This window comes from Cryptomeria japonica, chromosome 3 (assembly GCF_030272615.1).
Source record: "Cryptomeria japonica chromosome 3, Sugi_1.0, whole genome shotgun sequence".
Classification (NCBI taxonomy): domain Eukaryota; kingdom Viridiplantae; phylum Streptophyta; class Pinopsida; order Cupressales; family Cupressaceae; genus Cryptomeria; species Cryptomeria japonica.
Genome location: NC_081407.1, coordinates 629111563 through 629183651, shown reverse-complemented (window position 1 = coordinate 629183651; position 72089 = coordinate 629111563).

Genomic DNA, 72089 nt, shown 5'->3' with positions numbered 1-72089 from the left:
AAGTGGTTGGAAGCCAATAAATGGAGATGGATCAGCCAGTAGTGGTCTAGTTGGGAACCACTTTTGGTGCAGAAGTGAATTTGGCTGGGGGGAGGGTTCTCCGGCAGCTTAGAAATTGGAACCGGTTGGGATTAAAAGTAATAAGACCCCCATACACCAGGGTCTTCATCAAAAAGCTATTAAGAAAGGTTCTTCAGAGAATAATTCGAAGGTTGGCAGAAAGAAGGATTTGGATAAGATCAAACTGATGTGGGAAAATTTGGTTGCGTCAATTTCATTAAAGACTCTGGATTCTCACTATTCCAATCTTCTAAAATGATTTTGCTATCATGGAATGTAAAGGGCTTGAAAAATGGCTCTAGACAAAAAGTTATTTGAGAATTGATTAGGAGTCATTCATCTGATTTCTTGTTCCTGTAGGAAACTAAAATTTATGTGGAAAGTATGATGGGTGTGGTGCTGAAGTTGTGGGGGCGAGGTGAGTTTCAGTGTGTTGGGGTAGCAAGCTCCTTTGATCGGGTGGCCTGCTTTTGGAACCCCTTGAGGATTCATCCTATTTGGTGGGTTGCTTCTAGATCTTCTTTGTCTAGGGTTGCCTCTAGTCTTGAGATGGGGGAATATATCTTGTTTACTAACATTTATGCCCCCACTGATCTTCAGGGTAAGCACAATTTAAGGTCTCACATTTCTTTTATGCGAGAGATATTCCCTTTTCATCCTTGGATTATGGCAGGCGATTTTAATGCCATTTTAGAGTTGAGTGAGAAGAAGGGTGGTGTTATGCATTTGGAACCTTCTTCTTTCCTTCTCTGGGATAGTATATCTTCATTGCATCTTGTTGACATTAGGCTTGGTAATGGTCTGTTCACTTGGAACAACAGGAGGGTAGGGGAGTATTGGATTGCGGAGAGGTTGGACTGCTTTCTAGTTTCTAGTTTTTGGGTTAATGGGGGGTGGTCCACATGTTCAAATATTCTTGACTGGAGAGGGTCAGACCACTGGCCCATAAAGTTGGTGTCTTCTTCTACTCGGGTCGCTCACACTCCTTCATTCAAATTCTAACTTATGTGGTTGTGGGATCCTTCTTTGTAGCATCATGTTTCAGGGTGGTGGAGGAAAGGGAGGCCAGCCTTTGGCACTGCTATGTACACTTTTGCCAAGCAGCTACAATTTGTTAAGGTTCAGCTTAAATGGTGGAACCGCCAGTGTTTTGGGAATATTTTCATGCTAAGAAGGTTTCTCAATTAGTGTTGAATGACATTACCAGGGAAATAAGAGAGCATGGTTTGTCTAAAGCCTTGCTTAGGGAGGAAGATAGGGTTGTCGAGGATTTAGAGGAATGGGATCTTAGGGAGGAAATCTATTGGAAACAAAGAGCTCGTATTGATTGGCTTCAAGCAGGGTACAAGAATACTACGTTCTTCTTCAATTCAGTGAAAGCAAGAAGACATGGAAATTCTATTCCTGTTCTGGTCAATGATAGAGGTGAGCAGTGTTTATCCTTGCAGGAGATCTCTAGGGAGGCTTTACAATATTTTTGGTCCCTCTTTAATGAGGGTAATTAGGGGGAATCAAAAGAAGAGAATCAGGTTCTTGCTTGTATTCCTTCTATAGTTACTAAGGAGATGAACAAGAAGCTTATGGGTCATATTCTGTTGGAAGCACTTGAGAGGACTAATTTTCTCATGAGGAAAGGAAAAGCCCTTAGTCCAAATGGGTTCCCAGTTGAGTTCTTCCAAGATTTATGGGATATTATCAAATTGGACTTGTTGGATTTGGTCCAAGAGTCTCAAAGGAACAAGAAGATGCTTCGTGCTTTGAATGCGACTTTCATTGCACTAATCCCCAAGTGTGATGGGGCTGACTAGTTAGGCCAGTTCCATCCTATCTCTCTCTGTAATGTGATCTATAAGATCATTTCAAAGTTGATAGTAGAGAGGTTGAAGAACTGGCTTGGGGATGTCATCTCTCAAGAGCAAAGTGGGTTTGTGGAAGGTTTCCAAATCTTGGATGGGGTGGTCATTGCTACTAAGGCAAATCATTATACGGTGGCTTCCAAGGAAAAAGATATGTTTATTAAGCTAGATATGGCTAATGCCTATGATAGAGTCCATTGGTACTTTCTCCAAAATATCCTTAGGGCCTTTGGATTTGTTGATGAATGGATTCAATGGGTAATGAGTTGTGTTATGTCTATCTCTTTCCATGTGCTAATCAATGGAGATCATACAAAGTTGTTTAGTGCTTCTAGGAGTCTTCGCCAAGGGGTCCCCCTCTCCCCATACTTATTCATTCTTCTAGCTAAGGGTCTGGGGAGGTTGATTAAGCATAATGTGGGTCTAGGGATTATTCAAGGTTGGAATTGGGGAAATGACCTGCATCCTCAATCCCATTTGTAGTTTGTTGATGACACGACCCTAATGGGACTAGCTTGGATTAGAGAAGCCTCGAATATGCGCAAAGTTTTAGATGTTTATCTTGTCACTTCGGGTCAGTTGATCAATGACGATAAATCTTCAATTATCTTCTTCAACACACCAGGAAATATTCAAAGGAGGATTGCTCATATCCTGAGATTTCAAGTCAGTTCTCTTCCCTTGACTTACCTGGGTATTCCTATCTCTACTAGTAACCCTCCCAAGGATTTGTGGCAAGGTATCTTGGACAAATTTTGCATGAAAGTTGAAAATTGGACACACAAATGGTTATCCTTTGCTAGGAGGGTTCAACTGATCCAAACAATGGTTCAGGCTCTTCCAATTTATCGGTGTATGCTCCAAGTAGCCCCTAAGTGGTTCCTAAAGGGATTGGATTCTCTGGCAAGGCAATTCCTATGGGCAGGCAACCTGTCCTCGTACAAATGGTGTCTTGTTAATTGGGCCTTGGTTTGTAGCCCGAAGCAGTCGGGTGGGATTGGTTTAAGGTAGTCTATTTTATTTGGGGAGGCTTTGGCAGCTAAATTGTATTGGAGATGGTGTGTTGAATAGGATCAAGCCTGGGCTAGGATCTTGGCCTACAAATACATGCAAAGGATCCCGAAGGAGGAAATCCCAGGGTATCCACTTGAGGGAAAAGGTTCTTCAATTTGGAGTACTCTCAAGAAAGAGGCTTCTCTTATAAAGGCAGAACTTTTTTGGATATGTAAGAGGGGAGAAGAGGTGCTTTTCTAGTTCGACTCTTGAGATGGGTATCCTCCCATCGATGATCAGTTTCCCAATCTTGGGAATCTTTTCCAAAGGTTCCTGGAGGCAGGATGGTCTAGGGTGAGAGACTTTAAGGTTGTTTATAGGTGTGGGCATTTAGAGTTGGAGTGCTGGAAGACTCCTAATGAATGGCCAATTGCTAGTGTGGATGAAGAGTGTGCTGAGTTGTATAGCATTTTGGCAAGTAGACATTGTAGCTCCCTTAAGGGTAGGGATAGACTTGCTTGGTCCCTGAATCCTAAGGGCATTTCATTGTTGCTAGTGGTTACAAGGAGTTGTTGTCCTGAAGATTGAAGGGGAGGGAGGCGCCTTGGTGGAAAAAGATGTGGAATAATTTTTCTTGGCCGAAGTATAATTGTTTCGCTTGGACTTTGGCTTTGAATAGATGTCCTACTTGGGACAACATTTGTAAGAGGGGATTCCTCAGGCCTTCCATCTGTGTCTTTTGTGGTAATGGGGAGGAGGATTCCTCACACCTTTTATTTAGATGTCCTTTCTTGTTACTAATTTGGCATTACTGGTGGGGGGTGTAGAAGCATCCTTGTGTTCATGTGGATTCTTTGGTGGAGTTTTGGAGCAGTTTGGGCAGGCCTCCTATCTTGTCCTCTTTTCTCTAGACTATTTGGAATATTTGGCCCATTTTCATTTTTTGGCAGATCTGGTTGGAGAGGAATAGGAGGATCTTTAGGGAGGTCAGATTTTTATTTCAGTAAGTGTGGAATAGAATCATTGGTATGATTCAGGAGATAGTGGAAGCTAAATGTGCAGTGAATTTTCCTTTGGATAGAGGAGAGACTGATATTGGGAATAGGTTGGGTCTACAGGAGATGTCACCTGCCTCGGCATGTGTCAGGAGAAGTAGACATGCTATGAAGAAGGTTCAAAGGATGGGAAGGTGGATACCCCCTCAGGATGAGTCCATCAAGATTAACACCGATGGCTCCTCTAGGGGTAATCCGGGCCTTGCTGGGATTGGCGGTGTTGGTAGGGATAGTAAGGGAGAGGTGGTTTTCTTCTTCTTGATGCATAAAGGGAGGAAATCTAATAACTTTATAGAGGGATTAGCAATTTTCTATTCCCTAGAGTGGGCCTTGGAGTTGGGGTGGCAGTAGGTTATCTGTGAATCGAACTCGTAAATTATTGTTAATTTACTAATTGAGCAGAAGGTGAGTGGGGTGCATTGGCAATTGGCAGGGATCATTCACCAGATTCTTGAAATTAGTTCTATGATGGAGAAGGTGTCTTTCATCCACATTCCTCGTGAATGGAATAGAGCAGCTGATTGTTTGGCTAAGTGGTCTTCAAAACATGATGATGACTAGAAAGTTGAAGGTTGGGAGAAACTCTCCCCAAAATACTGTCAGGACTTGCATAAGATATTTGCTAAGGATATGGATAGTTATGAAGTCGGCTGATTTTGGGTTGGGCTTGTGGTCCCCCCTAGGGCCTTGAGACTCTGGTTCTCTCTTGGGTTGGGCTTGTGTTCCCCTCATGGGGCTCTGAGACTCCGGTTCTCTATTGTAATTCTTGATTATGTTCTTCAATAAATTTTTTACCCCTTTATTCAAAAAAAAAGAAAATAGAGAATTTTTTGAATGACAATGAAAAATATTTAAATATATGTTTAAAAGTTATTAAATTATTTTGAATATATTAAAATGATTAAAAAATTGGTTTGTTAATGGGCTTGCTTGGGCTAATCTATAATCCCAAAAGGTGAATGTGGTGGAGTGGTCCAAGTCGAGGGAAGGATGTTATAAAATTAACTTTGATGGGGCCTCAAAAGGTAGCCCAGGACCATCAAGAGCTAGATTTGTGGCATGAGATTGAGAGGGCAATATTGTAGCAATTGGGGCTTCAAAAGTTGTGGAGGGAATGAACAATGAAGCTAAGGCTCACATGGCTATTGAAGCATTGAAAATAGGGGAAAATTAGGCTTCTTAAAAATGCAACTTGAAGGAGATTCCTTGATTATTATTAATGCAATAAAAATGGTGAAATACATGTTTGGAATTTGAAAAAATATATAATTTTTGTGAATTATTTATTAGAAACTTTTGAGGAATTTGAAGTTGGTCATGTGATGAGATCGAGGAATGACGTGGTGCTTGATGATGAGCCAAAAAGTATGGTGACATCTTTTCATAATCTTGAACTTGATCTCTGAGCTGGAATAGTACGCCACCATTTTTAGAAGTTATTAATGAAAGGGTGGTGGCAGGGTGATGGGACATGGATAACACTTGGTGCTCACAATTAAGGATGGGTGGTGACTTCATTTAAATATGGAGTCCACCTTTTACTCGATTACACCAAGGCAACAATTAGAATTTATGGACAAAGTCGCTAAGAAAAGAATGAACAATCTTTTCAAATTTGGTGAAGATATTTTCATTCAAATCATGGAAATCCTTCGGAGTGAAGAGTTTTTGATGACTAAAAATAGGTACAGGATGAATATAGACATTGTACTATCAATGGTGGTTGCATGGGGGTTGGAGGTTGGATGGAAAGAAGATATTGAATAGGTGTTGAAGGGTTGTGTGAAAAATGATTGGGTTGTATGGTCTGCATTCAATGTTGGAAAGGCCAATTTTGGGGGCAGGGTTTATGCTTGTAAAAGTGGCCAAGGGCACAGAAGAGGAGACTCCTCAATAATTTATGTCATTTATTCACTAGGCATATGAGACAAATAAGGATGAGTGCAGGGTAGAAGTGTATATTGGTTCGGATTGATTGATTAATTACCTGTGGGTGAAAGAATGAGAGTGAGCCAAAAGAAAGAGGAAGGTGGGTCGAAGGAAGAACTAGAAGCAAAGACTCGAGATGAAAGACCAATGGCTTAACGGGCCTTTGAAAGTAGTGAGAAAAAAATGAAAAGAAAAGCACTATTTTTTGTTTAAAGCTTATTTATTTAGTCACTTGATTGACTATTATATGTAGTTAATTGATGTTTTGTCAGACAATGAACATTGTTTTTAAGAAAATTTTAGTAATTTTTCTTTGTGTTGTGGTATAAATAATATTACAACTTATGTATTTTGTTTTAAATATCAATAAATTACATATAATTATCGATAAAAAATTATTAAACAATTTATAATTTAAAAAAAAAGTATAGAAAAATAGAATGATTTCAAAAAGATATATAAAATACAATACTAAAGAATACATATAATAATTAATTTTTTTTAATCTAGATATATTTGTATTTAATTTTTCATTTAATCACACCGAAGGTGTTCCCTATATGAATTAAATCCTCTAACTTCTATGATCAATGGTCCATGTTTATAGAGAGACACGCAAGATGATTGCAATGTTTAGAGTCATTGGATCATTTCAATAAGTTTTTAAATTGATATTAAAAATTTATCCAAATCTAATCTTTAAAATATTCTAAAAGGAAAAAACCATTGTAATCTTATCTTTAAAATATCGTAAATTAGTACGTATTTTTCTAATAAATAAGATAAAACAATATTAAAAAAACTTACACACAGGTAAATTTAGAATGGTAAGAAGAAAACAAAAATCAAATCTAAAGAAAAAAACAAATCCAAAGAATAAAAAATCAACACAAAGGATAAAGGATAGAAACTATGCATGTGAAATATTTTGTTTTCTGATAGGGTTGTGTAATGTTTTGCTCTTTGTTGGGCTGTAGGCCCTTCTTACTCTGCAATTCTCTTTGTATTTAATAAATTTGTACCCCTTTTTATTTCAAATGCATTAAATATGGCTTTAAATTGTTTTTTATTGATTATTGATTATAAGTAGAAATTATATTTTTTTTTAAGTATTCTTTTTTATTGATTACTCTTTTAAGTATTAATGTGATGCATGATTATTGTGTTAATAGGCATAACAAGGAAAGTAAAAGATAATATTGTTTTTCTTTTTTCATTATGTTTTGATATTCCAAACTTTTATTAAATTTAATTGTATATACATCTACACAAAAATTTAATAAATTGTAATAAATATTAACATTATTCATTTTTTATTGCACAATGTGATATTTTTCATCATCAATAGGACATCATGTAGGATGAAAGCAATAGTTAGAGAGCAATATAAAAATGAATAATGTCAACATTATGAACTAGAAATTACATGACTTTAATGTAATATATATCTTGAATATATATGTTTTAAAGAATTTATACATTCATTATTATTATATTTATATATGTGGGGTGTAATGGCAAGAAGTAAAATACTTTAATTTAAATAATAGATGTTACCTTTAAATCATTTAATAACTTTGGCATTTAATTAGAGTGATATATTATGAAGCATTTAATTAGAATGAAATTTAGCTGAATTTTGTATGGTTCAAACATTTTATTATTGAATAGTTATTGTCAAATTGAATACATTAAAGGCTTTTTTTATTGATTATGAGTAGAAATTATCTTCTTTTGAGACTCATAATTAATAGAAAAATTATCTTCTTTTTAATTATGTCGAAGGCATACACTATATGAGGTTTTCAACTTATTGAAATCAATGATAATTCAAAACTGACTAGAAGGATGCAAGATGATTGAATTGATCTTAATCGTATGTTTACATTAATATTACTTTTTTTTTAAATGATAAAAAACTAAAAAAAAATATTTTAATATGATTAATTAGAAAAAGAATATATACAAAAGAAAATCTACTAGATTTTTTTCTTTTAATAATAATATCGTTTAATGTTATCTTCACTTATTTGAATATTCCATATTTTTTTTAAGTTTCAAAAGTGAAATCGACAAAATTATTTAATAAAGTTTAAAGAATTAGCTATTTTATCTACTTTTTTAAGTGATTAATTCTTCATTAAGTACAAATCTTATTTTAATTATTTATGGTTTTTAATGAAATTACAAATAATAATTGAGAATTATTATAATTTCTTTAATTTATAGTTATTTGTTTTATTAAAATTTTAATTATTGTAGAATACTTATTTTTTGAATTAGAAATCTATCTTTTATTTCTATCTTCTTTTGATAAGAATATATTTTAATTTAATATTCTTTTATTAGGATATTCTATTTTATTTTGTATTCAATTATTCTAACCATAATCTTCTTCTTTCGAGGTTTAATTTACATTAAGTTATAATTTAATTTGAATCATTTTTGTTCTATCAAGTTACAAATAATAATTTTAAAAGATAATAGAATTAATTTAATCTTCTTTTATTAGGATATTCTATCTTAATTTTTATTCAATTATTCTATTCATCTTCTTCTTTTAAGGTTTAATTTACATTAAGTTAAAATTTAATTTTAACTATTTTTGTCTTATCAAGTTACAATAATAATTTTTAAAGAACTTGTGAGCTCTATTTCAAGAGAACAAATTCTCCACCACTAGGCCAGCTCAAGTTGTACTCATAATAAAATTAATTTAATTTATACATTTGTCTTATTAATTTTTAATTTATTGTAGAATAATTATCTTTAAATTTTAATTTTAATTTTAATTTTTATATCCCTCTCTACTTATTATCTCTCTCTCTCTAACTCATAAACACACAGTCCTTGTTTCTCCCCCCCTCTCTCTATCTCTAGCTCTCTCCCTATCCCTCTTCTTTTCTTTATATTTCCCTCTATCTATATCTCTCCCTCGCTCTCTATGTCTCCCTATCTCTCCCTCCCTCATTCCTTCTTTATCCCACTATCTATGTTTTTATCACTACCTATCTCCCTTTCTCTTCTTGTATATATATATCTCTCACTCCTCTTCCAATATATGTCTATATCTTCCTTTATCTCCCCATATTTCTCTCCCTCTCCCTTCATATGTATTTGTCTATCTCTAGTTCTCTCTCCATCTCTCCCTCTCTCTATCTCTATCAATCTACCCCACCATATATATATCCTCCATATTTCTCTATATACCTCTTTATCCCCCAATCTTTATATCTTTATCTCTCACTTTACACCACTTTATCTCTCTATCTATTTTATCCTCTTCCTCTCTCACCCTATCTTCCTTTCTACCTCTATCTTTATATCTACCCTCTCCCTCTATATTTATTCTCTCTCTCTCTCTCTCTCTCTCTCTCTCTCTCTCTCTCTCTCTCTCTCTCTCTCTCTCTCTCTCTCTCTCTCTCTCTCTCTCTCTCTCTCTCTCTTCCACATCTATCTAATCCTATCTCTTCTCTCTCTCTTTTTCCCTCCATATCTCTCTCATTTTCTCCATCTTTCTCTCCTATTTCTCCATCGTTATATTCATCTCATCTCCATATCTATCTATATCTTTGTATTTATCTCTTTACCTCTATCTATTTCTCTCTTACTTCTTGATTGCAAACATAACATGAGCATGTTGGTTATGTAACTTGATTATCTTCCTAATTGAAAAGTTTTGTTTTAGTTACAATTGGAACCTTGTAAGAGGATGCAAAGTGGATTTGAGACCATTGTTGCACAAGAAACGTTATTTTCTAAATTTGGCCTACCAATTGATCTCATGTACTACACAAATTTATGCAAAAAATTGACCAAATTTTGCGCTAATTGACCTTGCATGCCTCTTTGGCATACCCATTGCACACTAAGGTGCAATTTCTAGTTAATAATATGGTGTGATAATTGTGTTAATAGGTATAACAATCAAAGTAAAAGACTTATAATGGAGTGAGTAGATAATAAAAAAAATTCTTCATAAATTTTGATATGTCAAATATTTATTACATTCAATTGTATATACATCTACATAAAAAATTAATAAATTGTAATGTATTAAATATATATGTTTTTAAATATTAATTTTATTAATGTTTTAAACGAAGAATGTTTAAAACAAAAAACACTAAAACATCCAACTATAATATACAAGACTAGTTGTAATACGCATATATAAAGACCATGAAATAACCATTATCTTGATGTGATATTATTTTATTAAATTGATTAAATATAGATTATTATATATGTTGCATATTTTGTAAGATTTTTTTTAATAAGACAAATATATTATTTCGCATTTAATTAGAATGAAAATTAGGTGAATTTTGCAAAATTTAAACATTTAATTATTAAATAATTAAAATTAAATTTTAATGTTGTAAATATGAATTTAAATGATTTTTATTGATCATAATTAGAAATTGTTTTTGTTATAATTATTAATATGATATGTAATAAGTATGTTAATTATGTCAAAAGGGGTAAACTATAAGTGGTGTATAAATAAAGAGTCATGTAAATAAAATAAAAATCTCCCCTTTCCAATTTTTTTTTTGGGTTATCTCTGCTCACAAATATCCCAAGATTACTTTAAAAATTCTAAGGTTTCATTATCTTTGCCCCAATGTCTCAAACAAGATCTATGATATTAGGTGCTCGATTTTCAAGGGATCTAATAGAATTTTTATAGTTCTCTAATCCTATAATAATGTCCCACATATAGGGATCTTGATCTTTATCTAAAATCAGATTTTGTAAAAAAGATAATGGTTTAATTATACATGTTTTTCATATAAAATGGTTCTCCTTCTATACTTCCCACAATTTCAAGAGTAAAATACTATATTGCCATATGTTTTCTTTTCTTCACGATTTCACTTTCCTATTGCCATCTAAAGGCATTCCTTAGATTAGAAAAATCAAATTCATCATTTCTAATCATTAAGTTTAATGTTGATTACGTCATTTTTATAGTTCACAAGATTCAATTATAAATGTAGCAAATAATTGTAATGCCCCGCCAGGAAACCCCGAAGGGATTAAGCCATAACACAAGAATAGAGTGCAATAATTTTATTTTTTTTAAAAGTTACACCACATTAAGATACAACACGATATCAAAGATTCAGATTACATAGCGGAAGACATCAACTAACACCTAAAGGGTTTCCCAACGAGATTACTTAAATTTCACAATTCACTTAACTCACCCAATCAACCCAATAAGCTGATTTTTTTATAACAAGATAATTCTTAATCAGGATAATTTCTTTCAAAAGATGGAAATATAAATCACAAACAAGGATTCATCCATTAAGATCTATTCATAATCTTCATTCAAGCTTTTCATTTAAAATTACAAGCCATACATCTAATATTCTAACACACTAGAATTTCATCATAAACATAAGAGATCTTTTCAAGCATACTTAATTTCCTTAACCACAACTGAATATAATCCATTACTCTAAGTTACATTCTTTCATACTCCAATTTATTGCATTTCAAAAGACGATTGCATACTAGCATCTACGATGATTCTCATCTAAACCACTTAAGCATTCAATCAACATGGCATTCAAGAAGAACTGCATATAAGCATTTAAAGTTAATTTCATTCATCCACTTATCCATTCTAACATAAGCTATTCATACATGATAAAGCTGAATAAGGGAAACATAAGAGAATACATCACATAACACCATAATGATCTCGGAGTTCACCCCTAAAGGGCTACATCTCTGAGTCTACTCAACTGCAAGACCCCTCTGATAATTAATAAAGTTAAGAATACAAGAGGTTACACCATTACAATCCGGCCATCAAGGCAAAATATAAACAATATACAATGACCACATCGGTCAATAAATACATAAACGATCCCTGAAAAGGAAAGGATCCAGCTGAACATAATCAAATCTAATACAAAGGTCCATTGGAGCATCCACAAACTGAGCCATCACCACCCAAGGTCTAACATGAAACCGATACTCACAAGGGAAGAGATAAAAGGATGACCCACAAAGGTACTCCTAACAGGACAAAACGACAACACACTAGCGAACGTAGGGACAAGTGTCATCACACAACCTGGTATGGTTACCATGGCAGGTCTTCATAGGTCCCGGCCCCATACACTGGGTTACCTTGGCAACCTAATCCGAGCATCCAGCCCATCCAAGCCTCATGTGGACCCACACATCCTCTCGTGAAGACAAGGATGATGGTTTACCATTTCAGGCCTTCTCACAGCATGTCGAGTCTATGTTAGCACTCGTCCCATGTGTGAGGCACAATTATCTTACTTAGAGATTACATTCTAATCTACTGATAGGTTATCACTTATTAGACTCACTTTTGACGGGTTACCCAACAGTCACTTTGGGCGCGGCCCCCAATCGAAAGCCACTTTCCCATACGACACTAGACTATACTCGAACGAACTCAAAACAAACGAATAGGCATGGTCAGACGAATGGAGTTCAAAAAGGAGGGAACAACCATCTGGTCAAACATGACTCAAAAGATGAACACTTACTGACGGTACTCTAACTAGAGACCCGACCAACAATGGTCAACCACAATTCAACATTCGACACCTACACAAAGGATATGACCAAATACGACACTACCACAAAACAACAGTCGACTCGGAACCGAGGACTGAAATAGGTACCCCAAATCATTCCATATGACAGGGTCCTATCAAAACAAGCACGACTTGCCAATACATAAGCAAAAGCGAATACAGAAATTAAACTTGCATAGGAATATTCAACAGATACAATCTTTTCGAATTGATCTAATCATTAAAAGTCGATCAAGTTTTCTACAAGATCTATATCAGATTACAATTATCTACCTCATCTAGGAATAGGTTGTTCTTGGTTTTCTAACTCTCTAAGGTTCAAAGCATCGAACAGACATATAAAGCCATAATGAGTTTTTTAAACCAAGTTCATATTAATAAAACTCAGACAACCATTAATCAATTAAATAAGATATTTAATCTCCAATTAAAACATCATTGATACCCTCTTGAAATAAAGTCACGCAATCTCACCCCTTCGAAAGTATATAGTTTCTAAAAAACAGAAATATACCCTTAGAAGGGAGCTAAAACAAAATAAGTAACCATTTTCCGAATTAACATAATATTTTACTTCCACAAAAAAAACTATTCATATAGGGCTTAATTTCCCAGAATAAACAACTAATAAACATTTGGTTTTGTCCTTCCTTTCAATTAGCAAAAGCCTATATGGATCCTTGCAAATACACCAAAATGCAATTTTAACCAATTAACATATAAATTAATTACCCTTTAATTAATTATATACATTAATTAATAATTTAATTAATAATGTTTAACATTAAAACCTTATCATTAAATAAAATTAAATTGTCTAATTAAATAATATTAAACTATTATATATATATTTTTTTGAATAAAAAAAATACATTAAAAAAAAACATTTTTAAAAACTAATTTAAAAAAAACCACCATTTAAAATGGGGGGCGACGAAGGCCGGGCCCACCTCCCAACGCGGGGGTTGGGCAAGCCAAACCCCAGTTGCAGGCGAGTCCTGGCAGCGGCGCCACTGCAATGCACACAGGGTACGCGGTGCCTTGCGGCCCCTGCGGCCATCGCAGTGAGCTGCAGCCACTGCGAGCGGTAACAAGGCACGGGGGGGGGGGGGAAGACGCGGAGGAGGCGGGTGGAGCTCTGCTCCCCGCCCTCCAAACCCCAACTAAGTAAAAATTTATTTAAAAATCGCACAGTTCGGTACTATAAAAAAAAACCCCAACTCAAATTTGTTTTTATAAATTTTGATTTAATAAGTTCGGTTTAAAAGAACTGTGTTTTGGTATCAAGATATTTTTGATGATATACATTCTTTCCCAAACACAAATGGGTTTTAAACACCCAAAAAGAATTGAGGAATAACAAAACCTCAAATAAAATTTCCAGCCAAACTCAAAATGGGCCAAAAAGGGCACTATTTTTACCACAATGATGCAACCAATTTGTTTTCTTGAAGATCATAAGCAAATAAGCATAGATCTAAACCCACAATTCCAAATTTCAATCTGATAACAATTTTTAAAATGATTGGATTTTGACAACAAGCAATTTCATTCAACAACAGACTATTTCCATGGCAACAAGGAAGAACAGTTAAGGTAATTCCTACCTTCATACACATTCCTGGAAGAGCTGAAGGAGAGCCCACCTACCAGATCCAGAAGAACTCCTTCCTCCCAAAAAAACCCCAAATTTCATCCCAAAAATATTTTTCAACCAACATTTTTCCAAAAAACATCCATCCTCCAAAATTTCCCAAAATATTAGGTTATAAGGAAGAGTTGACCAAAATTCCATTTTTTGGAATTAAAATTTTTATTTAAAATAATCTTCCCCAAAAATAATTCTTTTCTATCTATAACAACAAATTAAACTTGCCTTTCAATTCCAAATTGATTTTCTCATTTAATTCAATTTAACCTTCCTAATTTAAAAGGCCAACAGAATACAATTAAATCTATTGCAATTAAATACAAAACTTTCTTTTCAACAGCATATACAAAATGCATTTAATATTCAAAATCAGTCATTTAATCGAACTTACTCCCAATTTAAAACGAGCAATCCAATATCAACGAAAATCGCATAACGAAATCCTGATTAATTTAGTCCATTAATCTCTAATGCACAAATACATATTTAATCAAAATAATTACTAAGGACTAATTAATCAATTTAACCATACACACCAAGCACGCAAACTGAGAAGGTCAACCAAACAGATGACTCGCAAACCCAAACAAAAAAGGGATACCGACGACGACTAACGATGCTCACTCGAGCACGACTATGGTCAACTAGGGTCTTACGACCACCTAATCCAACTCTAAGGATTAAAGAGGTACACTCAAACCTGCAAATCCAGGTGAAGATGAACCTCGCACTCATGCGGCATTGTACCTAAAATCTCCTGCAACCAAGAGTCATACATGCATACATATATAAAATTTAATGAAAGCGTTAGCCCAATATTAATACCACGAAATAGGTACACTAAACAACTTGCATACAACTAGTGTGAAAACCACATCAACAGCTATGCGTTAAATTAAACATCTGACTATAACATTATATTAAGATAAATTGACCAAGATTAAACCCAGATTAGAAATTGATTAGGGTAGGGGTACTACATTCTCCCCCCTAGGTTCCGACTTACTCCTGGAAGTCGTAAGGATAGATGGAGAATATGTTGTATGCATCAGCCCTGAAACTCATTCAACAAAGATCAAATTGCACATAGAAATCTTTCCACAACCAAATGAAATATTATTGCAAAATCCTTTACAAACGCCATTATCCATTGGCAAGATACATCTAAAACCATACATTCCTTTAAATATTCTAGGAATTATCCACAATCATAGCAGAGAAACAAGAATTTTCTTCCTTTCATTACACCAAATTAAAGCATTACAAAGAGGTAAACAACACTTGCCATAATCATCTATCAAACATGACCAGAAAACATGCCATCAAGATCAATTTCCTTTACCAATCCATCTTTATCATAAAATTTTATTGAATAGAACTAGCTTAAATATCAATTTCTACAACCAAATTAACTTTCAATAAATAAGAGCAACAAAAATAACTCAATTGATTACACTTGCTAGGCATATAAAAACCTTTCCAATGACTATGTCCCATAATATAGTGACAAGTTAACACAATTTACTCCATGATACAAATAATAACCATCCACATAACTGGAATGCATAATGGAAAAGGCCACATGTGAGCATGTCCAATGCTCCGTCAAAGGTAACATGCACGATCAACATCTCTATGCCTGATCTCAGAACAACAATATGATCATAAATATCCAATATCTCACTCAAAGGCTCGATGGTGCTAGGCACACCATAGCGGTGCTACCTTACATACAAGACCTTTGTGAATATCCCTTGTTGAGCAAGGTGGTTAGCCTCCAAGAGATAGTCACCACACATAGGTAGGTAGTGGATCCTAGCTGCAACACAACCTCACATACCACCATCCTCAAGGTTCCCTACAACAACTTCCTCGCACACACTCTACCAAATCCGTATCATACGTCCTTGGAGAGGAATTTCACATTTCGACACAAGACCAGCATCCGAAAACAATAAGGATAAACCAGTTTAGCCACCAAAGTACAGATGAATAACAGTAATAAATCATCAATTCCAACAGTAAGGCAAGAAAATAATCCAGAATTTCAACACCAAATCAAAAGTGCAAAAGATCACAAGATCGTGGCTAAACCTTCAAAGTCAAAGTAAAATAAATTGCTAATCCCCAAAGAAATAATAAAAATATCACAACTGCACATAACATCACTATGTGACTAACATCTAGCCACCAATGAGGAAGGAAGGAACAACTGACTAGCTATTGCAGTAGCTCATCATGTGGTGCGACATAGTCACACTACCCACATGGCATGGCGGTGTGCACCTCGACATCACCCCACATCACGTCATCATGCGGCATGGCAATACCCCAAGTGGAGAACACACGCAATGGACGTATCCCGCATGGTAGTGTACCTCGCAGAAAAAAACACGCGCAGGTCACATTCTGCATAGCGACGTATCTAGAAGGATACTCGCTGTAAGTTAGAGGTATACATGACTCGGGTCCACCCACATGCCCACCAACACATACTAACTGGCAGCACATGTGAATAAACCTACCTTTCATGAAGACAAGGCAAAGGATCCTCCAAATTATACCATCACTATACACAAAAATCACCATCTATATGCTCAAATAATGGAGAGGAATAGGCTATCACATATAAACCTATAAAAAGATTCATCAAAAGGGAAAGTATTGAGTACACCTTTGATACAGTTTAATAGTACAACTATATCATTCCTCAAAGTAGAGAAGCTAAAGTCGCTTCGCGCTGACATTACTCGTACGCCAATCCATACTATTCAAGGAACGGTTACTTCGAATACTACCCCTTAACATACTGAGTTACCCACAACCCGAGGTTTGGTACTCAGTAGGGAAACAAATAAGCAACATTACATAAACAGTATGGTTTCCCATACTCATAAGTAACTGTAGTCACATAAATCTGTCCACTTAATTAAATGAATACTTAGTATTTATTTGATTATTTAACCATCAATTAATAATTAATTAAATTAATATTTAATTAATTCATCTTAACCCTCTTCTCCTATTAATTAAATAAATTATTCAATTTATTTGATTTAATTCACTTAACCAAATTCATACCATTAATTAAATAAATAAATCATATTTGTTTAATTAAATCTTCTCTCACATTTAAATAAATTAATATTTATTTAAATCCCCCAAAATCCCACCTCTCACATTTAAATAAATTAATATTTATTTAAATCCCCCAAAATCCCACCTCTCACATTTAAATAAATAAATCATTTATTTAAATCACCTTTATCCTCCACCCACTTGTATTTTCCTACAAAAGCAAGTTGCACAATTATTTTAAATAAATAATTTATTTAAATCACCTTTATCCTCCACCCACTTGTATTTTCCTACAAAAGCAAGTTGCACAACTATTTTAAATAAATTATTTATTTAAAATCCTATTTATCCTCACCCACTTGAAACCTTTAATGGTTTCCCTTAAAGTATTCAAACTTGATGGCTTTAAAGTCTTCAAACTTGATGGCTTCCTTCTATAGTCTTCTTAAGACTTTAATGGTTTTCCTTAAAGTCTTCAAGCCTTTAATGGTTCCCCTCAAAGTCTTCAAGCATTTTAATGCTTTATCTTCCTTTTTCTCATTTAAATAAATTAATATTTATTTGAATATTTATCCAAATACAACTTGCACACATTTATTGAAATAAATGAATTTTTATTTTAATAAAATCCTATTTTCCCTCACCCACCAAATCCACTTGCAAAATCTAATCCCCTTCTAGATTCTTCTAACCCCTTCCTAATTAACTTAATCCATCCCCTAATTATTGTCACATTCCTAAGCAAAATGGAGTCACTTCTCAAAGCCTAAAAGTCTTTGATAACCATTAAAGGCTTTCAACCTTCAACCACTAAATGTCTCAAAGTCTTGGATAACCTTTGAAAGCTTCCAACCTTCAACCACTAAATGGCTCAAAGTCTTTGATAACTATTGAAGGCTTTCAACCTTCAACCACTTAATCCCCAAAGTCTCCAATAACCATTAATGGTTACCTCAAACCCTCCCACATGGTTAAAACATTTGTTTTGACTCAACCTCTACCCAACCCAAGGGTCTCATCAAGCCTTTAATGCTTTGACCATGATTATCTCAAAGGTTTATCCTTGCACAAAGGTTTATCCTTGCATTAACTCCTAATCTAGTGGGTAATCCTAATTTAGGCTTGACCCTTACCTTCTAGATAACCATGAGGTCTCCTCAGGCATTTAATGCCTCCAACCTCTTCTCTCAACCCAATCTTATGTTGACACTCGTCACCATTTCATTGGTGCAAATTGTGCACATGGATCCCCAACTTTCAAGCTTGACCCTTGATTAAACCTTTCAATCCTGGCCATCCATTTCTCCATTTTTCCTATAAATAGAGCCCATTCCTTCATAATCCAGATCCTAAAAACTTGTAAGCATTTAGACTATAGCCATTTTAGAGAGCATTTAGCATAGCATAACTAAATCTTGTCTTTTTGGTAAAATCAATCATTTTAGCATTAAAAATAGCTTTTCATTTCATGTTTGGAGCTATTCTACAAATCTCAATCCTCCATAAGCATCCATAGTGCAAAAAGCTGCTGAGAGCTACACTATTTTGGAACTTGGAGAGGAGAGGAACAAGGGAGAAGGAGCTAATCTCATGCTAAGAGATAGTTGGAGATGTCTCATTGTCTTTACTTCTTTAGTTAGATTCATTAGCATGTTTTTAGTGTCTCTCTTGGAATGCCTTCATATGTTTTAGTTTTTGATTGACTAACTCTAACGTCTTGTGTGTTTTGTGTTGTTTGATCATAAACTAACATTGTGTCATTTAGGAGGGCATCAATAACATATCCTCCATGGTTGATTACTTCACCAATCCATGGGCACATATAATAAGTACTGGTTTCTTACAATACAAACAATTACATAAGGAAATAACATCATTCCTATATCTTTCTCAAATTTCACTAAGCATTCGTAACTAAATTACTAGCTAAGAAAATTCTTTTCACAAAGAGGACTTTCATCTTTCAATATGAAGCCAAAATGCAATCGTACAATTTCACATGTTTTATAAACATTCTATTTAAATCAATGCATTCTTTAATACCATTTCTAAAAATCTTATGATTAGGCAAGGAGAAGGGAAAGAGAGTTTGATAATCAAACTGTTTCTTACGAAGACACAAGGTCAAACAAGATCACACTATAATATAAAATTTCTCACTATAAGCCTATCATTTTAATTACGCGGTTTTCATTTCACTACCATTAAGAAGGATGATAATCAGCCTAACAAAACACTTCCAATAATTATGGTTGCAATAGGAGGTTCTAGTTTTCCAAACAAAACAGAGATCAAGACAGGCAATCTTTTCGATAATGCAAGACCTCTTGAAAACACTCTCTTATACTTAATACAAAATAGACACATGTCATAATTTGCAACCTCTCATCAAAATCAAATTACGATAAAAAGGTAAGCGAGGAGCTATTACCCAAATAAAACATATTAATGCATGCGCATCAAACAAGCTTTTAATTCGCACTTTCTAAACACATTAAGGTAATTACACATACCCAAAAGTGAGTTCAATGGAGCATTTGCTAAAATAAATCTTCAATCAAACTGGTTTAATGAAACACATAAGACAATCTTTCGGGGAACACATTAATACTCTCTCAAAGCTACAATAACATGCTCCTTTTAATACTTCTTTTACAAACCAAGCAGTTTCACATAATCCAACTATCCACATAGAAATGTACCTTACTAAGGTAGAATTTAATTATGCTACTCCTACAAAATATACATGGAGAATTCTTTAAACGTACACATACAGTTTTCTCCCAATAACCAATATGAACTTTAAAACTCATAGCCCTTTAATAATCTAAAAACATAAGCGTCATAAGGCTCACACAAGGGTTCAAGAAGTCACACCCTTTTCTCTCTCGCAACAAGAAAACTCGAATCAAAGATAATTACACATATCCTAATCATTTTAATTTCCAGAAAGAAAGAGAGGAATGGTGACGATCATTTAATTTTCTACAAAATAAGCATTCAATAATTGCCATACTAGTCCTTCAAGTGGACAACACTAAGCTAGATCATAATCTTAAACAAACACAATTCGCACTCTCAAATTCAAGACAAGCACGGACCAACCCAAATGGATTAGTCTAAAGAGTACAACACTCAATAAGGGAAGGTACATATGACTCTCTTTCAAAATAAGAGTAATCGTAGACCAAGACATCAATAAGCAAACAATGCACATATAAACACTCAAACACCAACCTCAAGAAGGCAAAAACAAGGTGTGAACACACACACGTTACACACAAGTTAAGGTCTACTCAATCACTCACATGCAAAAAGGAGGACAAGCATACACATAAGGTCGATACACCTCACACCAATAGAGGGCACACGCGACACCAGAGATCCCAATGTTTGCAACATGTGCTCTGATACCAAATGTAATGCCCCGCCAGGAAATCCCGAAGGGATTAAGCCATAACACAAGAATAGAGTGCAATAATTTTATTTTTTTTAAAGTTACACCACATTAAGATACAACACGATATCAAAGATTCAGATTACATAGCGGAAGACATCAACTAACACCTAAAGAGTTTCCCAACAAGATTACTTAAATTTCACAATTCACTTAACTCACCCAATCAACCCAATAAGCTGATTTTTTTATAACGAGATAATTCTTAATCAGGATAATTTCTTTCAAAAGATGGAAATATAAATCACAAACAAGGATTCATCCATTAAGATCTATTCATAATCTTCATTCAAGCTTTTCATTTAAAATTACAAGCCATACATCTAATATTCTAACACACTAGAATTTCATCATAAACATAAGAGATCTTTTCAAGCATACTTAATTTCCTTAACCACAACTGAATATAATCCATTACTCTAAGTTACATTCTTTCATACTCCAATTTATTACATTTCAAAAGACGATTGCATACTAGCATCTACGATGATTCTCATCTAAACCACTTAAGCATTCGATCAACATGGCATTCAAGAAGGACTGCATATAAGCATTTAAAGTTAATTTCATTCGTCCACTTATCCATTCTAACATAAGCTATTCATACATGATAACGCTGAATAAGGGAAACATAAGAGAATACATCACATAACACCATAATGATCTCGGAGTTCACCCCTAAAGGGCTACATCTCTGGGTCTGCTCAACTGCAAGACCCCATGATAATTAATAAAGTTAAGAATACAAGAGGTTACACCATTACAATTCGGCCATCAAGGCGAAATATAAACAATATACAACGACCACATCGGTCAATAAATACATAAACGATCCCTGAAAAGGAAAGGATCCAGCTGAACATAATCAAATCTAATACAAAGGTCCATTGGAGCATCCACAAACTGAGCCATCACCACCCAAGGTCTAACATGAAACCGATACTCACAAGGGCAGAGACAAAAGGACGACCCACAAAGGTACTCCTAACAGGACAAAATGACAACACACTAGCAAACGTAGGGACAAGTGTCATCACACAACCTGGTATGGTTACCATGGCAGGTCTTCATAGGTCCCGGCCCCATGCACTGGGTTACCCTGGCAACCTAATCCGAGCATCCAGCCCATCCAAGCCTCATGTGGACCCACACATCCTCTCGTGAAGACAAGGATGATGGTTTGCCATTTCAGGCCTTCTCACAGCATGTCGAGTCTATGTTAGCACTCGTCCCATGTGTGAGGCACAATTATCTTACTTAGAGATTACATTCTAATCTACTGATAGGTTATCACTTATTAGACTCACTTTCGATGGGCTACCCAACAGCCACTTTGGGCACGACCCCCAATCAAAAGCCACTTTCCCATACGACACTAGACTATACTCGAATGAACTCAAAACAAAGGAATAGGCATGGTCAGACGAACGGAGTTCAAAAAGGAGGGAACAACCATCTGGTCGAACATGACTCAAAAGATGAACACTTACTGATGGTACTCTAACTAGACACTCGACCAACAATGGTCAACCACAATTCAACATTCGACACCTACACAAAGGATATGACCAAATACAACACTACCACAAAACAACAGTCGACTCGGAACCGAGGACTGAAACAGGTACCCCAAATCATTCCATATGACAGGGTCCTATCAAAACAAGCACGACTTGCCAATACATAAGCAAAAGCGAATACAGAAATTAGACTCGCATAGGAATATTCAACAGATACAATCTTTCCAAATTGATCTAATCATTAAAAGTCGATCAAGTTTTCTACAAGATCTATATCAGATTATAGTTATCTACCTCATCTAGGAATAGGTTGTTCTTGGTTTTCTAACTCTCTAAGGTTCAAAGCATCGAACAGACATATAAAGCCATAATGAGTTTTTTAAACCAAATTCATATTAATAAAACTCAGACAACCATTAATCAATTAAATAAGATATTTAATCTCCAATTAAAACATCATTGATACCCTCTTGAAATAAAGTCACGCAATCTCACCCCTTCGAAAGTATATAGTTTCTAAAAAAGAGAAATATACCCTTAGAAGGGAGCTAAAACAAAATAAGTAACCATTTTCCAAATTAACATAATATTTTACTTCCACAAAAAAAACTATTCATATAGGACTTAATTTCCCAGAATAAACAACTAATAAACATTTGGTTTTGTCCTTCCTTTCAATTAGCAAAAGCCTATATGGATCCTTGCAAATACACCAAAATGCAATTTTAACCAATTAACATATAAATTAATTACCCTTTAATTAATTATATACATTAATTAATAATTTAATGAATAACGTTTAACATTAAAACCTTATCATTAAATAAAATTAAATTGTCTAATTAAATAATATTAAACTATTATATTTTTTTTTTTGAATAAAAAAAATACATTTAAAAAAAACCACCATTTAAAATGGGGGGCGGCGAAGGCCGGGCCCACCTCCCAACGTGGGGGTTGGGCGAGCCAAACCCCAGCCGCAGGCGAGTCCTGGCGGCGGCGCCACTGCAATGCACGCAGGGTCCGCGGTGCCTTGCGGCCACCGCGGCCCCTACGGCCATCACAGTGAGCCACAGCCACTGCGAGCGGTAACAAGGCGCGGGGGGGGGGGGGGGGGGGGGGGGGGGGGAAGAGGTGGAGGAGGCGGGTGGAGCTCTGCTCCCTACCCTCCAAACCCCAACTAAGTAAAAATTTATTTAAAAATCTCACAGTTCGGTATTATAAAAAAAAAACCCCAACTCAAATTTGTTTTTATAAATTTCGATTTAATAAGTTCGGTTTAAAAGAACTGTGTTTTGGTATCAAGATATTTTTGATGATATACATTCTTTCCCAAACACAAATGGGTTTTAAACACCCAAAAAGAATTGAGGAATAACAAAACCTCAAATAAAATTTCCAGCCAAACTCAAAATGGGCCAAAAAGGGCACTATTTTTACCACAATGATGCAACCAATTTGTTTTCTTGAAGATCATAAGCAAATAAGCATAGATCTTAACCCACAATTCCAAATTTCAATCTGATAACAATTTTTAAAAAGATTGGATTTTGACAACAAGCAATTTCATTCAACAACAGACTATTTCCATGGCAACAAGGAAGAATAGTTAAGGTAATTCCTACCTTCATACGCATTCCTGGAAGAGCTGAAGGAGAGCCCACCTGCCAGATCCAGAAGAACTCCTTCCTCCCAAAAAAACCCCAAATTTCATCCCAAAAATATTTTTCAACCAACATTTTTCCAAAAAACATCCATCCTCCAAAATTTCCCAAAATATTAGGTTATAAGGAAGAGTTGACCAAAATTCCATTTTTTGGAATTAAAATTTTTATTTAAAATAATCTTCCCCAAAAATAATTCTTTTCTATCTATAAAAACAAATTAAACTTGCCTTTCAATTCCAAATTGATTTTCTCATTTAATTCAATTTAACCTTCCTAATTTAAAAGGCCAACAGAATACAATTAAATCTATTGCAATTAAATACAAAACTTTCTTTTCAACAGCATATACAAAATGCATTTAATATTCAAAATCAGTCATTTAATCGAACTTACTCCCAATTTAAAACGAGCAATCCAATATCAACGAAAATCGCATAACAAAATCCCGATTAATTTAGTCCATTAATCTCTAATGCACAAATACATATTTAATCAAAATAATTACTAAGGACTAATTAATCAATTTAACCATACACACCAAGCACGCAAACCGAGAAGGTCAACCAAACAGACGACTCGCAAACCCAAACAAAAAAGGGATACCGATGACGACTAACGATGCTCACTCGAGCATGACTATGGTCAACTAGGGTCTTACGACCACCTAATCCAACTCTAAGGATTAAAGAGGTACACTCAAACCTGCAAATCCAGGTGAAGACGAACCTCGCACTCATGCGACATTGCACCTGAAATCTCCTGCAACCAAGAGTCATACATGCATACATATATAAAATTTAATGAAAGCGTTAGCCCGATATTAATACCACGAAATAGGTACACTAAACAACTTGCATACAACTAATGTGAAAACCACATCAACAGCTATGCGTTAAATCAAACATCTGACTATAACATTATATTAAGATAAACTGACCAAGATTAAACCCAGATTAGAAATTGATTAGGGTAGGGGTACTACAATAATAGTAATTAATTTTAATTTAATAACATTATAATTTAATTTTAAATAACTGACAGAATCTTAATAATTATAATTTTTAATATTTTGATTGTAATATTTTTCTATAAATATTATTTTACTATTCTTATAATTTTAAATAATTGATCAAAAATAATAATATAATTTATAATATTTTAAAGATTTTTTCTATGAAAATTATTTTATTATTTTTACAATTCTTAAATAGAGTTTTCAATCAAAATGTGCAACTCGTAACCACAACTCCAATTGTACTATGACCCCATTTCTAATGGTAACATATTTACAATTTATCTTTAAATTGTTGTTTCTTGTATATTTTACATACATTTTTTTTAAATATAGATATACTAGTGATATATTGACTCAATGAAGTGAAATATAAGAGAATGAGAGCTATTTAGACACAATAAATTTTTTGATGTCAAACAAATGTCTACACAATTTTAATTAATATAGGAACATTGAGCTCAAAAGATAATTTATAAGTTTTGAGAGCATGTGCTAATGTAACATAAATCACATTAACACCTTAATATTCTATTAAGTTTCATAATATGGAGTGTAAACTAGATTAGCATCATTTATATATAATTGTCAAATAACTCCATAATCACAATGTATAATGTAATATAAGTTAGTAGACTTGCAGTTGTAAAAACTATCATGGTTTGCATGATAATTCTCTTAAAGAAAACATAACAATTCATAACAATCTTAAATTGTAATCTTAAATTGTTATGATTTGTATAATAATTTATATACAAATTATTAAAATTTTCTTAAACTTTGGATGAAATTTTAAAATTTAAAATGTCCAAGGTTTTCTTAATAATGTTTTTATGCAAACTATAATATTTCTCTTAAATAAGCATAACAATTTAAGAGAATTGTTGTGATTTGCATTATAATTTATTTGGAAATCATAACAATTCTCTTAAACTTGTGATGAAGTTTTGGAAGAAGAAAAAGAACAAAAAAAAAATAAAAAAGATACAAATAAAAATAGAAACATAAACATAAAGAATACAAATTGTGTTAGATATAGAGGCAACTTGCATTGATTTAAAACAAAAATTAAAAATATCTATTCAAATTAACAAATTGTAAAAATTACTATGATTTGCATAAAAAATTATATGGAAACCATAAAAATTCTCTTAACCAAAGATAATAACTCAACAATTTAAAATCTATTATGATTTGCATAATGACAACACACCACAAGGGAAAAACTAAAAATCAAACTTAAAGGATAGAAATAGAGATAGAAACATAAACCCAAAGGATAGGAATTGTGGTGGTGGATATAAAGATAATCTACATTTATTTAAAGCAAAAATTAAATCTCCTTGTTTAAATAAGAAAAATTGTAAAATTAATTATAGTTTACATAATCATTAATATGCAAATCATAACAAGTGTAACTTAAGAATGATTACTAGTATTGTAATAAAAAAAATTGTTGTAATTCTTAATTATTATGATTTTTAATTATTGTTATTTTAAAAATACATTATTTTAATTATATTATGTAATATTAACTATAGTTTTTCCTTCACTGATTAAAAAAAACTAAAACTTTCACTTCAATAAAATAATATTAATATTTGATTGGGTCTAGCTCGATTAGTAAGAGCTTCTAGTGATGAAGCATGAGGTCTAAAAAAATAGTATTAATAATTATAATAATTAAATTAATCTTACACTTAATTATTAATTATTAGTTCAAAATTGTATATTTTAATTATATGTATCTAATATTGATTATAACTAATCTTAATAAAATAACTACTATAATTATAATATTGTTTAATATAGTAAAAGTAGTCATTTTATATAGTTCTAAATGCAAAATATTTAATTTTATGATTGAATTTTTTAAAATTATTTTGTATATATTAAAATGATTAAAGAGAAAATTATGATTTTAAAAAAAATTAAAAAATAGAACAATTTTAAAAATATTACAAAAAATTATAATTATTAAGAATATATGTGGGTTTATTTTTTTTATAAAATATTTTTGTAATGAAATAGTTTTTAATGTCTTATTTTTGCAGGGTCCATAGCTACTTGCCAAACTTACCCTCAATCTTTTAGAATTCAAACTCTCTCAACATTTCTCAAAATGACACAATGACAAGTGAGAAATAGAGACAATGTTGGAATAGACACTACAAAATATTTCTATTATTCTTAAAGATATTACAATGGAAATAAGGATTTTACAACATTACCAAGGCTCTGATACCAATTTACAGTGGAAATACCAACAGTCAAATCTTGGACCCATATTACATTAATGCTTCATTACAAATGACAAACTTGATAACCTATCCAAGTCAATTTCTCATAATCCCAAGATCTCATGGAAGCGCAAGGGTAGAGGATACTCTTGACTTTCTCCCAAGAGACTCTTATGACACTTCACACCTAATACTCAAACTCTAACACACGATGCCTTAAATGAGCTCACAAGGCCTCTATTTATAGCATTTGGAGGCCAAGGGGTAGATGGCAATTACTGGTAGATTTGAGTAGCAGTTTTAAATTATCGGTAGATGGAAGTATTGGTAGATGTGAGTGGTAGATGAGAAAAGCATCATGTTGTCAGAGCTTCATTGTTGGCATTTTGATGATATTTTGATTGTCATTGATCGACACACACTTTCTTGATGTATAAGCTATGCTCAACCGGTATTGTGTATTATTGTGTGTATAGTCTTTAGACTATAGGTATTTTGCAGAAGATGGTTTACCGGTCACAGACTAACTGAAGATCCCAAGTGGTATTAAGACCCCAAGTGGTTTGAGGATCTCAAGCGGTACGAAGGACCCAAGTGGTAGTTAACTTTTGATCGGAACACTACGATCTTCTAGTCTTCATTTTTGACAACCGGTAATTGGTATATTGTATTAACTGGTATATATCTGTGGTGAGTTACCAACCGGTATTACTGTAATGTGTGATGAGTTATCATCCACCGACACTTTGGCGGTGTTGTTGTGTCGTGTTACCAAATGTGTCTAGATGCACTGTACCTAGGAACTTGTAGTCTAATTCTATTAGACTGACATGAAATCAGATTCCTTTTTAAGGACATCATGTCTAAGGGTTTGCATGTATGAGATATAGAATAGAAAAGGTTATGTGCAATCATTGAAGAGAAGATTAGGTCTATGTGAAGAGACAGAGTGTGCAGATATTGAAGGCTGAAGTAATGCTAAAATGCATTAACAATGAGCCGTCAAGGATCTAATTAAGCATATTGTGCTATTATCTAGATCATTCACTTGTTGATTACTAATATCTTTGACAAGTCTGAAACCCTTAACTGAGTAGGCCCAGCAAAGCCTTTGTAAATCCTCTAACAAGGTGGTTCACAACTATGGATCTGAAATCCTTTAACAAGGTAGTCTTTAATAGATTCCTAACAGGATCTGTTCTGGTGAAGAACATTGTATGACCTTAACCGATCTGGTTACTATTCTGCAGATAGTTACTTGTGAATTTTTGCTCACCGTGGTTTTTCCCATTTGGGTTTCCACGTCAAATATCTTGTGTTATGGTGATTGTGCTTTTGTGGGTGAATGCTTTGTTTGCTATTTGGTTTGCACTTATCTTAACCAGTTTATTAGTGAATCTGTTGCACCGGTTATCTGCTAAACTGTTTAAAAGATTGATTACAGTATTTTTTGGTATACTAATTCACCCCCCTCTTAGTATTCATCAATTGGTATCAAAGCCAACCTTTCTATAAGTCTAACCACTTGGAAGGAGATATGGGTGAATACATTATGAGGGAACTTACTCATCATCTCACTCAGACTGAGAAAGCCTATGATGAACTCAAAGTCAAGTATAAAGCCTCTTTGGCCAAAAGAAGAGAGCATGTTGAGAAACTAATGGAACTCACTAAAAACAACTCTTCTGATGAAGCTGACATGGATGCCCTAGTTGAAGAAGTTGAAAAACTTAATGAATCGAAAGTCAATCTGAGAAGGGAGTTGGAAGGACTGACTATCAGAATGAGTCAGGAGCTTGAGAACAGAAGGAAAGCTAAAGATGTGGTAAAACACAAAGAACATGAGATCTCCAAGCTGAAGCAAGAAATCAATACCCTTATTGCTCATCTCCAGGAGAGTAAAGTGGAAAAAGAAGAAATAAAAGGTGAACTAAACATGGCTATTTCTGAGAATGCAACCTTTATGGAATCTAATGCTGCTATTTCCAAGGAACTTACTGAGTCAAAGGAGATACTTGCCAAATTCAATCAAAGTACTGCTAAGCTAGAGAAAAAGCTAGAATTGGGAAATCTAGTAAAGAATACCATTGGACTTGGTTTCTCTGGGTATGAGGAAGGTGAGACCTCTAGAACAAAAGTTGGAATATCAAAGAAGCAACCAACATCCAAGGATAAAGGTAAGTAAAAATTTAAACCTATTTTCTTTAATTGTCTCAAAGAAGGACATACTGCCAATGTGTGTAGAAGCAAGGCCTACAACAATTTTCCTTAGTTTCAAAACAATATTCCTAGATCCAATAGATTCAATGGAAACTGTTATGCATGCAACAAGTTTGGACATAGAGCATTTGAATGCAGGTCAGTTTTGTACAACACTAGGAGATATTCTCCAAGGACTCAAGGAGTTATTCTGGAACTTCCTATGAACCAGAATCCCAACCGGTACAATACCTATGACCATCAGTCAATTGGTTATCAAGCGGCAACTAGTTGGAAAGAAACTTGTTTGATCTATCATGGTAGTGGTCACATTGTTGCAACATGTAGAAGGAAGAATGGAAGTATGAATAATGGACCATGGAGAACACCTGGAATGGTATGCTATCATTGCAACAAAACAGGACACACTGCCAGAACATGCAGACTGAGAAAGAATCCATCGGGTGATATACCGATCACTATAGAAGGGAACATTGATGTTGAAACCATTCAAGTGGAAATGAATAAAACATGGAAAAAGAAATCAGAAGAAGAGTCATAGGATGAACCTGCTTCTGCACCTAGTGTGGAAGTCTCTGAACCAGCAAACTGAGCATCATAAAAGCTTAGGGGGAACATATCGGTGAAATATTTTGAACCCCCAGTTTCTATTGGTAAAGACCTTTATCGGTATATGTTACCTATCAATCGACAAAAGATTTGAAGTGGTAAAAGGCAAAATTAGGGTTTTGTGCCCTAGCAGTGATGCATTTATTATGGTAGGTAAGAGTTTGTTTAAAAGGGATTTTCATTGTCATTTTCACTTATCTATTTTCAAAAGAAGAATTTTCAAGAGTAGAGCAACCAGAGAAATTTGTTTAGCATTCGGAGAAATCATGTGTGAAATCTTGCAATCATCTTTGAGCAATCTGTGAAGAACACTAAGCAGTGAACTAGCAATCGAAGTGGTGCACTATGCGCAATATTGGAAAACCTAAATTTCATATTGTGAAGGTATTTTCTGAAATTCTTTCTTATCATTTGGTTATGGCTTCTGCATCGCATTCTAGTTCTAGTGCACCTGAAGATTCACCTGAGTTTCTTCAAAAGAAAATGAGATACAATGCCCTATCTCAAATTCCTATCGGAGTCATTGTCGAGGAAGATATTTCAGGGTATATAGACTATAAGTTGGAAGACCTAGGATCCCTAGTGATTCACTCCCAGCTAAGTCTATTTTGTGGAGATGATAAGAAGATCAAATCAGAGTGCAGCATCCTTGAGAAGATGAAACTACACAATGCAGTATACTTTCTGGAAGAATTTACAGAAGAACATATTTGCATTATCCTCGGCAGAGTGTATGGTGACAAGATGCACTAATACATTTGGACTAGATTTTTGACTAAGGTTTCCGACAGAGAAGGTATATTGTGGCCAAATTTGATTTTTTTTGAAAAAATGTCTGCATTCGTCATAATTCCGACGGAAATTACCCATTTGGTTTCGACGAAGAAGGCATTAGCAATGAGAATTTTCTTTTTTTCAAAAAGGTGCTCGAGTTCGTCATAATTCTGATGACAACGGCCATTACAAAATAAAAAAAGAGGCGGGCAATTGATTTGTGAATTGCGATCCCACGTAGGCGTCTGTGGTGACTTCAACCCCCAAGAACATCAAACCCACATTGAAGGCAATCCCATGTAGGAGGTAGATTCAAATTACCCTAGTTTTTAATTTCATGTTGCAAAAAATATACATGTGGTGGTTAATTTTCCTAGTTTAATCTCGTAAAACCATAGAACTGTGATTGAGGAGTGAGCGTTCAATTTTGTATCAGCAATCCCTTCCTCCCGTATGCGCGCGTGTTGATTGTTCACATGAGATCACATCTCTTTGCAGCATCGTATCAAACAATTCACCAGCCTTGTCCATGTTTCCACATTTTGCATTCATGTCAAGCAAGGCATTTGCAAGTACAACACCTAACAAAATTCCTCTATCTGTTATGCTTTGATGGATGTCCATACCCTATTCCAAAGCTCCCATTTTTGTATAGGCAGGGAGGATGTTGGCAAAGGTTGTGGAATTTGGCTTTATGCTTCCAATTTCATTTGCTTGAAAGTGTCTAAATCCTTTTCGACAAATCCATTTTGTGCATATCCAGCAATCGTTGCAGTCCACGAGTCAACATTTCTTTCAGGCATTCTATCAAATAGTTCACATGCCTTGTATATGCTTCCACATTTTGCATACATGTCTACCAAGGCAGTTACAACTACAACATCTGACAAAATTTCTCTATCCTTTATGCTTCGATGAATGTCCATACCCTATTCCAAATCTCCCATTTTGGCATAGGTAGGGAGGATAGTAGCAATGGTCATGGACTTTGGCTTTACACTTGCCGATTGCATTTGCTTGAAAGTTTCTAAAGCCTTCTAAACAAATCCATTTTGTGCAGTTGCAACTACATCTGACAAAATTCCTCTATCTTTTATGCTTTGATGGATGTCCATACCCTGTTCCAAAGCTCCCATTTTGGCACAGGCTAGGAGTATGCTGGCAAACGTAACTAAAGAAATGCAATGATCAGCTCCAAAGACATCAAACCTACTAACAAAACCAAGAGTCTAAAATATGATAGGGAATAGTGTGAGCTATCCTGAAATAAAATATTTTATTTTCAATTTCAACTAAAACATAATTACTCAGCCATTTAATGTTATTAATAAGTGTTTAATTTATGAAAGAGATAAATGGTTGGCCACAAGTACATGAGTTACTAAATGCACACAAATAAGTGAATTTGATATTCAAAACTATCTACAATGAATTCAATTCTTGTCCATTAGTCATTTATGTTTGCAATAAGCATCTTTCTTTGTTTTTCTTAATCTTTATTCATAGTTATGTGCATATTTCACATTCTATAATTAGGATATCAATTGCTATGGCTAAACACTACCATGATGTTTGTGTTGTGGTATAGATGCCTAGAAACATAATTATGAGATTGTTATATTATAGAGATCATAAATCTAGATATTGCATATTAGTTCTAGCTCTTCTTGGATTGAGTCTAAAGTTGACATATAGTCATAAAGCCATTATTAGCAGATCTATCCATTTCTAGTAGAGACAATTGAGAAAGTCATTTTGATATTGAGAGTTTCTTATCTGTTTACCTATCGATCATTATTAAGCCATAATATTTAGGTCTATTTATCTCTCTTGCAAAACCTCTATAAGTGTCCTAGATTGTCCCTACTACTCAGTCTTCAATTCAGAAAAATGGAGTTCTAAAGATTTGTTGCACAAGATGGTGTTGAACGTATCAACAAGGCTAGCATGGAAGGCATGTTCAAGCTTCCACTTGTACAACTTACAACAAATGATTTGTTGATAGAAGAAATTCTTGAAATAGGGATACAATCAAAAGACAAGTAAGTACATGCATACCTCCTCAGTTGAAAGTAAAATCTATGTATAAAACAAGTCATTGAATCCCAATCTATAAACACAATAGAGATACCGATGGAGACTTAATTGGATATAGCATGTCGCACCAAAGTTGTTAGAGTATGCTAAGCTAGTACATAATGTTTTGTAAAGCCACATTAGTATTTTACCCAGATCATTATCTACCAAACTAACTATAGTAATCCTTTTGAGGATTAATTTCATGGTGCTAGATCTTCATTTAGTTCCACTTCTTGTTGGAGAAAAGAATAGTTATTTATTGAGGTAGATGAATATCCCATCAACAAAGGACAAGACCCTTTCTAGAATATAACAAATTCTACTCCAACAAAAGATCATGGGGGTTTCACTAGAGATATTGAATAAGAGATAGACTTCTACTGCTGCATTAAAAGAATTGGCATGTTCTTCATTTATTGATGTAAACTCTCTGTGATGCCACCACAACCAACAAAGGTGTAAAAAGTTGTTTGCAATGCATGGATTTTTAGGATTGTCCTTTGAGAAAACAAAATTAAAGTATGGAAGCAGGATCTGCCAGCTCCGGAGGGAAAGACCATGTTAGACAATAATTTCTATTTTCTTGCCTGTGAAGAAAGACCATGTCAGACAATATCAACGAACAACAAAATAAAGAGACAATTGCTAGATTGTGGTCTAACTTGAAAGAAAAGGTGATGGAAAATGTTATTGTCCGTGCAAAATTTGTAAGGGGTTAAAGACTAGAAGACTTCTAATCAGAACAACGAAGAAACATTGTAGGCCGCATGGTTACATTGAAGGTGGACATGATTATCATCCATTGATAAGTTTTCCATTATATCGTTTTGACAATTTATATACATAATAAATCATGTGATGATGAGATCATGATCATGGTTTGTTTATGTATATCAATTTTATATAGGTCGAGCACCCCGAAGCACATGGTATGGATCAACACAACCCTAAGAATATGGTTTTTGAAGTGGACAAACATGGAGGTGTGAATATCGAAGTTGAAGATAATGATCTCATGGAAGATGATGATCATGAGCCAGAAAATACAATTGAAGATGATGGTACAAATACATTGATCCATGACTCATTTAGTACTCGTGCAGCTGATCATGATGATGAAGATGACCTTGATGTTATTCATGATGTCCCTCTACTTGAGAAGGCATCTGAGGCCCTTTATGAAGGCTCACAAGCAACTCTTCTCTCCGTTGTATTGTTGTTGGTGAACTTGATGGTTATGAATGGTTCATCCAACATAACAATGTCACGTATGTTAAGGCATGTCATATATGTCATAATAAACTATGAATCATGTTGTACCATTAATATTCTTTATTATAACAAATTATATTTTATTGTTGTAGATTGATAGGTGAGTTTTTGTTACCACCATCAAATATTCTACCTCGCTCATACCGAGAATTATCTATCATTATGAAAGATATTGGAATGGAGTATCAAGCAATACATGCGTGTCCCAATGATCATATTATATAGCACAAACAACATGAATTTTGAACTGAATGCCCTAAATGTCATATCAGTAGATATCGAATAGATCAAATAAAAAAAAGGGTTCCTCGCAAGGTTCTTCGCTATATTCCCATTATTCCACGTATGCAACGATTATTCAAGTGCACTTGCTTGGCACAATTTATGGATTGTCATGCACACAATAGAAGTCATGATGACATTATTTGAATGCCTGCAGATGGTTCAGCATTTATGGACATAGAGGAAAAGTGGCCACACTTTAAAGAAGAACCTCATAATCTCAGGCTTTCATTGGCAGCGGATGGTGTCAATCCATTTGGAGAGATGAGATCTGTTTACTCAGTGTGGCCTATTTTTGTTATCAACAATAACATTCCTCCATGGATGTCAATAAAGAGGGAGCACATAATGTTGGCAATGATTGTTCTAGGTATTGTATCATTTAAATATAGTCATCTAAATTTAATTATAAATATTGCAGTAAAATGGTCATAATAATTATGTAATGTTTTTGTTCATTTGATTAGGTAATTACCAAGTTAAAGATATGAATGTATATATCAAGCCTCTTATCGATGATTTGTTGGAGTTATGGAATGGTGTCACTATGTATGACGTCTCTAGACCAATAAGACAAAGACAATTTCAATTCCATGTGATGCTTCTATGTACAATACACGATGCCCCGGGGCTAACACATTTTTGTGGTATGTTATAGTGTTTAAGTTGTGCATGAACATTATAATTCAAAAAATTATCATATTTAATCCAATTATACATTATCTTGTAGGTATTCAAACAAAGGGAAAATTTGCATGTCCTGTTTGTGGTCCAAAGATGAAATCTCGTCATTCAAAAAGTTTAGGAAAGCAGGTGTTTGATGAGTATAGGCACTTTCTCCACAAAAATGATAAGTATCCAAATACTGAAAAACATCTTTTCAATGAAAAAGAAGAGAATACATCAAAGCCACGAAGAATGACACCTCACCTATGGAAGTTGGAATATAATAGAATTAATCATCAAGGTAATTCCATTCCATCTATTGGTTTGTCATAAAACATCTTTTCTAATTTGTTTTGTTTACTGATGATGTGATTGATGATCATGAAGGTCGTGAAGGCATAAATGACCACCTTCCTAAGGGAACAAAAAGTTATCCCCGACAATTTAGTAGGTTGCCCTACTACAAGCAGGTACAAATTATTCATTTGTTTGATAGTATGCATATTGGAAAGAATATAACAGAGAAATTATGGAAAATATTGGATGGAAGGTGTGACAAAGAAAAAATTATCAAAATATGTAGTGACATTCAGGATTCCAATCATGCAATGATAAATGTCATTCAATCAAATAGCCATGGAGACCAGATTAATATAAGTGAGCTTCCTTGGTTATTAACGGACCAGCAAAGCAATGCTATAAAAGAAGTCATACGAAAAATTCAATTTCCCACAAGATTTGTTGCGAACATAAACAATCTCATATCAAAGAAAAGTGAATTTGGGCTAGGGATGAAAATGCATGATTGGCATACCTTCATTAAAGTAATTCATGTTCTTGTGTTTTTAGTATGTATTTAAGTACTACGCATATGTGTACTTTTCATTATGTTACAAAAAAATGAAAAGATAATTTTATAATTGTTGCAGTACGTTCTACCTCTATCTCTCCTAGATGACTTCGACAATAATGTCAAGCAAGTCATATATGATCTTGGAAAATACATGAGGTAAGTAGTGATATCTGTTTAGTTCGTTGTATAGATATTATATTTGTGATTTGTTTTACTTCTTATGTAATATATTTTTTTGCATCTTGAATACCTTGTAGGTGGTTGTCATGTAAAGAAATCCATAAAGACGATATAAAATATTGGAAGAGAAAAATTCCTCATTTAATGTGTGAAATGAAAAAGTGCCTACCTCCAGCTTTTTTCAATGCACAAGAACACTACCTCATACACCAAGTTAAGGAGATTGAATTGTGTGGACCTGTACACACTAAGTTAATGTGGATGGTTGAGAGACACTTGAAATTTTTGAAGGCTTTGGTTTGACAAAGAGCCCATCCTGAGGGTTCTAAGGTGGAGGGATATATGGTATACCAGACTATGGTGTACATTTTTGAATATCTTCTTAAGTTTGCAGCAAAGATCCACGTGGATCGCATTTGGGATCCCAACACCATTAATAAATTCAAAGGGGAGTACTTGACAAGGAAAGGTAGATTGAGGAAAGTGAGAGGTAATTATACGATGTTATTGTAGTTAATTAATTCTTAATCTTCAAAATAAATCGATTGTAAGACATCTATTTATTTTTTGTATAGTTGGTCGAGAGTGGGATGCACTACATTTGTATATTGAAAACAATCTTGATTGGATGATGGTATGGATTGAACGTAGTCAACATTCTGGACGCACGTTAACATGGGAAGGTGTGGCTTCATTGGTTAAAGAAGCACATCGTAATGGAGATTCCAATGTTACGCAAAGGGAATTTGATTTAGCATATGGTTTAAGAGATAAATAGGTACATATAAATTTATTAATCACCCATATGTTTATCAACTCACAATGCAATAAATTTTACATGTTTGACATATCGTAGGTCAAACACCACAATGCTATGTGCTGCAATGGTCATAAATTTTGCATAAAAAAGTTGAATGACATGAAGAAAACTTGCGATTCTAGCATCACTACAATCTTTGAGGTGACAAATATTTCATCCTCAATAGTCTCAAAATCGATACTATGGCATTTTGGATGATATACTTGAGTGTGACTTTAATTCCTTCAAATTAGTTTTGTTCATCGTCAAATGGTACAAGCTACGATTGAATAAAAATGACCCTAATAGAACTGTTATTGAACATGATAATGGTTTTATAATGCTAAATATGAGGTCATTTGAACCAGTTAGGGATGAGCCCTATGTTCTTCCAAGCCAATGTGAGCAAGTATTTTACTCAAAGGTTCCACATAAACTAGGTTGGTCATTTGTTGTTAGACATGATCCAAGAGGAAGGCCGATAAAGTATAATGTGATGGAAGAAGAAGATACCGAAGAAGTAGAAGATGAAGTGGATGATGATCACGATCGACAGTTTCACAATGACGATGAAGAAGAACAAGAAGAAGAAGAAGAAGATGATGATGATGATGATGATGATGATGATGATGATGATGATGATGATGATGATGATGACAGTGATGGTGATGATGGTGATGATGATGGTGAAGATGTTGATGATGATGAGGATGATGACGATGACGATGATGATGATGATGATGATGATGATGATGATGATGATGATGATGATGATGATGATGATGATGATGATGATGATGATGATGATGACCTTGATGTTCATGATGATGAAGAATGAAATGTATGAGGAATGCAATTAGTATATTATCTATTTAATATTGACTTCTTGATAGAATTTTTTTTACATAATGCCATTACATAATTAATTCATGATGCACCTTTTAATATGGAGATGGAGATAGGGAGTGTGACTATTTATGTGACAATTTTAAAACTGTGTTTATTTATGGAAATTGGATTGTTTATTAGCTATGTGACTATTTATGTGACCATTTAGTTGAGGATCTTGCATAGTCTACATAAAGTAAAGGTAAGGAATTAAAAAATTTACAATGATTTTGATGACAACATCTTTTTAATATTTAATATTCTTTTTGTCTACAAAGTTCATGTTGTTCATGTTGTTTATGATGTAATTTCGCTAACGTTTTTTTATATTTTTTCTTTATCACAGGCTGACATGGATCCATCACATATCACAAATAGAGATGTACCTTGTGACACTTCTACCGAGCAGGTAAACCTCATTGTAATTGTATAAATTAGGTAGAAGCAAACTGTTACATTATTATGTTCTTTTTTTTAGTGATTTATACTAATTTTGTAATTGTTAATGATATTCTTGATACAGACGGATGTTCGGGGAAAGGGAAAGGGAGTTGCAGTACCTGAACACCTTTCTATGGATGTGGAATCATTAGGGTTAAGCAATGATGACCCTGAAGATCCCATAGACCTTGTGAAATTCTTTAAAATGCCTCTTATAAAAATTAGAAAAGAGATTTTTGCTTTGGCAGTCATGCATCCTACCACTGATGAGATACGACAGAGGGTGGAATTATTGTATAAGACAGTAGTAAACTTGCAAGTAAGCAGTAATGAAATCTTTAATTATAACAAAAGTTCAATAATGGTTTATATTTTATTCTCTTTTTATGTCATTAACTAAAATATGTACATATTGTTTTTACAGCAATTTATCCACCCTCATGAAAGTCGTTCCTACGATCAGGGTGTTGCAGGATCAGGTGATGATGATTTTCTTGTATTATCAGTTGCTTGGCTTATCACTCTGAGTACCCAAAACACTTCATACTTGATACTGTCAATTTTCAAAATAAAGGTTCATCCTTGTTTACAGTTCTTGCACTTTTCATATATTTAATGTTTGATATATTTAATGTATTATTCTTTAGGTGTTGTCAATGTTACTGTACAAATGTCAATGCTGCCTCATCAGAGGTCACCCTCACCTGTATTGCTGACTGCAATGTCGGCAACATGTAGTATGCAGACATCCTCTAGTGCACATCACATTGGCCCTCCCATTGTAGGTAGATCCCTCTTTTTCTCTATCTTCTGTCATGTGTTTATTTCCCTTCAAGTGTTCTTTCTTGAATTCTAATGCCATTTCATCATGGATTCATTTTTTGCAGGAGGAGATGCACATGAGGATGTGCCACAGGCGACTACTATTGATAACATAGCATCATTTCCTGGATCTTCTCATATTGCTAGTATGGGAACATTACAAGCCACATTCATGGTGAGCGACAAAGAAATGCTTCCCTCAAAGATACAAAAGGTTATAGGTACTTTAAAATTATTATTTTATATACTCTAATTGTAATTTACTTTATGATCACTCATTTTGGACTAATGATCCCATGAATTTTTTGCAGGCAATGATATTTTCTATAAACATCTTAGTGACATTGCATTGCAAATATTTGGGCCCACCATACGTAAAAGGTGGTACATCATATGTGAACTAACCCTTATCCACTTTTGATTTCATATCATTTCTAGAATACTTTTCCTTTGATCCATTTCTTGAAGTGTAATAAATGTAGCTTCAGTTCATCTATGAATCTAACAGGTTTGTTTTTGCTTTAAAAGGTGGAATGACCAATAAAAAAGGTTAAAAGATGAATTGACAAACCAAATGGTTAAGTGGTTTGGAAATGACACCTTTGACAAAACCAAACTCCTTGAAAAACTTGGCACATATCTAAAGTATGTGAGGGACCAATACAGGACCCATTTGGAGAGGAAACTAAAGTACGAGCATCCCCCCATGATTCTAGAGAGGGAGTGGAAGGACCTGATTTTGGATGCCAAGGAGAGAATTGAAAGGAAAAAAGGAAATACACCAGTAGAAGCCAGAAGAAGGTACGGGATACTATTAAGAATGTAATTATGTACTAATTAATTACTCTTTATATTTATATAATCTAACATATTTCAAACTTTTTATAGACTGAGTGACACGTCAAATGAAACCAAGGCAAGGCAAGAAAAGCACAAGCAACACAAACTCGACTCTGGTGGTTACATGAAACTTGCTGCACGAATTGTAAGTATCTCATGTAAACTCCCATATTGTCTCAAAATATTAATAAATTGCAAACTTTTTTTTTTATCAAACAATGCAAGAAAAATTCACGGTACCAAGCAAAAATGCAGGGCTCTGAATTCAATAGAGCGCCCACAGAAGATGACAAGAGAATTGCCTACTAGCAAGGCTATTCAGCTGTGGCTGATCGGCTACAAGAATTGAGTGGGCATACACAACATTTGAGTGCATCTGTCACATAGGTAAATATGCTAAATGGAATTTGTTTCAAATTGAATACTTTACCAATAATCTAATTGATGTTGAGTTCCAACATAAAGTGACTATATTTGTTTTAAATAAGCAAGCAATGATAACAATTTGCATGTCATTGGAATGCAGCCTACTAATTGTGAAACACCACCTGCACATGAAGGTTTGGATGTGCATCCCAATAGTGGAGGTATTCATTTTCTATTCAAATGTATTTATTTAGCTATTAATACAATTAAACATCTTAATTTGTAATTAGAGTAGTAATTAATGTAACCTTTCTTGTTAATATTTTAGAGCATGTAGTCGGTGGTGAGCAAGTGGAGCATGATCTGGGTACACAACCTCAAGAACATGATGTTCCCCACTCAAGTAAAGAGGACCACTATTATTGCTTTAAACAAATATAATTGCAATTGGTGTTTAGCATGTTGAGGTTGAGGCTACACAAAATGATGTGGCCCCATCAAGTAAAGAGCACAACAATTATGTTCTCTAAATAATGAAATACTTGTAACAATGATAAAAAAAAATTTGAATTCAACCCATTTCTTTGTTATTGCAGAGGACCCCCCTTCGCTTTAGTGTCCTCATCCTTAGGTATAGGACTAGGCATACATTGAGATCATGAGCAGTTGGCGGAACATTTGCAAAGGGGGGAAATGATGAAGACACCGATGTTCCACTTAGTCTTTTCATAGCTTCAAAGAAAAAACAAAGAAAGAAATGATTGTAATCTAACTTATTTGATAATGACTAATTTTTATGTGTTGGATGATATGTGTTAATTAATATTGATGAATGTTGTGTGTTAATTAATGTCAATCAATGTTATGTGTTAATGAACGTTATGTGATATTAATGAATGAATGCTATATTTTATTAATGGTAGAAAGAATTAATGAATGAATCTTATAAGATGTTAATGGGGAATTTAGAGTGATGTTAGGGGGGGGGGAGGGGCCAAATGAGCTTCCACCTTCACGTGGTTGGCCCTGTTAAGTAGAGAATATTAAACTACTCTCGAAACCAAGCAAAGCTCAACAAGGTAACACACTTTTCAATATTTCATTATGTTGCACAGTTAATCTTATTGAATAATGTATATTGAATCTTAATTGTAGGGTCCAACAGAGCCAACACGAACAACAACACCATGAGTTGTTGGGTATAATGAACTCCCATATTGTCTTGTATGTACATGAACAATATGAGTTGCTTCTAGTGTTGATATCCAAGGTGGGACTGCAAAAGTTATGAATATGCCTCATCCTTGTAAGTTTTTTTTATTACAACTCCTAATGCTTGAGACTAAACTTTTTGTTCTTGATGTTTTTCACTAGTTGTCATAACCTCTGACTTTGATGTGTGTGCCTTAATAGAACTAGATGTTTCTTGTATGCATACTTGGTCAAGGACTGCATTAATACTCATGTTTCAATGTTGACCTACAAGACATATAAAAGGACAACTACAATTGATACCAGTGCCTTATCCAGGCCACAGAGTCATCTAAGTTTAAACAATACTCCCACAATCAAATATCTCCACACATCCCATCACCTTGGCTTCTATAAAACCCCACATATGCCTGACATACATAAGAATTTACCCTTATCAAACTAGACTACATTCATCAAATTCAAAATCTCCCACAAGGAATTTACTGATAGAAATGCTTCATGCAGATTTAATTTCCCTCTTGGAAAGAAAAGCTAAGAAACGCCTCTATTTAAGATTGCCTTACAATCCATACTCAAATGAATAACCCTAGATTACTCATATTGAAAACAATAAATATTTGCAAGTAGACCAGAAGACAACACAAAATTTAGGCTCGAAAGTTGATAGTTTGTATATTGATATTAATTTTGAGAAAATATTACAAAACTCAGAGTATTCTCTATAAGACTATAAAAAAGCTCAGATAAATTTCTGCAATGTTTTCTTACAATTACTTGCGATCATTTTTTTAGGAGTCCTGGTATCTATTTATAATAGTATGGATGCATACAAGCTTTGGACCCTTCAAAAGAAAGTTTGTTACAAACAACCGGTCATTTTCAAGAAGCGGTTATAAGTCCTTTTCAACATCTGCGGCTTCCTCTACTTGTTGTTCTATTGCAACCTCCTGTAACTACTCTCGAGCGTCTTCTTTCTATCCCATATACTTATCTTTCCACTCCTGATACACATCATCACTAGGCCAAGTAAAACTAGCAATCTTCTATTTCATATCTTCTAGCCGCTTCCAAGTGACTCGTGCATGCCCAATCTCTGTTTCTATGAAACCATAATGAGATTTCACTTTTTCAATTTCCTCAATTGTTTGGAAAAATAAGGATGTGTCATCAGTACTAATAATCTGATTGATCCTTAGGGACAAATTGTGGTCCACCTCCTTTAACCAAGTCTTCTCTTCCTTTAGCTAGACAGGACCAATGAAACCTCCTGGAAACATTTCAAATTTATGATTTGAATATTCTTTCCTATAAAGTTGGTTTTTTCTTTTTATACCTACTCCTTCCACTGAAAGAATATTCATCTCTTTTATAAACTCACATGTGGACCTTAGATTGTCATTCTCTTCTGCATCTACATGAGAAGACCACATGAGCTCTAACTCTTTACCTCTAGGCATCCACTTATTTAGGATTAGTTCCAAAGTGGCTTCTTCTTCTCTGAATTTGATCAAAATCTCAAGAATCCTCTTCATATTTATGTATACATTGGAGGTTTTGACTAAGTCAGCAAACTTCAAGATGGTGGCTTTCACCTTCTCCTCATATTTGTTTGCATACAATGTCTGAGCTTGTTTCAATTTCTCTGACTCATGTTGGACATTTTCAGGTAATTGGGAACTAGAAGGCATAGGAGAAGGGGGATATTCAATGATGGGACTAGTAGGAGGGGGTCTTGCTGGAGAGGAGGCTATCATGAGTGTAGAAGCTAAGATTCACCGGGATGATCTTGACCTGCCAGTTGACTCTGGAGTCTAGCAATTATGTTGTCTCTGTTGGCTATTCCTTCTTTAGCATCATTGTAAGCTTTTAAAATAGTCTCCAACTTCAATTGGAGATTAGCCTTTTCTTGTGCCTCTTTCTTGGCCACCGCAATACTGAATTTTGCAGTTTCTAGGACTGTGCTTGTAGCTTCCACTACCCCTATGTCTTAGACTTTTTTAACTATCATGCCTCCTCTGCATCGTTCCTTCTTTTGTTTTCATCCTTCTTTAAAGACCACATGACAAGAGCAGCATTATCCTTGTTGAATGTCACTCCTTCCATAGGCTTTGTTTCTTTCCTCACTGCATCAAGCACTAAGGCATCAGCTATATCCCATTCAGGGAGAATCAACACACCAGCCTTTGCTACCATTTCTCTTCCTTTCTCAGGCTTATCCTTGTTGGAAGGAGTGACATTCAGTATTATCCTTGTTGAATGTCACTCCTTCCATAGGCTTTGTTTCTTTCCTCACTGCATCAAGCACTAAGGCATCAGCTATATCCCATTCAGGGACAATCAACACACCAGCCTTTGCTACCATTTCTCTTCCTTTCTCAGAGGTGATTTCTTTGAACTCCTCCATCATTTCTTGTTTAACCTCTTCTTCTACCTAAGTTGCATTTTTAAGAGGCTATTCACTTTTCCTCTTTTCACATCTAGTCTTGAATTGATCAATATTTTTCTTCCATAGAAACTGTATAAAAGCTCCTGATGTGACAAAATTACTGTCAGCTAGGAATTCTTCACTAGCTTGCTTAATAGTAATGTCCATTTCTTGGCCCTTTAACTCACCATCAGTCAAATCCATTTCAGCATTAGGTGGCTCTTCGAGCATCCCCTCTTAGGTCTCCTCATAGGTATAGGCAATCTCACCAAGACTCCCTAACTGCAATAATTGTTCAGCCACAACTTGTTCATCTCCAATGTGGATAGGAGACTGAGATGGAGAATATTAAGGCTCATTAGTTTCATTTCCTTTCCCACTCTCTACTTCTTAGGGGAATCCTGGATGTCAATGACATCTTCAATTTTCCTCTTCCCTTTTGAAGTGGAAGGCTTGCCTGTCACTAGCATTATCACAGTGTACTTTGACCTTTTGTGCATTACATAGTCACCAGGTGGGATATCTCTAGCAAAGGCAAGCATGGCCAATGCCATCTTAGTCTTATCAAGCTCATTTTGCACTATGGCCTCCCTCTTTTCTTTTAAGGTCTACATGAGATCTTCAAAATAAAGAATCAGAAATTTTATTTTCTCCTCAAATGGAGAAAAGCTAGAAAAGGGGTCATAGCCAGTGTCAAATTGATGGATAAAATCAAGGGCTTTCTTATATGCCACCCAGTTCTCCTTCCTCAGTTCTTGCTCATCTTATTTGAATTCATTTCTAATCAAATCTTCTAGGAACTAAAATTGATGTGGCCTACCTCTACACACTGCTCTTTTTCTGAACATGCCATTGAAAAAATCCTTGGGGTTTGCACATCTTGACACTATAGTAGATAGCCTATATGGCTTAAAGAATTCTTCAAAAAATCTCCATCCACCCTTAGTGATCACAAAATGGTGAGCCATGTTAATAGTTGGGAAAATAGTCCCTTTACCTCTATTGGTTAGCTCTGCTTCTTGTACTCCCCCAATTTGTCTCAGGACTTCTGCAATCCCTATCTTCAATGGGACCTGATAGGGTAGTAAAAAGGGGGTGCCTCTAAATCCAAACACTCTAAAAATATTAGACATGGGGTACAAATATATGTCTCCCCAATTGTGAACAATCTTGATATCCTCTACAAGCTCCTTTGCTCTAAAAAACTCCAAAAGAGCCTTAGGAATTCTAGGGTTTTCTCTGCATAGAAGAATCCTAATTTTAGATGCAAAGCATCTATCAAACTTTAAATAACTTGCATCTTCTCTATCCCAAGATAGAATAGTACTCCACAATTGCACTGGCATCTCCTCTTTATCCTTGACCTTAATCAGGTCCATTTCCTTTCCAAAATAATCAGCCCCTTTGAACAGAAACATATGCATTAACATGGAGTACCATCCAAATGGCCTATCCACCTTACCATTTTTTATTCCTACTAGCCCTTTATGAATTGCATCAGCAAGGTATGAGGCATAATCAAATGTTATTGCTAGGGAGTGATAGTTTTGATACTTCATATAAGTACAGATCTAATAGCCAACAAGATGAGAGGGGGGAGGGGTGAATCATACAAACTTAATCTTCCATAAAAACATCAGATTCAACCTCGGTAACATATATTTTAGTAATATAACCAAAACTATTAAACATGCAAACTCAAAAGCATATGAACATCATAAACCTCATAACACCATATTTAATGTGGAAACCCAAATAGGGAAAAACCACTGTGGGATTTCAGACCCACTAAGAAATATACTCTTCTAGAGTATGTGTTGGTGTAAATAATTATTCATCATGGATATTATTACACTTAAGTTTACTTAGGAAATGCATTTCATAGTAGTTTGAGTATGAGACACTTGGGTGTTTGTGCCACATTGGGATAGTGTGTGTAGGAGAATTTCCACCTTTTATGGTGTTGATCTTGTTGTTACACTCCACATTCAGTGGGTGATCCACCTCATGTGGAATATTATATTGTTTCTCCTACCTACCCACACCTATTTCCTACCTACCCTTGTTTCTTATTGAGCCACATGTCATGTTTGTGTGCTCACATATCCATATAGCCTTGCCTATATAAGCAGACTCATATTCATTATATGTAATGCTTAATGATCCAGTTGATCATATTTTTCATCTTGATAGAATATAGTTTATTTCTATCATCTATTTTTTTCTCTCTTATTTTTGCTTTTAATTGCCTCTTGATCTTGGCAAAATCTCACATGGTATCAGAGCCATTAGAGTGTCATTGGTTTGCCAATTGAGAGAAATTTGATGCTATTTGGGGTTTGCATTTTGGAATTTTCTATTGCAGGTTATTATTGAAGATTGATGGATCAAATCTAAGGTTACCATTGGATTTAGGAGGTCCAAGAAAGCCATTTTTGCCTTTTGTTTCATCTAAATCGGACTTCGGAGGCCAAATCTAGAGACATTTGAAGTTTGAAGCCGCGACGGAAATTTTCCAAAAATTATAATTTTGCAGGCGATTTTCAAATAGCGATATCTCACTCATCCGAACTACTTTTTTCGAGCAATTTTTTTTGTTTTGGAGTAGAATTTTGTGATTTGTATAGTGGTGCATAATTTTTCTGATTTTCGGATACAGGTTTTTAGGAAATCGTGAAATCCCAATTTTTACAACTTTGGAGGATTCGTTTGGGCTCATATGGACTCCTTTTTAGGTGTTGTTTTTTTTGAAAGTGCATATTTTTTCATCTACTTTCATAATCTGCCATCTGTTTGTAGTGATTTTAAGTAGAAATATTACTTTCATTATTTGGCCATTTTTGGCATATTTGGTACTTGCATTTTGCTTGGATTTCAGTTTAGATCACTAGCAGTATTTGTTGAAGTCTCTTAGATCTCATTTTGAGAAGTTGTAAATTGAAATCAGAAGTCCACTTAGCCTTGTTTTGCAAACAGCCTATTGTACACGCACTACATATAAAGTGCCAAAATCATCATTTTTGGGGGGGTACTTTGATTGAGTGAATTTGGGGGGGTGTCTCTTGTGCTTTTGTGCTCTTGTGTTCCTTCCTTTTTGCTGATACGGGTTCTTCTAAGTTTCCTCTCTTAACTCCTCACAATTATGCTACTTGGAAAATTGATGCATGGAGTAAACTTATGGAAAAAGGACTAACTCATTACATTAATGGAACTATTGTTGCTCCCGTTGATCCTAAGGTTGATCCAGTTGGTCACTTGGATTGGCTCACTAAAAATATCATGGCAATTGGTACCTTAAGAAAGTATGTATCAAAGGATCTCATTTTTCATATTGAGAAGTGTACTCTAATCAAGGATGCTTGGAAAAAGTTTCAAGACTTGTATGGTCAAGATGATGAGATTAGGGGATATCAAATTGATAGTGATCTCACCATGTTGGATCCCAAGAACTTTGATACTATACAAGATTATGTCACTAAGGCAAATGAGTTGAGGGCACAACTCAAAGATTGTGTCATTGATAAGAAGGATACTCAATTGATATTCAACTTCATGGGCAAGCTTCCACAAGAATATGCAGCATTTGTTTCTAGTTTCCAAACCCATAGGATGACAATGGGTTCAAGCTACACAATGCCTACATTTGATGCTTTCAATGAAATGTTGATGATGGAACAGACTAAGTTGATAAGCATGGGCATTCTTAAGGCTTCTAAGTCTCAAGCATTAGTGGCAAATCAAGGGAACAAAGGAAATAAAGGAAAGGACAACTCAAACAAGAAATGGCAATCAAAGCCTAAGGACAAAGCACCATCTTCTCCACAACAAGGAGATTCATCCTCTTCCAAGTGGGATAACTCACCAAAGAGGGAGAGACCTACTTGTGCCTATTGTAAAAATTTTGGTCATGAGGAGCGTCGTTGCCATTCTAAGAAGATTGATGAGCTCACACATATCATTAAAAAGCATAACATTGATTTGCCTAATGTCTACAAGAAGGATGACTCATCAACTTCCACTTCCTCACATTCAAAAGGAAAAGGGAAAGCATTCATGGCTTCTACAAGTGGGAAGACTCACTCTTTTGGGACAAGAAAAGGAAAATCTCTTTGTGCTACAACAAGTCATGATTTAGAGAGATGGCTTCTAGATTCAGGGGCTTCTCATCATATGGCATCTTTGCAGTCTATGTTCTCTACATTTGAACCTTGCACCATGCCACAAATATTGATGGGCAATCATACATACATGGATGTGATTGGGAAAGGATCTATTGACATTGGGGATAACTCCTTCAATGATGTGTTGTGTGTACCCCACTTGACAAACAATCTCCTTTCCATCTATCAAATCACACATGGTGCAACTAAGAGAGTTGTGGAGTTCACACCTGAGTCAGTTTTCATTAGAGACTTGGAGAATAGAGCTATCATTACGACTGGGGTGGTTGATCATGCATCTCAGTTATACTCCTTTTCAGATTTTGTTGATGATGATGATTTCACATTTGATGATTCTACACATGATGACCACACTTCTTGTGATGGTTTAGTTTTTGAGGAGAACTTTGGACACTTGAACATGGGGATTCTCACATGTAACCCCATTCTTAAGCCTTGTATTTCATCTCCTCATATTGATATCACATCACCTATTGCACCTAATGATGCAGATAGTGCGACAGTTTTGCCTTCATGTGATTCAGTGCAGTAGGATATTCATTGTCTTCCAGCTTTAGATTCATGGGATGATTACTTGATAGACATTGCAGGTTTGTTTATGGAATCCTACATTGCAGATTTGGGAGACACCATTGATGACATTCATCTTCTCTTTGATGAAGGTGATCCTTCTTCGATTGTTGCGAGGGAACACTCTGACCCTCTTGTTCATTCTCTACATGATCATTCTTTTGAGGTTGATATGATTGTGGATACTTATGTACAACATTTGGAGGAGGTCTCTTTATTTTTTGAGGAGACATGTGAGTCTTTGGGACATGTTCTACATCCATCTCCACTAGATCTTGGAGTGCCTTTTTCAGTAGTGTGGCATAGTTTACCACCTTTGGAGGGGGTATCTTTCAGCATCGACATGGGGACACTTGAGCAGTTTTCAGAGATTCCTTTCATCATGAGTTTTTTTCATACATCTTCCCTTCATGATTGGGGAGACTTCATGGATACACCTTTGGTTTTGTTTCTTCCTAAGGGGGAATGTTGTTCGATGATCATGGAGCAGTTTCTTCATACATCGAGCTTCTATCATTGGTGTAGATTCTACATTGAGGGGGGGCTTCCTAGTCTCTCTTCTTCTTCTTCTCTCATATGGGGGGGACTTTTTCCTCACATGGAGTTTTGTTCCTCACATTCTTTTATGAGAGTTCTTTGTATCTAGCTTTCATCTCTCTTTTGGGGGAGGGTTTTTTCCCATTGGGCTTTTCTCTCTTTCCCCACCTTGTGAGATATTTCCTTGCATTGGTTTTCATGCATTTCCATTTGTACATGGGTACCTAACATGGCTTCATAGCTGGGACCCATCTTGCATTGCTTAGTTGCATTGTAGACTTTAGTGCATTCCCCCAAGTTGCACTTAAGGGGGGGTGTTGGTGTAAATAATTATTCATCATGGATATTATTACACTTTATTTAAGTTTACTTAGGAAATGCATTTCATAGTAGTTTGGGTATGAGATACTTGGGTGTTTGTGCCACATTGGGATAGTGTGTGTAGGAGAATTTCCACCTTTTATGGTGTTGATCTTGTTGTTACACTCCACATTCAATGGGTGATCCACCTCATGTGGAATATTATGTTGTTTCTCCTACCTACCCACACCTATTTCCTACCTACCCATGTTTCTTATTGATCCACATGTCATGTTTGTGTGCTCACATATCCATATAGCCTTGCCTATATAAGCAGGCTCATATTCATTGTATGTAATGCTTAATGATCCAGTTGATCATATTTTTCATCTTGATAGAATATAGTTTATTTCTATCATCTATTTTGTTCTCTCTTATTTGTTCTTTTCATTGCCTCTTGATCTTGGCAAAATCTCATAGTATGCTTGGTTAAAAGCAAATCTTGTTAAAGATTACAAATACATTGCTAGATGTGACCCGGTTAAGGGATTTCCCTCAAATCTGTTAGGATCTTCACTTTGTTAGAAGTGACCTTGGTAAAGGATTTCAAACACTCAATCAGAATGTCACCTTGCTAGAGGGTTTTACAAATAAGACTGTTAAGTCCACTCGGTTAAGAGATTTTCTATTACTTTCATAAAATAACAGTAATAAAATCTATCCACATCTTCACTTTTAAAATGCTAAAGTAGATTCTTATTTATTCAATACAATCTAGACATAGAACTAATCTTGTCTATCTACTGGGCTTCTATACTCTGTTATTCAAACAGGTCTTCAAGCTTATCTGCTCGGTAATCACTATGTAGCATCCCTGTGCATACACTTGCCCGCATACATTGTTTATCAACAGTTTCCTATTTATAAACAATTAGCTAACAGCTTACTCTCCTTGATCACATTTCCCATGATCAATCATAGCCATTAGATCTTCAATCTTGTCCAGGTTCAATGCATCTTTCGATCTGAAAACATTTTACCCTACCTTGGAACTTGTGCCAAGGTATTGTGGTTCAATCTGAGCTGTAGATCTCCATGCCGACATTTCCTTGCCTTAGATTTGTTAACAAACTTCATTCACGACTTACCAATCATTGATCAATTCCAACTCACCAGCTTCCTTCATTAAATAATGCATGTAAACATTTAATGCATTATGTTATAGCTCGGTTACAACTCGGTGAATACTAAACTTCACTTGGTAGACATTCCACCTTCATTTAACCGATAGTGATAACCTTAGGGTTTACCGACTAGGGTCCTTGCTTGATAACATAGTATAGTATTAACCTTTACATTTTACAACATATGTATGATGTTAAAACAATCTAAACATCATGATCTCATCATTGTCTGACTCGGTACTAGTTGCCCATCAAATACCTTATTCATCATATTCTTTCCTGTGTCTTTTACCGACATCTTTATACTCTTCATATCATACTTCTCAAGATATGGCAACATCATACTAAATTAGAAAATCAATTTCTTGACATCAATGACAAAATAATAATATCAAGACAGTAAACATCTTTAATCAGTTATATCCATAATCATCAACAACCTTCTCAATATCCTTATGAAATGGCAACAATCTTTCATTGTCTGTTATAATGCAATATTGCTATCAACCTCCCCCTTTGGCATTGATGGCAAAACCAATTGATTTGACCTTAAAAGATTCAGATTGCTGTAATTCTAAAATGCTGAAATGCTCTCCCCCATACATTAGACTTCTCCTGTTTTCAGTCTTCTTTCCAATCTGTAGTCTGCTCAGTTTTCTTTTAGTCTTCTCCCCTGATAGGTCTTCTTCATCTTTATAGTAATCTTCTCCCCCTTTGACAACAATGCCAAAAAAAGTAAAGAACTAAAACATAATTACTTTCTGTAAGAAGTTATTTCCTGTTGTTGTGTATCAAGTGAGTCTCGGTCAGAGCATTTGTCTTCAATTCTTGTTCCCTATAGTATTTCCTATATTATTTCGGTACACCTTTAGAAAACATTCTAAAGTGTATAAATCAACATCAACTCCCAAAAGATATTCATTAGAGTCATCGGATTGATGCTTTCACCGAACTCGGTCAGTGAGTAGAAGATAGGGGTAGGACCCCTAACTTACTTCTAAGATATTCAAAAGTGTCCCTTGGTAGTGGTTTGGTGAAGATATCTGCTATTTGTTCCTTTGTGCTAACATACTTCAATACCACTTTCTTCTCTTGAGCTTCTTCTCTAAGATAATGATATTTGATAGATATGTGCTTTGTCTTAGAGTGCATAACAGGATTCTTTGAAATATTTAATGGCACTAGTATTGTCACAAAATATAGTTACTGGCTTGGTAACTTTCTCATTTATATCTTCCAATAGTTGTTTGATCCATGCAATGTTGGTACAATTCAATGCTGCAGCAACGTATTCAGCTTCTGTTATTGACTGTGAAACACATCCTTGTTTCTTGCTAAGCCAACTCACTAGTATTTCTCCTAAAAAGAAAGCTCCTCCACTTGTGCTTTTTATGTCATCAATGTTGCCTACCCAATTAGCATCAGTATAAAATTTTAATTTTAAATCATTTCCTTTTTTATATACTAAGCCATAATCCTCTGTGCCTTTCAAGTATCTAAAAATTCTTTTAATTGCTATCATGTGTGTTTCCTTAGGATCTGTAGAGAATCTTGCAACTATACCTACTACATGTGCTATATCTGGTCTACTGTCAACAACATAATGTAGCTTTCCAATCATGGATCGGTAAAGTGTCTCATCAACAGATGCAGATTCATCATTCTTTGATAATTTACAGTTGGTAGTTATAGGAGTACTTACTAGTTTTGAATCCTCCATTCCAAATTTCTTCAAGATTTTCTTTATGTACTTGGATTGAGTAATGAAAATATCATTTTTCATTTGCAGTATCTGTAAACCTATAAAATACTTTATCTCACCAATTAATGACATCTCAAATTCTTTGCTCATTTCATTTCCAAAGTTCTTGCATAAAGAGTCATTTCCACAAAATATAATATCATCAACAAATATGGCTGAGATCAGTATTCCATTTTTATCATTCTTCATGTACATGTTGTTCTCACTTGTCCTTATAAAACCAATCTTAATCAAATAAGAGTGCAATTTTTCATACCATGCTCTTGGTGCTTGTTTCAAACCATATAAAGCTTTGTTCAATTTACATACCCGATCTTTATTCTTGTCTTCAACAAATCCTTCAGGTTGTTCAATGAAAACTTCTTCTTTTAATATTCCATTCAGAAATATAGATTTGACATCCATTTGATATATCTTGAAATTTTTGAAAGCAGCATAAGCCAACAATGTTCTTACTCCTTCAAGTCTAGCAACAGGTGCAAAAGTTTCACCATAATCAATTCCTTCTTCTTGAGCATAACCTTTGCAAACTAGTCTTGCTTTGTTTCGAATGACCTCTCCTTTTTCATTTAGCTTGTTTCTGAAAATCCACTTTGTATCGATTACATTTTTGTCCTTCGGTCTTGGGATTAGTGTCCATGTGTCATTCTTCTTGATTTGATCAATCTCTTCTGTCATAACATTTATCCAATCTTCATTGCTAAATGCCTCTTTCACTATTCTCGGTTTAAATTCAAATATCAAACATGTGTTCTATCTCAGTTTGTTCCTTGTCATCACTAGATCATCCTTATCTCCTATAATCTGACTTGGTGCATGATGTCTTTTGACATACTTGGCTAATACAGGCTCGGTAGGCTCTGTATGATCTTCTTCATCACTCGGTAACTAGATATTCTCTTCATTTTCTTCAACAATCTTCTCGATAGGACTTCTCGGTTGAACATAGACAAATTCATCATAGTCTTCTGGTTCCTTGGAATTTCCTTCATCATTTGTTTCTACAAATACATCAATTTTCACATTTGCACTTTCTACTATTTTGTTAGATGATTTGATTAGACATTTAAATGCTTTGCTTCTAGAAGAATAACCTAGAAACATTCCTTCTTCACTTTTCTGATCAAATTTGCCATTTCTATCATCTTTATGAACATAGCATCTACTTCCAAAGATTTTAAAATAACTTACATTAGGTTTCTTATCATACCAGATTTCATATGGTGTCTTCAAAGTTCCTTTCTTCAATTGAACTCGGTTCAAGGTGTAAACTACTGTGCTTATTGCTTCTCTCCAAAATGTTTGTGGCACCTTCTTTTCAATCATTAGTGTTCTAGCACAATCCACAATAGATCTATTTCTTCTCTCAACTATTCCATTCTATTGTGGAGTTCTCGGTGCAGAGACTTGTCTTTTAATACCATGATCATTGCAAAATAAGTTGAACTCATCAGATGTGAACTCTCCTCCTCTATCTGATCTAAGACATTTCAGTTGTCTTCCTGTTTCATTTTCAACGATTGCCTTGTACCATTTAAACATTTGAAAAGCTTCTGATTTTTCTTTTAAAAACATTACTGACATCATCCTTAAATAGTCATCCACAAATAATATGAAATATTTATCACCATAATAACTTTGAACATTCATAGGACCACAAAGATCAGTATGCACTAGATCTAAAATTCCTTTAAAAGTGTAAGACTTACTTGTAAAGCTTGATCTTGTCATCTTACCCATCTAGCATCCTTGACACATAGCATTCTGAGGTTTTTCAAGACTCGGTAGACCTCTTACACTGTGCTTCTTGCTTTTTGATCAGATTATCAAAATTGACATGACAAAACCTTTTATGCCATAACCAGGTATCATCTAACTTTGCATGCAAACACTTATTCTGAGTTGAGTCAAGGTGAAATTTGTTACCTTTTGTTTGTGTCCCGGTAGCAGCTAACTTTCCATTTTTGTCATGAACTTTGACAATTCCTTTCTGAAATTCTATTTGGTAACCTATGTTGTTTAGTTGTGCTACACTCAACAAATTGTATTTCAAACCTTCAACCCATTAAACATCATTGCATCTTGCATTATCAAGAAGTGTTATAGATCCTTTACCTCTCACCGGACATGGTGCATCATTACCAAATCTAACATAGCCTCTATCATAATCTTCTAATATAACAAACTTGTGTTTATCTCCTGTCATATGATGTGAGCATCCACTATCTATAATCCAAGAATCATTAGTGTTTATGTGAGATATTAGGGATTTTTCTTCATACCTTTCTTCATCTGATCCATCCTTGATAGCCACATAAACTACTTCCTTTGTATCAGTCTCATCTGATTTATCATCATTGGATTCCTCATCAGCTATTAGGCATGTCTTTCTATCTCTTCTTCTGAAGTCTCGATGTCCTCTGTAATGATTATCTTTCTATCTATCATCTCGGTAATCTCTCTTTTCAGTAGAATCTTTGTTAGGATAGTTAGAAGCCATATGTCCTATTTTATCACAATTGAAACATTTCAAAGGTAGTTTTCCTTTATACTTACCTTTGCCACTCGGTAACCTTTTGGCTAATAGTGCTTTAAACTCTTCTTGCTTTCTGATTTCCTCATATAATTTGTGTACTGCCTCCATGTTCTTACAAAATATTTCACTTGCTCCACTATGATCTCCTTCAGAGTACTTATACTTTCTTTCATTGAAATCATTAGATTCATCAAGATGAAAAGAACTAAATGCAGATTCAACTTTATTTACCAAAGATCCACTGTTATCAAAATTACTTAACTCAAATGCATGTAGCTTATCAATAGTGGCATCTAAAGAAACTGGCATATTAGGTATAGACCTCAATTCATTGATTGCAGAGACTTAGATTGGATAAGCTGGTAGAAGGGTTCTTAACAACTTACTTGTTATATCCTTTTCTTCAATAGTTCCACCTGCTCCTTTGATTTGATTGACAATCTCCTTTAGTTTTGTACTATACTGAGTTATGTTCTCACCTTCATTCATCCTCATAGATTCAAGTTGTCCTCTTAGACTATCTACTTTTGTTCTTTGAACATGTTCATCTCCTCCATATACTGATATGAGCTTATCCCACATTGCCTTTGCATCATTGCAGCCTTCTAGATCATTAAACTTTGAATCAGTCAATGCAGATGTTATTCCAATCATTGCTTGAATATGTTCTTGCTTTGCCTTTATCTCTTCCATAGTCAATGGATAGGTGCTTGGTGTGACAAAATCATTCTCCAGATAGTATATAGCATATTCTCCAACTCTTGATAGATATAGCTTCATCCTTTTCTGCCATGTGGAGAAACTTGACTTGTTCAGCTTCGGTGCATCCCTCTTATACATCTTTGGATCTTTAACTCAAGTGCCTTTAAACTTTCCTTTCGGAGTCCAAAGATCTAATACCAATTGATAGTTCTGATACTTAGTATAAGTACAGATCCAATAGCCAACAAGATGAGAGGGGGGGGTGAATCATACAAACTTAATCTTCCATAAAAACATCAGATTCAACCTCGGTAACATATATTTCAGTAATATAACCAAAACTGTTAAACATGCAAAATCAAAAGCATATGAACATCATAAACCTCATAACACCAGATTTAACATGGAAACCTAAATAGGGAAAAACCACTGTGGGATTTCAGACCTACTAAGAAATATACTCTTCTAGAGTATGCTCGGTTACAAGCAAATCCTATTAAAGATTACAAACACATTGCTAGATGTGACCCGGTTAAGGGATTTCCCTTAGATCTATTAGGATCTTCACTTTGTTAGAAGTGACCTTGTTAAAGGATTTCAAACACTCAATTAGAATGTCACCTTGCTAGAGGGTTTAACAAATAAGACTATTAAGTCCACTCGGTTAGGAGATTTTCTATTACTTTCACAAAATAACAGTAATAAAATCTATCTGCAACTTCACATCTAAAATGCAAAAGTAGATTCTTATTTGTTCAATACAATCTAGACATAGAGCTAATCTTGTCTATCTACTGGGCTTCTATACTTTGTTATTCAAACAGGTCTTCAAGCTTCTGTGCTCGGTAATCACTATGTAGCATCCCTGTGCATACACTTGCCCACATACATTGTTTATCAACAGTTTCCTATTTATAAACAATTAGGTAACCACTTAATCTCCTTGATCACATTTCCCATGATCAATCATAGCCATCAGATCTTCAATCTTGTCCAGGTTCAATGCGTCTTTCGATCTGAAAACATTTTACCCTACCTTGGAACTTGCATATTAGTCTTGGAACTTGTGCCAGGGTATTGCGGTTCAATCTGAGCTGTAGATCTTCATGCCAACTTTTTATTGCCTTAGATTCGTTAACAAACTTCATTCACGGCTTACCAATCATTGATCAATTCCAGCTCATCAACTTCCTTCATTAAATAACGCATGTAAACATTTAATGCATTCTGTTATAGCTCGGTTACAACTCGGTAACAACTTGGTGAATACTAAACTTCACTCGGTAGACATTCCACCTTCATTTAACTGATAGCGATAACCTTAGGGTTTACCGACTAGGTTCCTTGCTTGATAACATAGTATAGTATTAACCTTTACATTTTACAACATATGTATGATGTTAAAACAATCTAAACATCATGATCTCATCATTGTCTGACTCGGTACTAGTTGCCCATTGAATACCTTATTCATCATATTCTTTCCTGTGTCTTTTACCGACATCTTTATACTCTTCATATCATACTTCTCAAGATATGGCAACATCATACTGAATTAGAAAATCAATTTCTTGACATCAATGAAAAAATAATAATATCAAGATAGTAAACATCTTTAATCAGTCATATCCATAATCATCAACAACCTTCTCAATATCCTTATGAAATGCCAACAATCTTTCATTGTCTATTATAATGCAATATCGCTAACAGGGAGGGGTTTAGAATTTGTGCAATCATTAATATATAATGGGTTGGCAAATTCTTGTCAGCATCCTCTCCAAAAATCTGGCATAATGCCCAATACATACCCTTAGTTCTCAGAGTGAATAGGTTGAGAGAGAATGGTTCTATTGTGCTGGGGCCTACAACTATTAACCTCCTATCTTTACAAAGAATTCTTTCAATGGGCCACTTCTAAGATGATCCCTTTGTGTGTTGTAAACCTGGGCTAACGACTCAAAGTCAATAGGTTCTAACAAATTGGAGGACTCACTGAGTTTAAACACTTTCCTAAATTCATCTTCATTTATCTCAATCAAGACTGATCCCTTTATGTTCTTGATGCATCTTGCCACAAAGTCATAATTCTATGCAATCAGGGCTAACAGATCTACATCCATAAAAACACCTAGGACCATAAGCTTTCCTACATCCTGCTCCCATATGCCATTCAAAGGAGTTGGGGAATTCCTCTGCCCAAAACTAACTTTGATGAGTCCTAAGCCTGACAATCCTATTTCAGGGTCCCTCAACCAATTACCCTTATCATAAAGGCCATCTCCAATTTTTAGACGAGGGTTCTTAGGTACTAGCTCTTTGGCCTTAGCCCCAGCATTGGTGGACATGGTTAATTGCTCTAAAAAATCATCACAGATATTTTGGTCCTGCTAATTCACCTTCCCCATCAATTCTCTTCTGAGTGCCATTCTGGTCAAACAATTATACCACTATCAACTAGCACAAACCTCTAATGAAGTAATTCACACAGCAGTATTTGAGAACAAACCAAGAGTTATCAAGAAAAGCACAAGAAACCTGATTATTCGCCTGAAGAAAATTGCTCTACAACAATTCACCCTGCAACAAACTTTGATGAAACAATACTTAGCAATCAAGTTGATGCGAACTCAAAAAGGACAAGTTGGCATTTAAGTTTTAGAAATTAACTCTGCATGCTTCGTCTTTCTTTTCAGAATTGAATTCGCCAAATCAAATTCAAAACTGGCTCCAATGGGTCATAATTCCTCTAAGTTTTTCCTCTATTTCGCTCTTTCTCTATTTCACAGAACATAAAACCCGTGCTCTTTTCTTTCGCGAAACAACGCCGGTCGTTGGATCATGAGAACTTGCATCGGCTTTATCTTCGTTTGATCTCTTTTCTTTAGTGTCAAGCCCTACCTCCTTTTCGCCACTTCACGGACTTTAATAGTCATTCACTTTTCCTTCACGAGGCCACGCCAAACGTTAGATCAAACTCAAATCACCCGGCCTTTAACTCCAACCAGGACCGTCAATCCTTTTAATTAACCGTGCCTCATCTTGACAGCTAACGGTTTTCGCCATTTCAATGAGGTTAAGCTGCGGGCATCTTAGGGGCATGAAACAATGAGAAGCATTGGATCAATCTTGAGATGAATTCCTTTTAAGTGGGCCCTTTACCCGAGAATTACTTACTCCACTTGTTCTTCGGTTAATAAATGCCACATGGGAGTCAGCCATTAGCCCTAGAAACTCCTTTTGTTTCCACCCTTAATTTGCCACATGTTCCCTTTTACTATTCCCACATAACTGCTGGTTACACCTTAGGTAGGCCCTCAACCACTTTTAGAGCCACGTGGCATTCAACACATCGCTATCGAGCTCTACAAAAAGTAGCAGCTGTTATGCCATGTCACACCTCCATGTGAATTCCACCTGTCTTTCACGACTTCGCGAACATTATACTTCATTTGGCTTGCGGCCGCGAATCAACACGAGCCATTGATCTTTTTCCAACCCGATCATTCTTTAACCAAAGAAGACCGCTTATCTCTAGGACTTGCCAAACCCTTTCACCACTTCGTGAAGGTTAAAACACATTCAGCTTGATCTCACGAAACCACGTTGTCCGTCTGATCAGATGAAACTTGATCAGTGTTTAGCTTTGGTCCAAACCTATATGCCAGGTCCACCTTTGCCTTTCGCTACTTCGCGGAAACTAAGTTTTGAGCACTTTTTGGTCGCAAATCAATGCGGGCCGTCAGATCAACAAAAAATTGCATGATACTTATAAGGCCTAACGGACATTAGAAAAGGCAGATTAAAAGCAAACAAGAATAAAATATTTAAAGGGACCGCCTAGGTAAATGACAAGGGGAGAACACTTTTATGATAAATGGACCCATCGCTTAAGTGAATAAAGTAATGCCAAATTAGAAACCAAAAGCACTTTTCTCAAGTATTGAAGCGACTTAAAACCTAAACCCTAAACCCCTTAGGATTTAAAACAAATTGAAAGAACACAGGCGTACCAGACACAAAATTTTCAAAAAACCTAGCCATTTATGGACTGAGAACATCCATTTTTTAAAAAATGATAATAGGACCATCCCTTTCGGTGAGTCTTTTTGCACCGATAGTGTTATATCCTCAAAGACCTTTTCTTGTCGATGAGAACCATCTCCACTTTGCTCAATATCTTTTATCGATGGAGTTACTATCTTTGATGAGTCCTTTCTGAAGTTCATCAGCATTTTCTTTCTTCGATGCCCTTTTTATATCGATGAGACGTCACTGGGTCTCATCGATACTATTCAAATCTTAGATACTTCGATAGAATGCTTTTAGACTTGTTCGACAACTTATGGGTTATTATGGTATCAATGAAAATGATGATTTCTTCCAAAGAGAGATGGCTTCTATCGATGAAACCATGTGTATCGGAGACATGCCTTTTAGTCTCCTCGAAACTCATTCTCATCAAAATCTTTTTGTTGTCCGCTTGATTTCATGTTGAAGAGACTTTGGACTTCGCTGACATCTTTTGTCCTCCCATCAAAACTCATATCCTTATCAATATCATTCATTGATGTAGTTTTCTTCTATTTTATCGATATCACTTTTTCGATGAGAATGCTTCTTTCAGTGAATCTTCTTTATCTTGCATCGATGATATTGTTTCTTCGAAAGCCTTTTCTCATCGGTGGGGACCACCTTTGCTTTCTTCGATACCTTTTATTGGTGGGACCATCCCTTTCGGTGAGTCTTTTTGCACCGATAGTGTTATATCCTCGAAGACCTTTTCTTGTCGATGAGAACCATCTCCACTTTCCTCAATATCTTTTATCGATGGAGTTACTATCTTCGATGAGTCCTTTCTGAAGTTCATCAATGTTTTCTTTCTTCGATGCCCTTTTTATATCGATGAGACATCATTGGGTCTCATCGATACTATTTGAATCTTAGATACTTCAATAGAATGCTTTTAGCCAAGAAAGAAGTCCTTATCACTGGGTCCCGCCAAACCTTTTCGCTACTACGTGATAGGTAACTTTTGAGCATGTTGAGTTCGTGAATCCACACAGGCCATCCAATTGACTAAGAGTTGCACAACAATTACAAGGCTCGACGACCATTAGAAAAGGCAATTTAAAGGCGAATAAAAATTAAAACATTTAAAAGGACCACCTAGGTAAAAAACAATGGGGGGAACACTTTGCATGACAAAAGGACCCATTACTTAAGTGAATAAAGTAACACGGAAATAGAATTATAAGGGTTTTTTCTCAGACATTTTGAAAGTGATTAAACCTAAACCCTAAACCCTCTTTAGGACCCAAAGCAATAGAAGTCACAAGGCCATACCAGACCCAAGAATTTCATAGACTTAGCCAATTATGGAAAACAATACCCATTTTTAAAACAGTGATAATAGTAACCTCTGAACCCTTTGAATAGCCATTTGAATTTTTTTCTCATATTGATTAGCTTAATAATATTTATTCAATGTTTTTTATCGTTAAAATATTACCTTCCTTTTAGATAAATTAGTTAGATTCTTATTATGTTGAAGAACATTTAGTTAGTTTTCTCCTTCAACTGAAGTAGTTATGTTTTATTTTGAAATGCTCAATTTTTTTATCTTAATATAGATCACAATTTATTTTCTTTAAGTATAGAATTAATGGAATATTACATATGGTATCAGAGCAACCAAGTTTGACATTGAACCTTAGGCTTTCCACCTATAAACAAAACTATATACATATGCAAGCGCACCATCGTTGAGATAATATGCATGCGCACTATATACAAAACTATATTCGCAAGTAAATCTTTTATTCAAATCCACAATATGAAACACAGAGTTTTACTAGAAGAACACAAGTAACCTTATCTCCTTTAGATAATATCACAAGCAACTGCCTACAAAAAGATGCAGTAATCCATAGCATATACACAAAGGAAAGACGACTGATTATATTATGTATGTTTGCAAAATGGTACAATAGTAAGCCTGAGGCTATATTCTACTTCTTCTCTAATGATCCTTATTATTACAAAAATTCCCTCATTTATATGAGGGTATACATTGTCACCAAGCATCGTGGCTTTTCAGCACATAACTATTAATTAGCACTTTTGTTAACAAACTAGAAGATAAACAAGTTCAGCATTCCTATGTGTTCAATGTACTTATCATCTTTATACATTAGAACGTCATTGTTTAGTGTCCTCATGTCACTTTCTGTCTGGAAATGATTGGATAGAATATTGTTAACACAAAGTGAAAAATCTTTGTCCCGATCCAACTCTTCTACTGCTCAATTCTTCTCATCACTGAACTCTTGTTTCCACTATTCCAACGATACTAACTCACCATTACTATAAAAAGAGGGCACCCTAGGGGTATTCCCATCGTCCAACCTCTGATGCTCTTTCCTTAATTGATTTTCCAATTCATCATTGGACTTCAAGTGAGCCTCGGCTTCAATTTTCTCACCTGGATTCATCAAACTATTGTCATTCATCAAGCCTCCAACCGAGACCTGAGTCTTTCATGCTCTTTCATAGCTTTGACTGTTCCAGTGTATGTCTTCCAATAGATTTCTACAACCTGCATCATACTTTTGAATCTATGGTCAATGACCTTGAGAACTAACTTATCCATCTTTTGTTGTTCCTTTTTTAGTTGTCGAGATGTCTTTTTGGCCCTGTTCCTCCAATACATAGCATCTGTCAAGGCATCCATGGCATCTTTGTCAACACTGTATGTCATCCCTGTTTGACTAGTACCTGTATCAATCTGAAGCAATCTTGCTTGTAGCCTCTGTTTTTCTTCATCGATTTTCTCATATAGGCTTTTGTATGTACAATTTTCTCAGACCAAAAACTCTATCTAATCTTGGTTCAGTTTAGCGACATCCAAATTTAGTTTGGCAGTTGTTCTAGGGTCAGTCTTTGCAACCTATTGCACCATCAAATGTCTAAAAGCTTCTTTTGTATCAACCAATATAGGTCTTTTATCTTTGGGATAGATAGCCCACTGTAGAGGAGCCTTATGATCTGGATCATATCCTGATCCTCTAAAGATTTTATCAATCTCTTTTGGCATCATTTTCCTACTTGGGTCTTATTTCTTGAGGAATCCATCAAACAACAAGGTAGATTTCATGTCCCATCCAGAGTATAATAGCACACTAGCTTCCTTAAGCAATTGTCTTCCCTTCTCAGGTGTCATTTCTCTCATCACAAGATCCATCTCCTCTTGTAACTTTTGAAGCTTCTGCTCTTCTTCACTATTTCTCATGTTACTCCTAATTTGAGATCCTTTATGTTGATAGAAGAATGCGGTGAACTCCTTGGAAGCAATGAAGTCATTATCAACAATGAAATCCTCATGCTCCAAGAATCTGATGCCAGCCACTTCTCGGACATTCAATTGTCCTGTTGCCAAGTCTATCGGTGTATCCTCTGCATAACCAGGGAGGTAATCCCCTTGAGGAGTGAATGGAATGATGCCAGATGTGGAAGAAGGAGACATATGAGCCAAAGGCTCTGTATTCCTAATAGTATCAATGTAATCCCTAAAAACATGAGGTAGGACTCCCTCAAGTATTTCCAATTCATGCTCCACAAGTTTGTTGGCCAACTCCAAGGGGTCTTCAATCTTTTGTAGCACGTTCTCATCCATTTTCCTTCTATAAAGCTTCCATTTATAAGCCTGCATTGCTTTCTCAAACTTTATTCGCTTCACTCTGACCTCTTCTCTACCAATGTTCTTAATGAGGTCATCCAGTAGGTAAGATTTATGCTCTCTAGCCTTCAGATTTTGTGATGACTGGTCTATCCTTATGTATCCTTCAGGATCGAAATTGGGCCTTGGATCGCCCATAGCCATTCCATAATAATCCAATTTTGTCTGCAGTAGGCCATAACTCTTTGAACTTTTCACAATAAAATCTGAAAATACTAACAACCCAGGAACAATTGATTTTTTTCCATGGCTTGTCAGATGTTCTGTACTCACTATTGACAGTTGCCTCACAATTTCTAGACAAGCCACTCTATTAGGGACTGTAAGTGGTAGTAAGTATGGTCTCCCTTCGAACCCGTATACCTTGACTTGTGTGCAGTTTGAAAAACAATACCAATCTCCCCAAATGTGTTCAATTGAGGGATCCTCAATGAAATCTTTTGGTCTTAGGAATCTTTGAACCTTTGGTGCAAGGGCATGATCGTACAGGCATCCCAACAGTCTATATAATGGCTTGACAAAGAAATCCTCCAAATTCCAATATTGATTATTCACATACCTCTGGTCCCATGAAGAAACCCATAGTTGCACTAGTTTTCTCATTCCAACATTGTCATATGTCCTGACACATAACTCTTCTGGTCATAACCCTTCATCTTGGCCCACATACAATAGCATATGCATAAGTAAGGAATAATGCTTGAAATGAACATTGATGACATCCCCCTTTAACTTTTCTAACCCATGATTCAAAACCTCAACCAAATAAGCAAAAAAATCAAAGAAGAGGGGGTCCTTAGACTGCAAATCGGCACAAATGACCATGGCTGCAATATCCATCAAAGGATGGGCTTTTATCCCTAGCACTTGGGCAACATAGTAATAGGTATACTTGAAATATGGATGGAAAGAGTTGACATCATAGGGAGCTTTGTCATCCTGACCTAGTGGCACTAAGGACCCTACATTCCTAGGTCTATGTATAGGGAGTGTCCACGTTTTGTAAATGTGCTCTAGGTTAAAATATTCACTTGTTAACTTCTTGAGGTCAATCAATTCTTCAAATCCCCAATCCAAATCAAACACGGTGTCAATAACCTCCTTTGTGATTGCAAGAATTGGCTTACCCATGTAGTTATATATGGTCATGGTTTTAGGGTCATAATTGTTTGCCAATGCCTTCATGAGCTTCACATTCATGAATACATTAGCCACAGCTAACCTTCCTAAGTTCAATCACCATAAATTGTTGATAGGTTGAGGGGCAACTCTTCTGTTGTACCCATATATGAATAATTCATACCCTCTCAACTCTGTCCATATGTCTCCAAGATCCTCAAACTGGTCCTCCAGGCCTTCCTCATCAGCTCTAATCTTCTTGGACCTCAAACTGGATGATGGGCACTGGTCAATCAGGTCCTGGGCCAAAGAACGCCCTTTCGTTTTCTGTCTTTTAGGTTTTTCTTCTGCAGCGATAGGTTCTTTTCCCTTTCTGGTCTTATTAGTTTTAGATGATGATTCCATTTGAATTTTGAAAAAGAGGTCTGTGTGAAAACAACTTACTTGGAATTACTGAGCTTTATTTGTGAATTCGCCCAATTCCTGCTTTCAGTTCGTCACCTGTGAATTCCTTAATGTTGTGCCCTTTGATGGTTGATCCACTACTTATGGCGTATTTAATCAGTTAGTAATGGCACTTTGGACAATGGTCACTCGGGCACCCATTTGAATTTAATGGCGATGTGACCTTCCCTGGGATTTGTTTATGATTTCCACGGCAATCAATAATCATTTTGATGAGGATATGTCTTTCAATCATTTGTTTCTTTAGTCCATCGATCTCTTTGTTTCTATCGATAATACTTTTGTTTTGAATATTACTTCGATCAAGTATTTTTTCCCTTCATCAAAATACTATATTCGGTCAGTATGGTTGTCTCCTCATCGAAACATATCTTATATCCATCGAGTCTTATGTCAAAGAAACCTTGGGATTCGGTGTCCTCCTTTATTTTTCCATTGAAATACTTCTTTCATCGATATCACTATGCCTCATCGATGAATGAGTCTATTATCTCACCGAAGCTTTTCTTTATTTTCCCTTATCATTCTTCACCGATAAAGTTACATCAGCAAAACCATGCATATCGAGAACATGCCTTCTAACCTCCTTGAAACCTATATCCTCATCGATATCTTTTATTGATGTAGCTTCCTTTTGTCTGATCGATATTATTCTTTTGATGAAAATTCTCCTTTTGGTGGGTCCTTTTTATGTTGCACCGATAGTATTATTTCCTCGAGAACTTTTCCTGTCGATGAAGACCCTCTCTGCTTTCTTCGATATCTTTTATCGATGAAGTTTAACCTCCTCGAAACCTATATCCTCATTGATATCTTTTATCAATGTAGCTTCTTTTTGTTTGATCGATATTATTCTTTCGATGAAAACGCTCCTTTCGGTGGGTCCTTTTTATGTTGCACCGATAGTATTATTTCCTCGAGAACTATTCCCATCGATGAAGACCCTCTCCGCTTTCTTTGATATCTTTTGTCGATAAAGTTATTATATTCGGTGAGTCCTTTCAATGTTTCCTTCCTTCGATGGCTCTTTTATATCGATGATAATTTTTTTTTATATAAAAATGATCATCGTCGGAATTATGACGAATACCAAGCTTTCAACCAATGACTTCTTTGATCATCAGCAGAGTCCATTGGATTGTCAAATTTTTGACAGGCATGGCATTGTTGACTAATCCGATGCCAAGTTTTCAACGGTGGATTTTGTTGACACTCCGACGAAAATTCATCGAAAATCTGACAAATGGCCGTCGGAAATCAGCTCCGAATGTAATAGTGAGGTATCTCAAGCAAACACATGAAATCACACCGGAAGTGATTCATGCCATCACCGGATTCTACAATGTTGGAGAAGTACCAGCTCTATGGAAGGTCACCAAAACTAAAATGACAGAGCTCACCGGTTCTATGAGTGACCAATGAGCGATGACTGTCAACACCATTTTTGATGATCTGGTAAAATATGCTTGCATGGTGATTGGTTACAGAATATTTTATGCTAGTAGAATGAATTATGTCCCTACTACTGTAGTGAATGTTGCTTACAGGATGATCAAGGAAGATACTAAATTTGACCTATGTATCTTCTTACAAAAGCAATTGTTGGCGAATCTGAAATCCATCAAACAGGATAAATCATTGAGGTTCAAGTTTGGCCAACTTCTATTTGGTCTATTCTTCTACTTTCAAGGTTATTTCCCTGGAGTAGGTGATGTTCAATGGTCTACTGACCTACCAATTTCTAGACAGATTAAGGAGAGTCTACAAGCAGTGGCAACTACATATCTTGAGGTTCTAGGTAAGTATTTTGATGAATTCAAATGAAAGATGAGCCAGAGAATGAGGATATCTGGTGATACTATGAAGAAGTATGGAGATGACATACGCTTTACAATAAGAATAGATGACTACATAATGGAAGTTGTGGAACCAAGAAAATAAGTAGTTGGCCCTATGGGTTATGAAGTGGTGAATGACTTATTGATCAGGTATGCCTCTACCCTACTTGCCTCACCACTGGATGCAAATAAGAAAAGAACCGGTACCTACTTGGAGAGGGTCACATCGATTGAGGAACCGAAGCAAAAAAAGGGAAAAACAGTGCCATCGGTATTTGCACCGGTTACAGCTGTCAGTCCGAAAGTGACCAAGCGGTCACTAGCCAAAAAGAAACCTAAGATTATTCTGGCAAAAGTATTCGAGGGGAAGTGAAAATCAAGGAATCACTCACTGGAGGAAGAAGACACTGAATCGAAGATTCAAATAAAGAAGACAAGGCAATCAAGCAAAAAGCCGAAGTCTACCGGTAATGAACCAACAACTTCTGCACTGGTAAATATAGATATTTCTTCTTATAAACCAATGACACATTGTCAGAGGACAATAAAGAATATTAGGAGGAAATTTCTTGATGACTTGAAGGAACATTTTGATGACTTTAATGATAATGAGAAAGAGGAGGTAGAACAAGAGGTCATTAAATATTTATGTATTAATGATCGGTCGCCTTCTGAGATTAAATATGTTACTCCTAATTCTTTGTATAATTCTTTGGATAATAAATGGTGCATTTCCATTGAAAGAGAACAAGAGATCAGGGAGAAATTTTTTGCACAATACTTTCCCGATGCTTCAAATTCAGAGTTATTTAAAATTATGGATAAGAACAAAGGCATCTTCTTTATGAGAAGGAGGCGACTTGGGTTATTAGAGGGTAAAACTTCTGAAGTAGAAAAGGATACACACACACATATTAAAGTTGTTGTTGAAATACACCGTGTATTTGAAGCCACCAAGAAGGTTGATCAAGAACCTGACCTATCCTCAGGCCAACCGGATGAGGTATTTGATAGTCAAGGTGAAAGAGTGACAGAACAAATTGACCCTATTGATGTTGATGCATTAGATAATGAGGATGTCACTCCTAACAAAGAAAAAGTTGAAAAAGAGAAACATGATAGAGAGAAGATAGAGAAAGAACAAGAGGAAAAAGCAAGGCAAGAAGAAGATAAGAGAAAAGAAGAAGAGAAGAAGAGAGAAGAAGATAAGAGAAAAGAAGAAGAGAAGAAGAAAGAAGAAGACAAGAGGAAGGAAGAAGAAAGGAAGAAGAAAGGAAGAAGGAGGAAGAGAAGAAAAAGGAAGAAGGAGGACAAGAAGAAGGAAGTAATGGAGAAGAAACAAGAAGAAGAGAAAAAGAAAGAGTCAGAGAAGAAGGAGGAAGAAAAGAAAAGAGTGGAAGAGGAGAAGGAAGAAGAGAAGAGAAAACAAGTAGAGATCCAAACTGAAGAAGGAGGGAAGAATCCTAACGCAACTAGTGATCAAACCAAGCAGGTTGATTCCACCAATCCTATTGATCTAACTCTTGCATGTCTGACTCAATCTCAAGATGAGTCTAAGCTACTTCGAGGCATCAAACTTGCACAGGAGAGACTGGAAGAATTGTGGAAGAAGAAAGAACAGGATGTCATACAAATTTTAGTTGACACCCTTACCAGTCTAATTCCTGGTACTAACCTCCCTAGTACCTACTCCTCTCTATCCAGGCTCAAACTTCTTTGTACCATAGTAGAGGATGAGGTACAATGCTTGGAAGATGTTGCTCAAGCAACTACAAGAAAGAATCATGAGAAGGCACTCAATATTGCCTTAGTCAAGCACATGAATGAACTTAGGACACAACTACTGAAGTAGTAGAATGATATCAGTGTTGCTATGGGTGAAGGTAAAATACTTTTGAGTAAAATCTGCCAACCCCATTTGTTTTGTGAAGATGTGCTCAAACAGAAAGCTCAACTCCAATAGGAGTTACAGGAATATATCAGCACCTTCAAGATGCCCTATGACTTATTCACTACCTATGGGCAAATTGTTCATCATTTTCAGCGTCAGACTGCCAAGATGAACTTAGAGATCAGCAACCAAACTAAAGATTTGCAGGAGCTTCAACTGCTCCTATTGCCAAAACTGTAGGTTCTTTGGAGATGTTTTCTCAACTTGGAAGCCATCACGGTAACTCAAGAGCTGAGTACCATCAATGCAATGGAAGAACTGGCATTCCAGATGAAGACTGAAAGTGAGGTTTTTACCTCATTACTTGAGTCATGGACATTGGACATGAAGATTTTTGTGCAGAACTTTAAATTTGTTTTTGAGAAATTTCATTCCTTATTGTCATGAACATCTACTCTATGTTATTTAATAAAAAGGATAGTTTGCATTACTTTATCATTGTTGGAAAAGGGGGAGTAGTGTACATATATTAAAATTTTGGTGAATGTTTATGCACTTACTTGTATTTTTTGCAAAAGGGGTAGTGTATATGCTTAGGGGAAGTTATTTTGACTGTAGCATCTTTTGTGTTATTATTGTAAAAACACTTAGATGTCAAAATTTCCCTAAGTGTTGCCATCAATGCCAAAGGGGGAGATTGTTGGCATTTTGATGATGTTTTGATTGTCATTGATGGACACACACTTTCTTGATGTATAAGTTATGCTCAACCGGTATTGTGTATTATTGTGTGTATAGTCTTTAGACTATAGGTATTTTGTAAAAGATGGTTTACCAGTCACAGACTAACTGAAGATCCCAAGTGGTATGAAGACCCCAAGCGGTTTGAAGATCTCAAGTGGTATGAAGGACCCAAGTGGTGGTTAACTTTTGATCGGAATACTATGATCTTCCAGTCTTCATTTTTGACAATCGGTATATATCTATGATGAGTTACCAACCGGTATTACTGTAATGTGTGATGAGTTATCATCCACTGACACTTTGGCAGTGTTGTTGTGTCATGTTACCAAATGTGTCTAGATGCACTGTACCTAGGAAATTGTAGTCTAATTCTATTGGATCGACATGAAATCGGATTCCTTTATAAGGACATCATGTCTAGGGTTTGCATGTATAAGATATAGAATAGAAAAGGTTATGTGCGATCATTGAAGAGAAGATTAGGTCTGTGTGAAGAGACAAAGTGTGGAGATACTGAAGACTATGCTGAAATGCATTAACAATGAGTTGTCAAGGATCTAATTAAGCATACTATTCTATTATCTAGATCATTCACTTGTTGATTACTAATATCTTCGACAAGTCTGAAACCCTTAACCGGGTAGGCCCAGCAAAGCCTTTGTAAATCCTCTAACAAGGTGTTTCACAACTATGGATTTGAAAATCCTTTAACAAGGTAGTCTTTAACAGGACTTATCTCCTAACAGAGATCTAGATTCCTAACAAGATCTGTTCTGGTGAAGAACATTGTATGACCTTAATCAGTCTGACCTTAACCGGTCTGGTTACTATTCTGTAGATAGTTACTTGTGAGTTTCTGCTCACCATGGTTTTTCCCATTTGGGTTTCCATGTCAAATATCTTGTGTTATGGTGATTGTGCTTTTGTGGGTGAATGCTTTGTTTGCTATTTGGTTTGCACTTATCTTAACCAGTTTATTAGTGAATCTGTTGCACCGGTTATCTGCTAAATTGTTTAAAAGATTGATTATAGTATTTTTTGGTATACTAATTCACCCCCCCTCTTAGTATTCATCATTCACATGACTGACATCATGGATTTTTTAGACAAGGTTGCATCATGCTATCAAATCTTAATGTGACCGACATCACAACACAAACAAATGCTTATGCTAGTTGAGATGAGATCTAGGTGGCAAAATATAGTCTAGAAGAGGTTCAAATTATCATACCAATCTTGTGGTATTCTATGGAATGTATGGAGAATTCTAATTTTTCTTTGTTAGATAGTTCAAATAACCAGAGGATAACTGAGAGAGAGGGGTTGAATCAATTGTCACCAGATTACCAGAACATTAAGTATTTAAAACTTTAATATCGGAACACATAAGATCAATATTGGAATACATAAACCAATTACTAAAATAGAAGATATACCAACTAAGCACAACCAACAATTAGAGAATGGATACCATCCACATGACACCAATATTTGTATGTGGAAAACCTGGTAAAGGGAAAAACCATGGTGGGAAGCCTACCCACAGTCAAATAATACTTCTACAGTAAGTATGTGATTAAAAATTGAGGGGCCTGCACTTGCAAGAAGGCCAATATCCTAGAGCAAACTGCTCATTACAAAAGGAGTCTCACTAACTACATAAGAAATCTAGACTACAATCTAGAAGGAAGAATGAACTGCAATAATAGCATCTCCTATGCCTGAGTACAGTTCTGGTCAATCAATACATAGGGTCTTAAACCTTTTTCATAAACCCAACTCGATCACCTATGATTGACCAAATCCTCTGCATGAATGATTATTACATTATTCACTTGCATACCATTCCATCATCCATAATAATCTACAATGAGTTCATACACATATATATGCAAACCCTAGACCTTAAACAATTAGGTTGGCCACCCAAATAATAAACCAATTACATAATTATAAAACATGTCGTCTTGAGACCAAACAAATATTATCCAACCCATAAATCATCCTGAAAACACATCGAGAAGTTTCAACTACACGTTACATTAAGTCAATCCATAACCTAGATAGTACTGGACCCAATTTAGGTCCACATATGCTAAAGCAATGATCCCAATTAGATAAGGCATGAACACAATCACCATCAGCATCCTGAGACTCTACTAGAAGCTGCACCAACACCACTTGTGCATATTATCAAAACATCTTCAACAAAGCTTTGCCAGTGAAACCCTCACCGGATCAACAAACCAAGTTTACCAACATATAAGATATCTTCTGATCACCAGATCAAAACCAACTGACTGAACATGTATCTAAGTAGTATGAATAGCATATCTAAGCCAATTCCATAAGCCAAAGCATACCGAAGTATACCAGATCATTATGATCTATCCAACCAGAAACCAATCAACCTATCGGGACCAAAAGGATACCGGTGAACAGCCAAAGTAGCTAGTGTTGATATCAATGCAACACATAATCAATTTCTCCAAACGGCCAACAATCTCCCCCTTTGGCATTGATGGAAACACTAGATGTGAAAAACATCCAAGTGCCAAGAAATGCCAAACAAATCTCCCACACAAGAATATAGCAATGAAGTACCGTAGATGATATCTTAGTTAAGTTCTATAAATTTCTCCCCCTAATGTATATAACTCTTTAAGTTTTTCACATGAAT